We start from the raw sequence: 71216 nt of genomic DNA on the forward strand, positions 1-71216 counted from the left end.
GCGGCATCGCAAATGTCCCTGTTGGAACAGTGGAACCTGAACTACAAGGTTTTCAGGCTTAAGACGAGTCTGACTTACAAAGCGTCCTTTTGTTATATTGTCCATGGATTTCTGTTTGAAGAGAACATTTTAAGATAAATGTGGTGGCTCACAAGGGTTTTGCTGAGTGAGATGACACACACACACACACATACACACACTCACACACACACACACATATTCATCCACAGGCTTCCCAATGCAAGCTGGGGAGAGGAGATAACGGCTGGGTTGTCGGTCCGTGAATGTAGTGATATGTGTCCATGAGTATAATGTAGATATATGAGGTTATAAAGATAAAATATTGATGTGGGTTCTCACATGGCATCTCAAGTATCAGACACCTTTATTTGATCTGTGAAAAAGGTTAAAATGTATGTTTAGTATGAGTAAAACGGCCATTAACTACAGATCTAGATTGTACAGGATTGAGTAGTTTTTTGTAATCTATGTTTTATCGGTGGACTTTAAAAAAAGCTGGATGACACATCTCAAATTCGTCCCTCTATCCAGAAATTAATCAAACATGTCCTGAATACAAACGCTGCCTTCTTGCGCCAATCCATCCCAATCTTATAGCATCAAATAACTAGGTAAAACTCAATTTACCTGAAAAAAGACACAGATGGGCTGAACAGGAAACATTACTACTGGTCTCCAAGTCGAAAAAAGGTAGAGTGAATTATAAAGCCAAACAGGTTTGTTCACGTCAGGTGAGGCAATATTCAGTGTGGATAAATTGCTTTTTTTGGTCTTTTCGGGGGAAATTTAATGAAATAAAAGCAGTTTAGAATGAACTTAAACGTCTATGGGCTGTTTATAAAAGAGCAGCAGGAGATGTGGCTGCAGCTGAAAGACAACCGCTTTGTCGAGAATCACTTCAACCAATCATTGGGTATTTTAAAAATGGTCACATATAAAGTTACAGACGTCATTTGTTGCAGAAAATTGCTTTTCTTCTTCTTCTTTTCTTTTTTTTTTGTATTGTGCTCTTTTCCATTTTCTTCCTGCTGCAGGATTCATGATTATCATGGGCTCAGTGCCATTTCCTGTCATGATGAGGAGAAGGAACTTTTCCTCCGGGCCTGCTTGTTTGACAGGGAGTGCGAGCTTAAGTGTCCACACACACACAGACACACACGCACACACACAAACCAGTCCATCACCATTTTTGTACATCTATCTTAGTGAGGACACTCACTGGCATAATGCATTACCAAGCCCCTTACCCTGACATAAACAATCCAAACTGTATACCTGACCCTAAACCCTAACCCTACCCGAATCCTTACCTAAACCTAATTCTAACCCTAGAACCAATTCTAACCCTCAAACAGCCATTTGAAGGAATGAGGAGCACCCAAAATGTTCTATAATAGGCTCAAAATGGTCCTCGCAAAGATATCTGTACAAGTACCACCGCCCCCCCCACACACACACACAGACCCCCACACACACACATACGCACACACACACACACACACACACACACACACACACACACACACACTGGGGAATCCTGCCTCTATCTTTACAGACAAGTGACAAACCCACGGTCAGACAATGAAAGACCATCAATACACCTGAGAGCCCATCTGGGGAAATCCATAGAAGTGAACTGGGCTCACATTCCCCCCCCCCGCCTCGTCGCTCCCCACATACCCGAACAACATCATCACCAAGCTACAACCGATCGTGGGAGTTTTAATGGAGAGCACGTTGTTGTAGAGACGAGTAGTAAAAAGTGCGCTGTAAAATATTCATGCCTTTGGACGTCGGGGGAATCCTCTCGAGTGTGCGTCTGCTGGAGCGTGTGCGACTGGGGTTCTGCACCTTGCATAACAAGCTCTCACCCAAGGATATCATTATGTGGTGGGCTTTGATAAGGAAGCGCCCACAGAAGACCTGCCACGACCCCCCCCCTTGTGGTTACCCATTTCCCTTCGGAGCCTTCAACACGGAGCAGCCCAACAGCTCATTATCTGTTGCATTACACTCTCCTTTTGCTGGAACCTGTGATATAGGCCTCTCTTTATTTGCGTGGAAATGCAAACCTGTGATTAGATTCTTTGTATATAAACGAAAAACTGTTTATTCCGTCTCCAGCTCTTCACATTTCAGGGCCGAGTTAGAAGTGATTTAACTTTCCCTGCGTGCATCAGCAGCGCAGACATATTTATTGCTGCCTTTTAAACACTCTCTGCAAAACACTCATTGTGTTACACATCATTTCGAACAGTGTGGGTGTGAGATCACAGTGCCGCCATGTAGGTCACAGCAGATATGCGTTATTCTGTCGCTCCAAGGCAAACCCACATATACACACATATACACACGCATAGACTGAATATAGGAATAAGGAAATTCAGTGTTTGAAATTCAGCCGCATGAGTTGTGTGCTTTTGTCGTGTCTTGTGATCCACAGCAGGAAACATGTGGCATCTGTTTGGAAGTGATGCTGGAGGGGAACGGATGCGGGCTAACTGGATACTCATCCATGACTTTCTGTTTACCTGCTGCAGTTTATGTGTGAAATTACATCCACGTTCACTTGCTTGGCACTTTTTCTCCAAATAGCAACAAAGGGACGACACTAAAGCTTCAGCACAGACTTGATAAATGTGGTCATTGAGAAAAAGTGAAGGTGATCAGGGCAAGAAGTGCAACCAAATAAAAGTAAGTGCTACTTATTATGGTATGTGAGGTGTATATAAAGACAGACGACATGACCGCTCCCTTAATGTTAAGCCAAATTGTCTTGATTGACCCCTGGTGGCTGGCTTGAGTATCGGCCATAAACCCTGCCTCCTCCGTGTTGGTGCATGGGACACAGAATATTTCTCAAGTGCTGTTTTTGTCATGTTAGGAAGTTTTTAATCACAATGATGTTCGGCCATGTGCTCACTTTTCCAGTAGGTTTTGTTTCAAATAGTTATTCGATGCTATAAAATGTGTGAAATGTCTTTATTGACAGCTGATATACTGACTCATGGTTGGTCGGGCGTGTGTGTAGGGGGGACCTCAAGACTTATTGTTCAGTGACCAAAGATTTGTCAACATATATCTAATTGTAATAACTACAGCATTATTCATTTTTAAAGGTAGGGACTCCTACACAAGCCTGTGCTTTAAATACACTTCTGTGTGCTCTAAAGCCTCTGTTATCTATCTATTTTCTTTGTTTTACCGACAACTGGGGATTGCACTAAAAGAGAAGGGTCACTCAAAGGTCCTTGAGATTCGCTTTTCTTAAATAGGCACTCTCAAAACTGGAAAATTGTGCAGGGACTCTGCAAAACATTTGTATTGTGTTGAATATCATAAATATCATATTGTGTATGAGTGCCAACATTTAAAACACTATTATTAAATGTGGGGACGATCGCTCAGCCTATTAACAAAAATCAATTGTTAAATTCAACAAGACACAGTAAACATTGTCCAGCATCAATATCCCCGTCTCTGTAAAAGCCTTTAAAGATCATTCGTTTCAAGTGGATCTTTTTCTGTTTTCTATTCACCCTTGAAATAAATTGCAATCTGTTCTGCTGCGGTGCGTCCATGTGTCTCCCTGCTCACATTGTGTCGCAGTAATCGTTCTTAAGCCGTAAACCTCAAATGGTTGGTGTAAATAGTCCAAAGAGAGAATATTGAGTGTTTTTATTTTTTATTTAAACAGACCTGAGAATAGGTCTCTCTGGTTTGGTAGGGGACTGAAGGAAAACATAAAGACTGTATATAAAGATGGATGATGCTGATTGGTTGATGGAGACGTGGTGCAATGTTACGTCTATAGCCATCATGTCGTCCATCTTCATATACTAAAATACAATAGTTGTTTGGTGTATTTATCTCAAATGCCTCAGGTTTGAATGTGAACAACTTCAAATGTATTGATTTCAACTAATTTCAAATAACATGTATCGGCTACTTGCCGATTGTGATGCAGGCGTGACAGAGAAATAAAACTGATGACTGACTGCAGCAAAAACTGCAGAGTGGGTTGCTGTGCAACGGATTTGGAGATATACCCCCCCCCCCCCCCCCCCCGCCCGCTTCAACACTGCACTAAAATGTGTTTCTTAGTGTGCATGAACGCCAAAATGTATCTGATATGCACTTTTCCAAAGCTACAGTTTGACTCACTGACTGAAACCTGCTGGACCTTTTTTCAGAGTCATATGGTGAAGACACAAATGTTTTTCATTTCAACAAATAAGATACAAAGTGTTTTATTTAATTTACCAACCCCATCTTTAAGGAATGACAATTGGAGTAATCTTGGAGATGGTGAGATCTAAAATCCAATAACTGTTTGCTCATAAGAACGATTTTCTCACTTACAGTATTCTGCAGGGAAGCATCTTTCTCATGAAGCTACTATTTATTTATCTGCTGTGGTTTGAAAGAGCAAACATTTCTGAAAAGGCAGCAGTGAGGAAGAGCTCGACCCACGGTCTCTTCTTCACACCACTGTGAAACGTAAGTGCTGTGGGCTGTTCGTTCTTTTGTGTGTAGCTGCCAACCTGAGGAGCGGTTAACCAGATGGCTGCAGCAACAACAAACATTTCTTCTCGGGCATGATGAAGTCAGTAATTCTCAGAAGTGTTTCTTCTTTGCGCACAATGTTGCGTGATGAGGAGTTGGCGGAGACATTCTCATGTTGTTTACTGCGCTGCAATTGATGTAGCTGCCTCACTGAGTGCCGAGTCACTTTCCTGGAAGGCACGTGGCTCCCCCTGCAATTGCAAGTGTTTCACCTGTCGGCAGTCGTTAAAGTTATCCCCGATCCATTCTGCTCCTTTTCCAATTCAAGCCTAAACACAGCAATTTTTTAATTTGAGTTGGATCTGAAAGGCTGTTTCTATTTACGGTGCGTCATCTCTCAAAGAGGACACCGTGTTGAAGAGGTCAGGATCCTTCTGGATTCAGAGGAGAAGATGCTGCCAAGGTGAAGCTGGTCTGTTTCCTCCTGCTTGCACAATGCACAAGAATTACATCGATTTATATTGAACTTGTGTTATATTTCTATTGATGAGAATTATATTGCAATAATGACCCACATTGTTTTACTGCCCAGCCCTCTCCCACGTGAATGTGATGCACAATAAAAGACTGGTCTCAATAAGCCGGTGTCTTTCTGTCCAAACAGATGGACATGTAAGTTTGAAAATTTGATGGAAGCCAAAGGACATTTGGCAAACTGGACTCCACTGGGGTATTATATTATAAAAAATGATGTTGGCTTTCAGAACAAATTAAATGAAGGAAGAATGATTGTGTCTCAAGGTTACATTCGTCTTGACTCTCCGTCTGCGCCCGTCATTTCGTGTAAGATTAAGCCTCCATCATTTCTACGTGTGTAAGCCTGAATCTTATATATTGTCCGATGAGCCAGATCCATGGTGCTTTAAATCACCCCGCAGGTTCTTTTGATTTAGTTGTTAAAGTAAATGATTTAATTCAATTCAAACTGATAATAAACAGAATTGAATTATGGCCCATGAAAATTCTGGGGAAATTAAACTAGTGCAAGAAAAATCACATCTTACCTCCTTTCTCAGAATTCAAATTTTTCATGCACCGTGTAAGAAGATGAATTACACAGTTAGCGGTGTACTGGTGTGCAGGAGCTTATAATCAGATCATTTGTGACCCAGTGATGCACCACACTAAGAATTATTTTTGATTGGATGTGGTAAACTATGGAATATGCATCACTAAAAAAATCTGTGGGTAAGTGTGTGATTAAATACACACATAGTGTTGAACACATGCATGCACACATCATCTGAAGCAGCACTAAAACCTGCTTTTACTGTGTTACATAATTTTCACTAATGCAGTTTTCATTGCAGCAACTGAATTGTAGAAAAGAAAAAGCCTTTCACTTTCAGTGTCATTAAAAACAAACACACTTATATTAAAAAGCTGCTTTTCTCTTTCCTCTCTTGCCTGATGGTCGATCGTGCTGGCAAATATATGACAGTAGGTCTGAGTCTGCGGGAGGATGAGACTCAAACTGAACAGAGGCTTCACTTAAACCCTTAAATTTATAGATATTAAATTACCCCTCTCATCTGGCTGAAATAAAATCCTTGATCTAATTCAGGAATGCAGGTTTCATTATCTTTGTCTCATGAGACTTGGAGTCGTATTCAATTTGGAGACAGATTGGAATGAGCGTGAACTGCCTGACAACAGAAATTGCATAATATGAAACAATTATTCATTATTTATTTTGGGGTATACTTGTGTGCTCACATTATCCAGCAATGTTTCCGGCAACATTCTAACCCAGAGAAATCCCAATTTTTTTCCGGGTTATCCTGTTTTTCAATTTTGGTCGCATCATATTATAATATATTTATATATTATTTAGATATATCATATCTGCTTTACCCGTTTCTGTCCTACTGTGAAACGGGTTTTCATTCCCGTACAGATACAATCTTGATATCACCCAGGGGCAGCTGGTGAACAATAAAAATGTCAAGCGCCTCCCAGTTGACATCTTCACAAGCTGAAATTAATATTGTGTCCTATGAAGTGCTGTTCAGTGCAGTTCTAGAAATCTGTCTCTTAACAACACTTCATCAAATGGTGACCCCTCCTTCACACCTCTCGCTGTACACACTACGTCTTCATTATCTATTGCTCGGTTTCTCCATCTGTCTTCCTGTCATCTCTGAAATGATTTAGCTAGATTAAACCCCTTTCAGCTTTTTTATTTAATTCATGACATTTCGTTACTTATGAAAGCCTCTTATTCTTTATTTATGGGAGTTCAAAGACGGGTTACGATGGTGTCACACAACCCACTCTCCCAGAAGTGGTGTCACGCATAAACATTCGGAGTCATTACAATCAAAACGTGTTTACAAAATTCATATTCACCTTTATTTGCTTAAACTTAAAAAGTAACTGTGTTGACAAGCTCCTCGGGGAGGAATTATTTTCCCTTTATTTTGATTTTAGAGTCCAGAACTGCGTCGCCCATTCTCAGCCAATTTACCCTTATTCCCATTAGTGACCCAAAGGGAACCACAGAAAGCCCACTTGGGTTTGACAATGTGAGACGTCCTCTCTGGTTGACCCGAGTGTGCCCCTTACACATTCATCTACTCCCCTCATGTCTTATTTTTTACACCAAATCAATTGCGACTCGTTGGTAAGTAGTCTGTTAGTTGTTACTATGAATGGGGAAACCCAGTAAAGCCTGGTAAATGTCCTCATAGAGGCATCAGAATCCTTTAATTAAGAGCTGCCAGGCTGCGGACACACACAAACACACATTCCTCGAGTCCTCATCATTATGCAAATGCAAATGAATAGACAGCACCTCTGTGGTGATAACACAAAGTGTACAAGGAGAGTTGTACATCATCATGGCCCGAGTGGGAGGATGGAATTATGCGTTGACTGACAGTCTGAGGGATTATGGAAACTCATCAGTGTCCTGTCAGTCATTAAAGCAAAAGGCCAGAGCAGGAGCTGGTTTCCAGGCAGCTTCTGTTTCCAGATGCAAACATCCACCCTAGGCTTCTGTTATTACACCTTTGTTCAAAAAGGAATTAGACTCATCTGTCTCTCAAATGACCATGTATTGTTTTTGCCGTGGTTACTATGTCATGATCATACTAAATGAAATGTGGGGCTCAGGATTGCGTAAGTATTTGTTTCTCACCAAAACCATTTGTCATCCTGTATCATCAGCAATTTAAAGCCAGACGTGAATTAATGTTGTTAAAGTGGATGAAACCACATGTCGATCATGTGATGTTGCTTTCGCAGCCCTAAGCAAAGAGGGAAATAAACTGACAAAGGTCAAACACAGATGCCTCTGTGCATGATCATAGACTTTTCAGATTGTCACCTGGCGGCTGCCTGCAGTACAGGTCCTTGACTCCGCCTCCTCCATGCAAGTGGATGGGACACGGACCAAACTACAGAGACAATCATTTTGATTTATGTCCAAGTGCTACGTTTTCTTTAATTTGATGACGTGATAACTGGACTTGCTACCATGGCGTTTGTTTTCTGGATTCATTTCTGGATAGTGGGAGGATGTGGAGAGGCGTCATCCATCTTTATATACAGTCTATGAGCAGGGTGAGAAACAAGTTACGTCCCAGGTAAGAGAGTTTGAGAGATAATGAATTGTTTAACACATTTATTATCCACACTGTCACATGGCAGCACATTTGGTACTGTGAGTGATGTCAGTCTGTGAGGGAGCTACTGAGGAATCACAGCCTTGTTATTCCATGAGCTCCGCTGCACAGGTTGATCATGGAACCTGTGTGAAAAGGCTGTGGAAGTTAAAATGACCATTCAACTTTAACTTCAACATTTTATTGTTTGTATTGAGAAAATCTAGTTTGTGACAAAAAAATTCACACAATGTCATGCTTGTTAGTAAGTTGTTCAACTCGGTGCTGAGAGCGACAGAGTGAGAGAGTGAAAAACACAATTTTTCATTCACAATACAGACAACTACTTGACACTTGATTACATAAAAGTGTGAGTCAATGTCACAGCTCGGCCGGGATCAAGAACATAACAAGCAGTGGTCAAAACACACAAAGTCAGATGAACTGATTCAAGTATCCAAACACAAACAAAGAAACAAAACGGTCAGTGAGTTTAGGGACAATACACAAACACAGACAGGATTGAGAATCAGAGATGACACATTAGTATGGAAAGCATGGAGTCTCAAAACTGGCAACAAATGCAGCTTTTGTGATCTGAAAATAAATAGACGTAGAGATGTGTAATTTGGGTTCACAGCCATTGCACTGTTTCTGTCATTTGGAGCCAGTCTTTCCAGTAGCGATCGAGGGGTTGGAGCCATGGCTGTGAGGTCCAGTTGTTGCACCCCCTCAACCAATCACAAGTCAGTCTCAGCTGTCAATAATGAAGTTTCACCCCATTTTCACAGGATCAAATAACTAATGAAAACCAAACTCCCCAGAGAAATTTGCATATAAAGAGGCTACGATGCAAAAATAATCAGAACAAATGCAAATCAATACTACAAAAAAATAAAACATAGTTAAATAAAGCTCTAGTTCCAATATGCATTAATGTATATTATTATGACTGATGTTTACAACTAACATTTGGCCAACAAATAGTCCCCAGGCCAGCACTGAGGCTAATTGCCCCATGTGAATAAAATACTGAAGTCTGGAGAAAAGCTGGAAAATGGCTTATTAACCATCTTTAAACCTTCATGTAAAGCCCTGAAATAAAATACAACAGTTCAGATCAAGTCTTTCAGGTCCACTTCCTCCGACATCACTTTTTCCACCACCAGCAGTTACTGTGTGTGGTGTGTGTGTGTGTGTGTTGTTGTAGTGGAGGCAGCCTTATCCTCTCCCAGCAATCAGCGGGGAAAGAGTCCGCATGGATAATGCAATCGACAGAAAACCACCACAGTCCCTGTTCACATGATCAGCAGGGGGAGAGCAGGGGGAGAGCAGGAACACAGGGAGACATTGCATTCATAAAACATTCATTCAGCACCTCGTTGTGCTGGAGAGACGCCACAAGCTGTGAATAAGGATGTCAGATACTGTGCATGCTATAGTGGAGGCTTTGGAGGATGGAACCAAAGTGACGTGAGGTCAGGTGCGTCCAGCATTTGTACAACAACAGGTCAGAAGTGTGTTGTGAGTCACAACTGCTGAGGTCTTACACAACCCTAACACTTCATCCAATCAATACTGTGACGGTCTTCATCACCCGGAGGTGCACTGACAGTTTTTGAGCCATGCGAGCACACGGGGGTTTTATGTGTTTTTGTGTGTGTGTGTGTGTGTGTGTGTGTGTGTGTGTGTGTGTGTGTGCTGTTGGTTTTTTGTTGTCCGATCCTCGAGTGTCCCCGTGCTTCATCTGGCCAGAGGGTATGTGGACAAACACATTTTAGACGAAATGCTTAGAGTAGCCACAGTGAAGCAGTTTCTAAGAAGTAGAGATGAAGCTGTGCCTGAACCTGTTCTGACCCATTTTAGCTACATGTTGTTACAGACATGAATGAATTCTAACGACTGAGTGTTCCCCTGACTTTTCCTCTAGCACAATGAGACTGATGTGTTTGTTTTTAAGCAATTTCAAACCATTTAAGTTGTACTTATTCACATAGAACATTAATAACCACAGAAGTGGAGCCAATGCGCTCAGATATCATGGCAAGATGTCGGCCTAGTAGGTGGGGATAAAGACTTAATCAGATGCCAGAGAGGGAACGTTGTGAGCATGCTCAGTGAGTGTATTCTTATTTGACAGTGCTTACTTATTTGTCCCCTTGTCCATGTCCTTTGTGGCAACTGTGGGCATTTGTGAAGTAAGCTGTTTCCCAGATGTTCGGTGTTACACGTACACACAGATACAAGTGGATTTTCAGAAAATCAGTTTGTTGGTGGATCAGAGGCTCAAACGCAGCTCATAAGGAGGAAAACTATTCTGTGTGAGTGTAGACAGGGCATGAAAAGACTGCATTTATATTTGAAATTATCGATTGAAGCGCAGGACCTGATGCAGACTGAAGCTCGGGGGCAGCAACACAGAAATCTTTGGTTTTTAGACAGGAAGGGGCGACAGAGAGGATTTGTTTTGAGGATGTAACGTACACGGTCAGATTCAATGCAACCTGACTTAATTGCAACGTGTGGCTGACAGGTTTAAAGATTATCCTGAAATATTCAAGTTAACATAATCCTTCTTGTATTGTGAGTTTGTTCTGAGATGATCTGTGTCTCAAACTCTGATCCTCACTGGCAACTGCATTTGCCAGATATTTACTGTTCTAGAGTCAACTCTTTACAGTGTGACCTAAGTGACCTGGGGATAGTGATAAGTGATTTAACATGGGATACAAACATTATCAAAAATCCAAAAGTAAAATTGTAACAGTAAGATATCTGTTATTGTTAGTCGCTTTGGATATAAGCCTAAGCTAAATGAAATGTATTGTAATCGCAGGATTTATGTGCTTTCATGTTTTCAGCATGTCAGCTTCTTGTTAGAAGAACGTGCAGCTTCACAGCCGGTAGAACGGCAGTAGTCTCTTGTTTTCATGGCGCCTCGCTGAGCATCTGCTTTCCACCACTGTGTTAAATGCTTTGTCATCTCCTGTTGATTTCGATCCGCAGCTCGTACACAGGTCTCCAATACAGATCAACACCAGAGAGAGAGAGAGAGAGAGAGAGAGACAACTGCTGAGCAAAGCAAGAGATGTCTGAGGGGGTTGGTTTTTACTGAATAAACATGGACCTCTGGTTCGACTCCACGGAGAGACAACAAAAGACGAACCTGGATTGATCTGTCCAAAAATCCAAGAGTCTCCCTACCCTGTCTAGTGCCCCTGAGCAAGGCACCTTACTCCCCCAACATCTGCTCCCCGAGTGCCGTACATGGCTGCTCACTGCTCTGTGTGTCCTGCACCAGATGGGTTAAATGCAGAGATTAAATTTACCTACATGAGTGTGTTGTGCATGTCTGTGCATGTGTTTGGTATGAATAAACTAATCTTAATATTGTAATTACTGTTGTTTTCTTTTTTTTTATTCTTTCTGACGTTGATTTGTTTGTTTATTGATACTAAACTGTGTCACATACTTTGACTTTCAGAATTGGAGGAAATTATGTTTGGAGAAATTAAACCGTCGAAGTAGACACTGTTTATTAGTCATTAAATCTATTTTATGTGCAATTAATGGAGTCTGACAAGAGGCCGCTTTAATGATCTGCGTCGCTGCTGTTATTTGTTTCTCTTCTCAGAGATACTTCAAAGTAGTCACAAGAATGATTTTACTGCACACACAGACACACACACACACACACACAATTCATCAGCTCGGAGAGGAGCGCTACCTGAAATCCTGTTCCTCTGATGTTCCTTTTAAGACATGATATTTGACAGGACATGGTTTTGCAGATAGGCTAAAGACATAACAGCGGCACTTAGTGCTTTCTTAACATTGATTGAAATCCAAATACAAGTTGTGTTTGTATTTGTGTTAAGAGTTTAGAAAAACCATACGTGAAGGACAGAAAGAAGAATAGAATTAGTTTGACGCAGATCGAATTCTGAAGGATGAGTAACTACCTTGTGTTTTGGCTTGGGCTCCATCCAGATCATGTTCGAGATGCATAATGTCTTCTGATTGATTAATTGATTATTTGATTGATTGATGTGGATACTCAGGAGCTCTCACTGCATTGTATCCCACAGACCAATGACACGACTTGTGGTCAAAGGTTGATAAACAAGCTTATTGAAAATCAATAGGTTAAGCGTGCAGGTCACCGTGCTGCTGGAATTCATTTGTGCATCTGTAACTACTCATCACAGCAATCTGTGTGCTAAGATGTCTGTCCTACTCCATCTGATGTGTTTGGAATCCCACTCGGCAGAAACCCCTTGTCTCTCTGCTGCTAATGAGGACCCGCTCAGGTCCTTTCTCTCAGTAACTTGTCAGCCTCTCACCCACAGCCTCTCGACCCAGACTCTATTTTTCAGCCACGTCACTTCAGAGGGAGCAAGCATTTTATTTCTGGAACGAAACTGCCCCCGCGGACGAACAATTCATTTAATGTTTCTAAAAGAGAAATAAAGTTATTTAATATGCAGGGAGCCGTGTGGGTCCATGCACTGTGGCTTATCAGTAACTCCCCCTGGCGTGACTGTTTATATATTAGTTGGCAGAACTAATTTACGCGAAGGCTGTGTAAAGAACTCAGGTGTCCATGTTGCCAAAAACGCTATTTCCAGTGAACCGCACCCTAAGACTTAAAGCAGAATATTCAACTTGGTTAACTACTTTGTACATTTGTATGGAAGACATGATTTTGTCTGTGTTAAAGTTTGTTTGTTTGTTGGCAGGATTACTCAAAAACTACTCGTCAGGTTACCATGAAACTTGGTGTGAGGATGCAATATGGTTCAGAGAATAACCACTTAAATCCTGGTGCCGATCCAAGATTGTTTCCACTTTCTTTAACGTGCCGATATGTATCAACATTTTCCTCAAAATAATTCATGTATCTTTAGATGGTACAACCAGGCATAGGGGAGTGGGGCGGCACGGTGGTGTGGTGTTTAGCACTGTCCGCTCACAGCAGGAAGGTTTCCAGTTCGATCGGTCTGTGTGGAGTTTGTGTATTCTCCCCCTGTGTCTTCATAGGTTGTCTCTGGGTACTCCAGCTTTCTCCCACAGTATATAGGTGTGAATGGTTGTCTGTGGATGTTAGCCCTGTAATACTCTGGCGACCTGTCCAGATTATACCTGGGATTTTAAAATGTGGTTTCAGAAGGAGACCACTGGGCGGAGGTATGAACTCTACTGGGAGCTATTTTAGATTCTAGGGGGGATTGTGTGTGCTAGGTGAGTAAGTGAGTGAGTGAGTGAGTGAGGAAGCCACATGAATCCAAGTGACTGTTCCATAGGAAGATCAATCCATACACGTCCTCACATTTCATATAGAGTACATATGTTGTATGCAGTAGAGCCAACCAGCTCTCATGGACTGGATTATTGTGTGAATGTGGGATATGTGCAGCAATAATATTTGCCGTCCAGGCTCTGGTCTCATCAATCCCTGCAGGAAAAACACTGAGCTCAGCAGCAGGGAGTTTGAGTGCTGACAATAGATGAACCCCCCACCCCCCTGGGAACTCAGAGCATACTGGTGGAGGCTGGATTGGAGCTTTATCTTATTGGGTTCTGCACCAAATTGCACACAGTCATCAATACAAGCATCCTAAATACATGTGAATTATTCTATTTCCTGGATCCACCTGCTGATCTGGAAATTGCAATGGATTCTTCCTCCACCTCTATCATGTATCTCCTTGGTAAAGGTTAAAATCTAATGGAAGTGAAGGCCACAGCACAAGATCCACACATAGATTCATACCAATGAGACCATTACGTGACCTTTGCCCCATTTCCCATCTGAAAACCTCTGCATTCATTTATTCGGGTCAGTCATCTCTATGCGTTGGAGAGATAACACTTCACTGACCCAATCAATCCATTCTCTGTAGACACTGGAGCCAGGGTTTGTGTAACTCCATTCATTTGGAAAATACAGAGCAAGCTGTGTCTGCTCAAAGGATTTGAACTGGGATTTACGTACGAGATGTGCGATCACTCTCCCTTCTCTCCCTCTCTCCATACACACATTCATCCGTACATGTTTTTCCAGGAATCTAATCCACACCGGTTCCCCGTCAGCGGAGCAGCAGCTGCTTCTCACTCAGTAAAGAGTCGTTTCACTCAGTGTGATGGACGTGTTCCCTTTGAGTCCCACATGATCGATCTTCGGGCTCACAGCGGGCAGCGAGCCTTTCAACTAACAGTAACTTAGTGTGAGTCTGACGCAGAAGGTCGGATAAATCAGCTCTAACGCTTTGTTTTTCCCTCTCGTTCTTGTTCTTGCTCCGGTTTGCGTCATGTTCCCGACACTGACAGCCTCACCCGCAGCCTTGCCATTTCCATTCACTCCCTTAACCCATCCCCACCTGTCCTCCATCCTGTCAAACTGCAGTGTCGCTCGGCTCCAGCTTTCAGATTGATGTCGACACAGCAGAAAGCCACTTAGCTCGCTAACGAATGTTTACCTGCCTTTTTCGTATTATGAATAATTCATCGAGGTAAACCGCTTTAAATGCAAAGAAATTGTACAAACAGCTTTTCGTCATTTCACCACTGACATGAAGTCATTTCTAAAAGAAGTTGCGAATAGGGTCAAAGTATGAATTCAGCTTTGAAACAGCAGGTTTGAATTGCAGGTATGAGTCCATCATTAAAGGAACTAAAGGCCGGTGGGGCTTAATGTCACTTATCCACTTGTGTCCACAAAGTGATCAGCAGCTGAGTCTACACAGAATGTGAGCTAAACAGTGCAGAGTTTATAAATGTAAATTGAGAATATAAACTGCTGAATGAAGAAATCTTGTTCATCACATAAATCATTAATTTGTTTCACCAGGCTCTGCAGACTTTTCTCCATGAATTCTTCTCGACAGTTTTAGGCTTCAATGCTGCCTAAAAAGAAAACAGCAGCTTGTGAACTTGTAGTTCACTTGAGTAATTTGCAGCTTGTTTTGTTTCTCAGTGGGGAAGCTCTAAGACTGTGAGGTAATTAAGTTGTTACGTGGTGCCACCGTGTGGCCCTGGGAGCATGGTTTATCTCAGAGGCATCCAAAACAATGCATCATATCGTAACATGAACAGCAGACATTTTGAGATTCCTGAGTGCTTATATGTAACATCTATATTCACATTATCATATATATATATATATAATATGGTATAAAATGATAATATGAGGGCAAAATAAACCGTTTCTGTGCAATGAGCTGAATCCTGAGCCTTTTTACGCTTGAAGCCATATAAAAATAACAAGCACATAGTCACTCAGAGGGTTTTTCCTCTGCAGGGCTTCCTCAACTACAGAGCACTGAGGAAACAAGCCCGGAGCAGATCCATGTCGCACAGTCACAGTGCAGACAGCTGCTTTAGGAATCTTAGAATAGCTGCACTAGAAATGTGCCTAAAGTCATGTCACAGGGTCGTGATTAGCAACTCAATTTCCACATGACATTTGGACTGTTTGTGTTTCCGAGCCACGGCGGAGGGTGTGAAGATGGAGAGAGTCGCTTGGCCTCTGTAATAGGATCAGCACCCCCCGTACTCCCACTCGGATCGGCCTTCATTACCACCAGCTTCGATCGGGATTATTGTGCCTGCAGGTGATGCTTATTCACAGTATGTGGGCGATTTGCTGATGCATGTAATGTATGCGCTAAAAGCTCTGCAGCAACACATGGACCCCATACGTCCGTCTCTGTTACTGTCCTGCAGCAAAATACCACTAATTGTTTTTTCTATCATTTGTCTTAACATATCACTTTATTCCTCACCAGTCAATCTAAATCTATTGTGACCATGATTTATAAATGCAGCTGAGTTAAATGTTAAAAAAAAACAAAAAAAAACAGCACAATAATTTGAATAGATTATATCAAAGCAAATGTGGATATTTCTCGCATTTTCCAGCATGTCTCACTCTAACCATCATTTTTTAATTGCCTCCCTACTTTAACCGCCTCTCTCAATCCCACAGTGACTGTGAATCCTCTTACAGGTGGATTATAGGACTAAGATACCCATACAGAGAGAGAGAGAGGAAGAGAGGGGGAGAGAGAGAGACAGAGACAGAGAAGGAGGTTAGGCATTAAACACTCAGAGTAAGAAAGGAAAAGATTCGCGAGGAGATACAGGAGGTGGAGAGGAAGGAAATGGGCAGAACTCCCCAGCCGGAAATGGAAAGGCCATGGAGATGGTCTGTGAGGGGGGTGAGTGAAACCGTCACTTCTACAGGTGCATTTATTTTTGGACAGTTTCACATTTGTTGTGAGGACAACATCAGGTGGAAACGGGGGAGAGACAGAGGAAGACCTGCAGCAAAAGGCCGGATCAGAACAGAACCTGCTGCAAGCGAAGGATGGAATTGAGCCTCCCAGCAAACATGTTTGTTCCTCCACAGAGAAAAAGAAAACTATATTTGCACCAGAGAATCATTTCACATTATGGCGTCTTGACCTCATGCTTACTGAGAAACTTAGAAAACAGATCATCAGCTTAATTTGGCTCAGTTTAGGTCAGGGCCTCGGTTTGGCTTCATGAGTATCAGACATGTTTAATCTTGTGTATGTGTCTTTACTGAGTTACCTCAGGACCAACCACAGTGATAGAGACTGTAGAGATGCCACTTTAATCTCCCTTTCCTAAATTCATGTCTCGTTATGCAACAAATACAAAGAGTTTTCTGACGAGGTGTGAAAATGAGGCAAAATAACAGTTGTTTTCGATGTTTCGTAGGAAGAGCCAGCAGAGCCTGATTCACACCGGAGTGTCACCCCCGCAGGGACAGACTAACCCGGTGCCAACAATGTCTCTCCTGTCCTTAAACAACCAACCGGGCTGGAGCGTGTGCTCTGCTCTCTGTGTCCTCATCCTGTTGCTCCCAGACGCCAAAGCAGACAACCTGAACGCCACCTCCCGCAATGGAGGCGGCTCCCAGTGTGGGGAGTACTCCAACCAGGTCATTGTTTGGATTACTTGGCAGGTGCAATCGCAGCATATGGTTTAAGACTTCCTGCTGGATTTTTTCATATTATGCCGCCATTGTTTTGATTTAATATTTGTCCGATTAGTTTCCCATTGAAATTAAAAAAACAAATAATACAATCTAGTAAAACGTTAACTGATTTAGCGTACTTTTCGATACAGAGTTTATTTTAGGTTAAAACAGGGGGAGACCTGCTTGAAGAGGCAGTCGTCGTGTTGTATTGTATTGCACGTAAATACAGGATTTTTTAAAGATGGTGCTACTTTCCACCACTGCAGGACAGAAGCATTCAAATCAAGAAGAAATGTTCAAATGGAAGAATTTATGTTGTAAATTGCAACTAAGACAAAAATAGGGCTACTTTTGCATTTAAAAAATCTGTAAAGTCAAATTTCAGATAGTTCTAAACTATTTATTGGATCCAGTTTTTGTTAGTTTTCAATCCCAGTACTGCCTAGGGGGGGATAGGACTCAAAATATTATTGATTGTGACCACAAGCCCTTCTTCCTCTACCAGGTGATGGAGAACGGGATGTGCCGGCTGGTGGCCACGCTGCCTCAGCTGGACGAGCAGAGGTGCCCGGACATGTTCCGCTGCACGGACGAGGTCTCGTACTGGCTGCACGAGAACGAGGAGCGGAAGCAGCAGATCGTGGCGATGAGAGAGACCATCTCTGCGCTGCAGGAGGAGCTGAGGAACCACCGTCACCGCATCAGGGTGCTCGAGCTGCAGGTGACATCTCCATAATGACTTAGCAGACCCGGGTCAAATATCAGCAGCAATCCTCTCAACCGCTTTGTGGACTTGCTCCAGTTCACGTGGAGACTCCATGGACGTTTGAACTGAGTGATTGTTTACTTTACTTACAGCAGAACTCGTTTAGAAAGTTGAATGAAGAAAGTTGTCGGGCCAATTTAAAACGGACCAATTGTGTTTCTACAACTTGATATCTTTATTTGAACAAACTTCATTCATTTCTTTGTGTAACCACTTGAAATATTTATTTAAAGTGATTCAACAACTTTCTCTTTCTAGTGTGTTCTTGTGTGAGATATTCCACAGCTAGACTTTTGTTAAATAGTTACCTAGTTTTTGTATTTCCTCAGCTCAGAGCATTGTGAGACTGGACATATACTTGTTTAAATAAGCTTTGAACAGTTCCATAAGGCTGCTTTGTACAAAGTTCAATTCCAGCAATTTTGTAAAGCACCCACTGTGATTAAAAACCCTCTCCTGTGCTGTGTCCTAGAAGAGGAAACGCATTACTTTATTCCTTGTGTGCACTTCTGCCCTGTAACGCGGTGCCCTGCCATCAAGCTGGCTTCCCTGCAGCATGTCCTTGACCTTAGTCACTAACAGGATTAGCCTCCTACTCTTCCACGTGTTGCCTCATGCGTCCCAGGCAGTGAGCCCACACACAGCAGCAGAGACTCGCTCTCCAGCTGGAGCGTTCAGCGGCCACAGGTGGACGGAGGTGATGTACATTAGAAGAGGGCAGGGGAGAGGGCTCCAGGGTTGGTGGTAATGGGAGTTAGCGTTATCCTCCATGTCCAGGCCAGGAATAGACCGCACTCTGGAGTGAGTGGAGTTCTCAAACAGGGGAGGTGTTGTTTTGGTCCTGAGAGCATGCAGCAGACGTTGCTTGTTTAAATGTGTGCAAAGAGATAGACGATGTATATGAGGTTATAGCAAGATGATGTCCCCCGTGGAGAGGTCAGGATGTCACAAGATGTATTTCCTTTTGCCGTGTACTTGAGTGACATTTCAATACATGACAAAATAAGGCTACATTTGTTGTAACTTTGTTTTTCCATCATGCTTTCCAGGTCTAAACTAGAAGAAACTACCAGTAACCATTCAAATGTGAAATATACCAGAATGCCTCATCTTCAGGGAAGAGATTACTGATGCTACAATATCTGCAATGCAGCACTGCTGCAAAATTTAAAACAGGAAAAGCCAAATCAGTGCATGATCCCTGAGCATGATGTTTCTCTGTTCTAGAAAACTAAACTAGAACACAATTCCCCTTAATCATACCAAATTTATTGTATTTACCCTCGTGGAATAATTAATATTAATTTAAATATTTCAAAATCCATATTTTCTGCTACTCTGCACAGCAACCTAGCCACTGCTTATTGCTATTTATTTTGACAGCTCATGTAGTGTACTTTTACACTGACCTCAGTTATTGTGTATGTCTTCTGTTGTGTGTTTGTGTATTTATGTCGCTGACGTCAGAGCGAAGACAACCACCATTTGAACGTTTCCCTGGAACAGCGTTTTCATGAGTTGGAGGTGCACTATGCTGAAGCCACCACCCTGCTGAACCTCCAGGGCACTCTGATCCTGGAACTACAGGTAGACTGCAGCTCCTCATCCTAACTGGATCTTTCCGGATCAATGCACAATGACTTTTTTTGATAGTTGGACTGTGTGTGTCTCTGCCTAGGACCAAGTCCACAATCTGACACTTCTGGTGGATGATGTAAAAAGAGGCCCTGGTTGTCTGATCAACGTGGTCCACCCCAACCCTCTCATGAGCCGCCAAGAAGCCCTGCACCCAGGTACACAGTTCCACAGACCCACGTGCTATGATCAGCCAGCAGAGGGCGCCAAACTCTCCCTGTTTATTTATTCCTCTGTCATTCTCTTCCATCAGAGACTCAACATGTGAGGAACTGCCCCATAGACTGTGCCTCTATCTACTACAATGGCGTGAGGAGATCCGGCCTCTACACTGTAGTGCCATCGATGGCGGGAAGGTCGGTGGAGGTCTACTGTGACATGGACACAGATGGTGAGTCTCACATATGAACATGAGGAACATACATATTGGCTTGGCTCCGAACTACTTCAGAGTATTTCAATTAAAAAGCCAGAGTTGCAGTCTGTGTGTTGGCATGCACACACGACCTGATGAATCCAGTCGGCCTGCCACAGTTGGTAAAATCGTTATGGATGTTTAACCACCAACGCGAGTGGTAATTGATGAGGGACACAGGGAAAAGAGCCCGCCTGTTGTTTTCATCGCCATTCGGTTTGAATTTAGTTCACAGCATTAACTACAGGATGCTCACCTCCACACAAGCAGCACTCCCTTTCATATGGGATAAAGAAAAGGCTGAGGAGTGATGGCAGAATTGACAAGACAGCCCCCCCATCCCCCTACAAATCACCTACTGGCACTGAGGGGAAATCACGGGTAATCCACAAAACCTCCTCCTCTTGTCTTCTTTTGCCTCAGGTGGTGGCTGGACCGTGATCCAGCGGCGGGTCGATGGCTCAGTGAGCTTTGACCGCAGCTGGAGGGACTACAGGGACGGATTCGGTGACCTGCACTCAGAGTTCTGGCTGGGCAATGACCACATACACGACCTGAGCACCCAGGGCGACTACAGCCTCCGCGTGAACCTGGAGGACTGGAGCAACAAGTACAAACACGCCGTCTACCAGAGCTTCAGGTCAGTGTCATGTCCCAGTGTGCAGCCAGGTGGGAGACACGCGCACAGCCATCTGTACCTCTTGTTTCACTCATGTGTGTGCAGTGTGGAGGATGAGGAGCATCAGTACCGTCTCCACGTGTCGGGCTTCAGCGGCACGGTGCAGGACTCTTTCAGCTGGTACCACGACAAGCAGGGCTTCAGTACACCGGACAGTGGGAACATCTGTGCCGAGATCTCTCACGGCGGCTGGTGGTACAACCAGTGCTTCTACGCCAACCTTAATGGCTTCTACTACAGGGTACGTGCACACAGATAATCCCTCTTTAAAGTGTTTTGTTGCATCAAGTCATGAGAGTGCTCACCACCTCTTGACCCCGCAGGGAGGCCATTACACCCCTCAGGGCCGGGGGCCGCTGGGTCCTGATGGGATCGTCTGGCACTCCTGGAAAGACTCTGACTATTACTCTTTACGAAAGGTCAGCATGATGATCCGACCACGCAGCTTCCGGACCCGTTTGTCACCCTGAACTACCGCCACCCTGACGACGGTTTAGCTGCAGCAACAATTCTTCAGCAATGGAGACGGCGCAATAAATCCCTGGACGCCACGTTGACGGGGACGTCCAACGATGTTTTTATTGACAGAGAGGCAGGTTAATGTTGATTAACTGCTTGGTAGTGAGTGGACCTACAGACTAACCAGTGCATAGGACATCTCCTCTGTTTTTGAAGTGAATGCATATGCCATATCTCTGGCTGGTATACTTGATATTCTCATGCGGACCTGATTTTCTGCAGCAGAGTTCTTCCTGGGACATTTTTCACCGAGTTGTGGGAAGTGAGTTCTTTTTTTTTGTACTTTTATTTTATACTTCTAGCTTGACACATTACTAGTGACTCGGCCAAAATAAATCAGCAGATTTTGTTGGATTTGTTGACAGTGTGATGGAACTGATGGTGTCTGAGAGGAGACGTGTACAACTGGCAGGCAGAGCATGTGAGATTATTGAATGCTTTGCATTCGCTGTGTGAATGTAATCTATACTGTGCTATATTACATTTATTTTGAATGTCAGCCAACTATTAATTTAATCAAATGTTTAAATATAAAAAAACTAAATGTATTAGATAAAAAAGACCCAAGTGCTACTGTCTCTGTATAGGCTCAGAGAAGAGATTATGTGCTCTTGGAGGAGTGTGTATACACAAATATGTGCAGTACAATAAACACTACATATCCCATGAGTCACAGAGGGTACTATATACACACTGTGATGAAAGTTCTACCAATTATTTGATGAGAGATCAGATACATTTTCAGACCAGGATCTTGAAACATCTCTCATCATAATGTAAACTACAGTTTGTGTGTGGTATCCAGTGAGTGTTGAGTCATGTGTTCAATTAAAATGACATCACACGGGGGTTTCCTGAGACCTTTAGCAAACTGGCAGCTTTGTGTCAGTTAGCAGGCATGTGTCGTGCAGAGGTAACACCAGGGGGCCAGAAGAGACAGAAAGAGAGGCTGCAGCTCGTGATCACTTCGATTTGAACTCTCAGAAGCTGCCTTGTGTTTGTATGCCTCCACCGACCAGAGCAGTGCCAGAAAATCTAATCGGCTCATCTTTCAGTCCAACTGAACGATTGTGCCAAATCTGAGAAAAGCGTGTTCAAAAGAATGACCAAAAACATATATTCTAGGCCACTGGATGTCACTAGCGCAGTGGCATAAAAACCTGAAAACCCGCCCAATGTTTTAAGGATTAGATAAAAGCCCCTAACACACTAAATCACATGCACTGAAAATAACCAAAAACAAAAGAGAATGCCTCTACTATCTGTTGTATGTAGGGATCCCCTCCGTGGTGACTTTATGCGGCCTCCACATCCAGCTGCACCTGAAGCCAGCGAGGGCTGAATGTGGTGTAAAAGGGCTCTTTCACTTCCTCCACTGCAACACTGCACAAACAGAGTCTTTGACCCTTTGCACAGGCGGCACACTCATTCTCATTCCTCTCCATCTCTACGCAAGAGTCTGCTGCTGCGAATAAGAGCTGTACTGTGAGGACAAATCAGAGAATGCGTGGTGTTTTACACTTTGAGCCGAGAACAAGATGAGGTTTCTTTCCAACACACAAAAAAAAAATCAACAAATCAAGTCCCAATGAATACAAATCATTGTTTAATAAATCAAACAGAATTTCCGCTCATCTCTGAGTTGCACTGTATTGAAAATACTTCTATACATAAAATAGTATCTCAATAACAAGAAGCACCTTATAGGTCCAACAGAATATATATATATATATTTATTTATATATATGCATATATTTATCATGTGTAAAGTGGTAGGAAAACAAAGAGTGAACAAGATTAGAGACTGATTGAAAATTGGGCGGTGAAAAACAAAAAAGGAAAATTGCCTACATGACACAATCCATTTATAAAACAAATATTCTTCATATCAGAACTGAGAAAAAAGAATCATGTCTGAAACCACCCACACACAAGTTATCTATTCACTGATGTCTGGCTTGAATGTAAAATGCTTAAAATAATCATCCCCAACCTGAGAGTCGTTATTGCATGTTTTGTCTTCTATCCTGAAATGTAAACTGCAGTATCATAGTTCAGAGGCTGGGGGGGGGGGGGGGCAAAGTGTAAGGGGTTTATCAATTCAAGCTTATTCTATCTTCCTCAAAGGGGGTAAGGCACGTGAGCAAGACAGGAAGGAGGTGGAGCTTCCTGTTGGCTTTTTTGAGGAAGTGCAGGGTGAAATAGAACTTGGACATACAGAAGAGACTCTGCCTTCGCCAACTCATCCAGGACTTTTAAGGAAAGCTCCACTGCTTCTAACAATGTCAAACAACATTTGCATAAACGAAGGAAAAGGGCACTGAAGCTGTGATATGCCGTCAAGCCTACCTTTAAAAAAAATCAGCTCCCCCCTTGTGACAAGAGGGAGAAAGGCTTTGGTTTTTATTTTTACTACATCACCACAAAATCCTGCAGGTAACGGTTTTGCTACATGTGCATCTTTACCTTTTGTTTTTCATGGAATCAAGATTGACAAACGGAGTTTACTTAAAACTTGAATCGAATGAGGAAACCCTCATGTGTGACTCATGCAATGAAGACAATTCACAGACAATAACTGTAACTCAGATGTGTGCTTCCTGTATCCCAAGCTCTGGACCTTGGGCAGAGGAAAGGATGGGGGTAAATAGTGTTTCTCATTCTGCTCTCATTTCTGATCCACAAAAAATGAAAGCGCACACAAGTGCCAGCGTTTGCAGCGTTATGTTCAGAAACTGTTCAGAAACTTCTTAGCTGACAAATGTTACACCGTGAGCTGGGTCCGTACAGAAGGAGACGATTAAGGTGAGAGCATAACAAATAGAGAGAAGTGACATTTAAATTAAAAAGGAAAGAGGCAAATGAATGCAGAATAAGTAAATATATTTCGGTTTGTCGAGCTGGGGTTTTACTCTTGTCTTGTAGTGCGACGGTGAAGGCTCTCACATCGTAGTGAACTGACCGTGTGCCTCTCTCAGCTTTGCAGCAATCTGGGGATTCAGAAGAAGAGGAGAAACGAGCATGAATACAAACTCAGAGAATGGTGGAGATGGTTTAGTGTCGAGGCTTTACGCAGCTTCTCTGCAGGTCTACAGGCCACAGGCAGGACCGACTGGCTTAGAATTTAATTTACTCTGAGCGATGGTCGATGAAAAGGACTTTACCGTCTCGTAAAACTTGACTTGCTCCTCCAGGTACAACTGCATGACCCTGTTGTAGTCATAGATCCGGTTGCTATGGAAGTGGTTCATCTCAGCTGCGGCAGAAAAGAGGCGAAACCAATGAGATCAGGAAGCACTTGGCGACTAACTGCCCTGCGTCACTGCCTCTGGCTCAGAGACAATCTGGTACCTTGTAAAGCGTAAGACATGGTGCTGACTCGCTTCGCCATGGTCACTTTCTCCTGAGGAGTAATTTTACTGGTGGCCACCAGCTTGTCGCCCTCCTTCACTTTGTCTATGGCTGCCTTTAATAATGGAAAATAGAAAATGAGGTTTGAGTAACATCTCATTAAGGACAGAGAATAATTGTTACATATATAATGAACTTCAACCGCTGGATATATATATCTACACACAGTTTAGTTAGCAGAACTAAAGTTAACACCTGGCAGTTTCAATTTGGCTTGAGGGACATCACTTAATATAAGTGTAGAGCCATGTTTGAACATAACAACCAACTCGTGCTGCAAAATAATATCTCTTGAAGTTAAGTTCAGTGTGTAGAAACTTCCCCCATAAAAAAACAAAACTATTTCCCGATGTACCTTATGGACTCCAATGGTGTCTGGGAAACATCCAAGAAGACCCTTATATTCATTGTTGGTCTCCATGAGGAAGTGGAGGTCTTTCCTCGGCTGGAAAATGAACAAAAAAACTTTCAGTGTGAAAGAGGGAATAAAACATGGATATAAAACTTATGAGGAATAACACAATGAAGTATATCGTCATTGGAATTGAATTTTAAACACATTTACCAAGCTGAAACAACACATGTATCATAAGGTCATAGATTCACTAGGGACATCCAGCCGGTGAAGATAGTGAACAGTGAGATGGTGAAGGAATGGAAACATCCAGATAATACAAAAATGTTGTTCATTTTCTATCTTTTGGACAGAGAAGGAGGACGACACGCAATAAAGTGGCGGTTTGGAACTGAACCTGTGGCAATGAGACCATTCGTCCAAACTGTGTGTAAAATTCAACTCTAACACTAGTTCTTGAATATATAAAGGGAATCTCTGTGCAGGAATATAAAACAACAGTTAAGGAAAGGCAGATAAGGCTGTGGATAGCAGAAAAGCCTTTTGGCTCCTGACATGAATCCATGTCCGGATAATGGTTTCCTCATAATCCTGCAAACTATCACAGGCAATGCTAAACTACAGCCAACAACTCTACTGACTAACACGAGCTTACCAGGTGAATCCTCCTCCTGCTGCTGGGACAACAAAAAACCCACACTTGATTTAACAACATTCCACCCATTGCTGTTGAGACAGAGCGTTCAGCAAAGCCACATCCAAAGAGGTCAAAGCAAGAACGAGGAAACACTAGAGATAAGACTGCCAGGACTTCTCCCTCCACTGATAGTGCAGGACGCAGGGTTAAAGGGTTCAATGCAACACCGCAGATCGGACGTAAACACCGACTGCGAGCAGGAAATACTGCAGATATTGTGAGATGTTGTGAACTGGGACAACAATGTGGTTGATAAAAAAAACACCTAAAATAAACCTCAAGACCTTTGAGACAGCAGAAGTCTGATAGGTCTGACAGCTCTTGTTTCCGAAAGGAAACAAACATTGTGTATCCAAACACACATGACAGGCTGTGTGCTGAATTTGAAGACAAGGCCATTGCAATAATGACTGTGACGTGAACATGAAGGCAACATCGTTAAAGTGACATCGTGACAGCCCTGATATCAGTCTTCTCTGACAAGTCAAAAACGTGTGTGGTTTTCTCTTGTTGGCCCTGTGATAGACTGGTGACCTGAACAGGGTGTACCCCACCTCTCGCCCTGGGTCAGCTGGTTCTGACTACAGCAAACACCCCCACTACCTCAAACAATAAGCGGTGTAGATAACGGATGAATGGAAAGACACTCTAAACATACCTGCTCTGCAACCATCTGAGCGATCTCCTCGTACGTCTTCCCTGCTGCGGTCATGGCGTCAGTCAGGGTTGACTCACCTGAGGGATTAAAACATGTCACCATCCTGTTTCTTAAGACGACTTGTTTGTCTTTTCCATTCAAAGCAGATTTCCACACAACAAAGTTTTGAAGGAGTTCCCAAAGACAGCAGAGTGACACAACCAGCAAATGGCTGCATGTGGGAAATGTCAATGCAGAAAGCTCTTCAATAATATTTGTGGTCATTACCTTGGTATCCACTGCTGGTGAAGACTGAGGAGAGGTTTTGAAAGGCTTTGCCGATTCGCTGGTACTCTTTTGGCAGAGCTGTGTAGGGGGGGGGAAATCAAAGGTGAAAAAAGACGAAAACACTGTGTGAATATATACTACATACTAAATACTAAACATAATAATGACGTCTTTTAAATCATACAAACAGTAATTACAGCACAAAGCCTGTGTGTGTGGTGCAGTGCAAACATACGGCCTGTGCACCTCTTCCAGTGCTCGTTTCCCACTGTGAGGATTTCCTTCACGCCGTCGTCCATGGCTTTAGTAAACCTGCTGAACTGCTCACACTTCTGCTCCCTGAGAACGAGGAGCACATGTACGCCACCATTACAATAAATGCAGCATGAATTAAAACCACAAGGTGATGGGCCACTGTTTGCAAAGCTTCAGCTCACACTTCTACAGGATCCAGGTCTGCAGCTTCAGGCTCTATCGTGGTGAAGATCATCACTCCCACCGTCTCGTCCTTCTCTGCTTTTCTTTTCCCCGTCTTCCAGTCCTGCATGAAAACAATCCATCATTTTAAATCACAAATTAAACTAACACAGCAATGAAGTCCCGAACTAAACTTTCAGTGGTCACAAATCATTTTAGTTCTTCGCTCTAAGATGAAGAGAGATCCAGGCTAAATGCAGCCATCGAAAGTTACATATAGTTAAGTCCGACAAACTGTATCTGTGTTTGTTTGCTGATATGAAAGCACAAATTTGACACAATAAACAGTAAAGAATTAAAAAAAAATTATAAAAGCAGGCAGTTTAACTTCTCCAATAATATATATTATATAGAGAAAACTAAAATAAGACCTAGAGGAGGAAGAAGGAAGTGGGATATCAAACCTTCTCATCCTTGTAGGTGAGGAAAAGCTGGAAAACATCACTACTGGAAAGAATGGGGTGTCTGCACATCCTGGTCATCCAGCCCTGCAACCGCTCCATACGCATCTTAATAAACTCCTCCTCAAAACGACCTGCAAAAGAGTGAAGCAAACAATGAATGAATGATTAAACCTACATGCTGACTTCAGGAATGTTTGGTTATGTGTCTTACGCAGAGTCAAGCACTCACCTGTTACCTGCTTGTCCGGTAAAGAGGGGATGGGGATGGCGGACCCAAATTTGTCGAGAAGCCGCTCGTACAGCCAATCAAAGTGCTTGTATCTGTGATTGACTGTTCGGTTTGTGGTCTGCAAACAAATACCATGGAGTTATATTGGCGGCAAGTAGTGTAAACTGGGGAAATTATTACTTTAACAGTAAAACTCCCTTTGTAGATAAACATTTTCAAATGGCCGCCTTGAAATGATTAGTGGTGGAAAGTGTATACATTCTAATTAAGCTAAATTCCGGTTAAAACTTAACACTTACACTGGCTGTGACTTGGTACTCGATGTAGCTCTTGAGGCCGTACAGCTTTGAGCCTTTCTTGGGATCAGCCACAACACAGTCGAGCTGAGCCTCTGGGTATGACCACACAGGACCAACTTCTCCCATCTGAGCAGGAAACAGTAGGTTTAGAGAACTGCTGCTCTTTGTCTTTTGACATTAAATCGTTGTTCATACTCAGAAAAACACTCACAACCATACTGTACTACTTTTCTAGGAAGTATAATTAGCATAAATAAGTTCCCTTTTTTATAAAATGACAAGAAAACTAAATATACTGTGGTTGGTCATGCAAGTTAAGTTACAGTACCACTACCAGTTATATAACAAGAAAGACATCTGATGTTTGAAATTGCATACAACTGGCACAAATACTGAGAGATATAACCTACATAGATTGTTAGCTTTTCTTTGCCCTTAGCGGGCTGTTTGCACAGAAGGTAGAGCTCCGGCCCCGACTTGGAGAACCCTGGGAACCTGCTCAACGAGAACAGACAAAGTTTAAACAGTGATGGTATCGACTGGTCTCTCTAACTCTGTTTGAGGAAGCTTTCTGTGGCGTGTTTAAGTCAAAAGTATCAAATTACTGCCACTATACATAAATAACATGTATAATCCCTAATGTTTGTGGCTCTTAAAACCAAGTGAATGTTCAAGCTGATTCAAGCAGAGATAAAAGATGAAGAAGGCCCTGGTCCAAACAATATGAGCATTATAGTTGTAAAGTGCAAGAGAAACTGAGATTTCAGAAAAACAAGAAACTCCCTCAGGCCAAAATTCAAATCCAAGCTTAATCTTATTACTAATATCACAATATTTTGCCATTTTTCTTAGTTTCGTCCCTTCAGGCCAAACCCTGCCTCATTTTTTTTTACACCAAACGAATCCTCTTGTTTTATAAACTCTTACTTGTTGAGGGAGATTTTCATTGAAGTGGCGTGAGCTCCACCTCTCTGCATGGCTCCACCATCTCCAGGGTCTGACTCGGAGTATCCTCCGCTGGACTTCACGTCATCCCACTCGTCATCCCACTCATCATCCTCCGCTCCTGAGGTCACACACATGCACACTAAATAAAAATACATTCTGTACAGCAGCTGCACAAAGATGCTGCACAGGTTGACAGCAAGTTAAACATTTTTTCTCTTTTTATTTAATATCTCCAACTATTACCATGAATATTTGTAATTGTGCTTATACAAACAACTTTTTTTAAGTAGAAATGCTTTGTTAAACTTTACTCTGGTCCTCAGCATTAGCAAGACAGTATCCTGAGATTATTGTATGCAGCTTTTAAGCCATCAAATACACTTCTTTCATTTAATGGCATAAAATACAACACCCATAAATGTGTGTAGAATCTTTGCCCTTGTTTTGATGTTAACAAGTTGTCATATTACATTTCTGCCATAGTTCCAATTTCCCATGAAAATACAGAGCATGCATCATTGTGTTAAATCCATGCTCACAGGCAGCATATAAAGTATATCTCAGAAAACCAAAGGTTTCAAATGGTTTGAACGTGGAACCAATCCTCAGCTTCCATTCCTATACGCTACTAAACAAAGATATGATTTGTATGACCTTCTCTGAAGCTGAGAACTTTCAAAACATAAAAAACAAGTGATAGTATTGAGTATACTGAGTATACTGTGGCATTCCATCTACAGTACAACAGACAAAATCAAATAAATGGAGCGATGCTTGCGAGTTAGTTCTCACAGTCAACTCAAGCTTTAATCATGTGACCTCATTCTTCACAATCCTCTACCATTGACTATTTGGTGGTCTACTTAAGCTGCAAAGATTTCCCATCTCTGCGTCAGTATTTCTTTCGATTCGGCCCCTCCACAACCCCAGCATCCACCTGCAGGGTCCAAAAGGGGAGTTACAGATATTCGATCTGAAGTTAGAGCATAGAAGCCAAAACTCTATGTTCTGCTGCTTTAATGAACATTTTAAATGTGAGTTGTCCTATTGAGCTACAAACATAATTTCATAGAAAATATTTTGTTTAAAGTTTTTTGTCTAAACTTAAACAAAGTACCTAGTTATGTGTTCTGTCAAACACTGAACAGCGTTCATTCTAACGTGATGTGACACAAACTCTTAATTAAACACCAACACTTCAACGCCTGAACAATTTCACTGTTTCCTGAGAATTTGACTGTACAAACTAATGGCATTAGTCAGATGAACGATAATCAACTCACACTCTTCTTTAGTTTCAGAGGTGAGACAAACTGTCACTTTCACATCATAAAATGATCATAGTGTTAATGTCAACTAATTAAATGCATCACTCACATGCTTTTTACCGATGCAAATCATTTCCTGAAACCATTCGCTACAGGCAGTCAGTCTTAATGAGCACTTAGTACCAGTCCACACACAAACGTTAGGAAAAAAGATTCCACCATTGCAACACACAGAATACCTGTGCAATCGATAAGGTAAGGATATGGGTAGATGTCTTTGGTAAGAGAAGGGAAGAAAGTAAAAGTCTGTTAATTCCCCTCCTCTCCATTTATCCCCTCTGTTCTCTTTTTACAAAAACAACTGGAGAATTGAAAAAACAGGTCAAGTCATTTATTCTTCTGAGTCATGCATGAGGCTAACGTTTCCGATCGGCTGGTCCTGTCCACGTGCTGGAGCATCTCTCTAGAGGAGACAGTGACACAGTATTTCTGCTGGACGCTTGGAGCTCCAGATTAGAGGGTTTCCTGTGTATCCTCAAGGTATTTCAGTTGGTATCCGGTTCAGACTAAGGTCTTTACAATCAAGAGAATATTCTCCTTTTGGTCGATGATGCAATCCTCATCGGAGCCGGACACTTAAAATATATCACTCTGTGGAACATAGGTTGTATAATATTGTTGTTGAAGATAATATGTCTGTTTAAAAGTATATATGAGGGAAGGACATTATGGAAGTTTAAAAAAAAAAATTAAATGTCCACTGTCATTGGACAGCCGGTCTTATGACCAAGACACTTTTATAGCTGCTTTTGATTTTCATCAAGAGACCTTTAACCAAGCCTATGAAAACTAGACTCCACAGGATATGTACTTAATTTCTCTGATGTCTGACTGAGCAAATATACATGTATAACATATGAGAAAAGACACATCAGAATAAAATTAATTCAGGAATATTTGAAGCTCAGTAGTAAATCTTGTTTTTCTTAAAATAACCTCATCGACTGGAACCACATACTTTGTCCTGTCTTCACATTTAAAATTTCTATAAGTAAACTACCCACGAACTGAAAGACATTAACTCCAAGAGCTAAAAATAGTGTGTGACCTTAGATACAAGGGCTCCATTAACTTTCTGTGTTGCAAAACACTTTTAGTAGATTTGAATAAACTTCAATCATCCTGTTAAATATTAGACAGGAAACAATTTAAGAGGAAGCCCAAACAATTCATAATATTCGCCACCAAGGCTTTCTTTCCCATTTTCAAGAATGGTGTGGTTTTTAAGTCGTTTTATAAGTTCTAAGTAGTGGAAGTACAATCAAGAGTATGAACCTTTAGAATCTATAAATGACCCAAGATCATAGCCAGTGGTTTTATTCTGCTGGCACATAATTAACGGGTTGACCATGGCTGCTAACTGTAGGACTGTCCTTACCGGGGCCCTGGTAAGCCTGAGGGTGACCCTGTGGTACGGAGCCCCAGGGGTCGGCAGCATTCTTCCCAGTCTGGGTGCCCTCTGGATTTGCCGCCCAGTTGTTGTTGGAGCCCCCTGAGGGGTCCGCGTTCCACACCGACCACGGATCATTACCGTTACTCGCCTGGAAGAGACAGAGGGAGCAAACGTGAGAGATGAAATGACAGATTGCGTAAGGAGAAGCAGATGAGAGAGAGTAGAGTCCAGCCTGGTCTGTTTAATGTGGAGCTGACAGTCTTCTCAAAATAACTTGCTGTTCACAACACAGAATGCAGAGCTGGCCTCTAACAGGGCGTCTGTTGAGATAATCTATCGTCCCGATGGTGGCAGTGGGGTTTGTCGTCGAAAACAAAAGCTTCATTTCACATGCAGCAACAAGAAATCATCAAAACAATAAGAAAATTGCATTTGAAAAAAAACTAATTAGCAAAAGCTACCATTCTCAAGTCCAAACACACTAATATATAAAGTACTTGCAGGCTGAGAACGCAACTCTGTGCCATGCTTGCAATGCAGGCATATTCACCCCTATACAAGCCTATCTGGATGGACATGCAGCAAAATATGTGTGTGGGCTTTTTGTGGGTTGCAGTGAGTTTGATGCTAGCTAAACAATGAGCTTTGTGTCACCTATTGCACATTCACAGAGAAACATACAGAAATCAACAGTTTCAGAGCAAACTGCTGAAGTGACATATAATCACGTGACAAAAAATACTGACACAGCATGTCATTGATTTAACAGCTTCTTAAAATATAGAATATTTTTTATTTAAAAATCAGTCAGGATGATATTTATCTATTTGATTCCCATCATAATCTGGTTTAATTCATGTGTTGTGGTTGAATAATTATCCAGTGTGATAAATAAATTACATACGTGAGGTATAGGAATCACTGACTCTGTCTGTGGTGCTGATTCATAAAATTTAGATGAAGGTGGGAGCTGAGGTGGATGAAGTCATGCTTTCCTCGGTGGGTAGGAGTAGTCAGGGTGATTTTACCAAAGAAGAACAATTGGAGAGGGGGGAGGGGTTTGCTTGGTGAGTGTGGGGGGAAATTGGGTTCATGCCCCTGGCCACGCCCACCAACATGGCGGTTACCTCATCAGGGGACGAGAGATAAGGGGAAACTGGGGTGTCAGGGGTGTCCGGCTGGGGACTCAAGCCCCCAGCATCCACCTTGAGGGGAGAAGAAGGTGTAAACATCACAAAGCACCAGAAGTGATGGTTAATGGGATGGGTTAAAGTGATGCTGTGTGTGTGTTTGAGAGGGAGAGAGAGAGAGAGAGAGAAAGAGGGATGATGGTTGACACATTTCCTGCCTTGACTCAACCACTTACTTTACACATTTCCCTCATTTTTGTGCAACTTCCAGCTACCAAGAAAAATAATCTCCCCAAACTTATTTACTGTTTTGAGTTAAAAACCTGTAGGGAGCTATAAATGACCACGAGGATAATCTTCCACAGCAGCAGCTCTCACTTCTGCATCTCAGGGTTCAGAAGAATAACGGCGGCTGCATCGACGTCATTAAAACTGGCCTCGCTGACTTCTGCTTTTTCTTCAGAATCCCACCATCACACACACTTTTGAGTGAGAGAATGGAAACATGGAGTGCTACGTAGGGAATGACTGTATAAATTCACACTTACTTCTCCAGCACCGGTCTACTCATAGCAAGGTTTATCATTTGAAACTCTGACAATCGGTCGATAAATGCAATGCCTCACCCTATCAGTGGAGTAATAATCTACTTTTTTCAGACTCCTATTCAGCCACACTTGATATATCAGGGTCAAGAGGCCGAAAAGGCAACCTTGACCTGGGACCACCAAATTCTACGCAGTTCATTCATGAGTCAAAGTGAACATTTAAAAGGATTCACTGGACGTGTTCCTGAGATATAGCTTTCACAAGGCAACAAAACTGTGCTTTGTGAGGTCAAAGGCACAGCGACCTTTGACGACGAAAATATCGTAAATTTCATCCTTGAGTCAAACCTATAGTTTGATCCAAATTTGAAAAATAAAAAAAATCCCTCAAGGCATTTCTGTCGGCACTTCAGAAGCTTGAAAAGCAACAGTACGAGTTTGCCAAACATGTACGTTCATGAGGTGAGCGTTACCTGGTTCTGTGCAGGTGTTGATGCGGGAGCATAGGTATCAAAGAAGGTCAGGTCTGGGGGTGCAACATTTCCTACACTTTGAGTAGGTGCAGCGGTTCCTGCTCCTGGGTTCGGTTTACCAATCTACAAACGAAAGAACAAAAAGACAAACATAGTCCCATTAGAAATCTAACATTCCCATTGGAAAAAAGAGAAACTAATCCAGATATTCCAGAGGGATCTAATGACTTTTTAAGCTACATTCCTCCGTGGTTATGTGATCATGTCTCCTTAGTGTTCCCTGGCTTTGAAAACTGTCTGTTTCACTTCCTCTATTTATCCAGAATTCAATTTAATATGAACGTTGCAATGAAATAAAGAATAAGCTGCTTGTCCCGATGTTTTTCATCAGAAATTACATAAGCTACAAGTGTATTTGTCATTAGGGGGTTTCTATGATGTGGACTCTTATAAAAAACATCTGAGGGCAGCTGGAGAGGTAACTTCAGGTCAGACAAACATATCCACGTGAACTTGTTTGCAGAGTTAAGCAGGAGAATGGTATCGGTCTCTCTCTAGTACACACAGACACTAGACTGTTAAATGTTGCTGAAGGAGTTGTTTAGAGTGAAGCTGGGCTGTTAAACAGACTTTGCTCATTCTCTCTCTCTTTGTGAATGTCTACTGAGTGATTCATATCCTCCATAACGACGTCAGGGGTTTTTTGGATGAAACAGGATGCAAACACCAGAATCAGCAAAACTCTTTAGGAGGAACATCCTGTCGTCGTTTTACTTTCAGGCAAGAGACAAAAACACAATGTGGAAATATTTATCTGAGCTCTGATAGGGACGGTACATATTGTACACTTTGACTTTAAAGCTTGACAGCAGAGTTTTCTTTACTTGTGATGTCTGTGGGGAAATCATCACCAAACACAAAGGGACACTCATCTCACTGACCTCGATGTAGTCCTCTGGCACCAGTCCCACCTCCCCTTTGGAGTTCTGTGCTTCAATCCAACCGCCTCCGATATGCTGTGACAGAGACGCAACACAACTTGTTAGCATTTTTGCCAAATTCAGTTTTACACTTTTGTTTAATAGTTCATTTGTTATTAAAGCCCGATTAATGTGGATCTTTGGAGACTGCAATAATAACTGCGGATATTATGGTTTAAAACATTTCCTATAGAAATATTTTGGCTGAATAAATGCAATAATATCCAAAATCTCATCAAACAATAACTGAAATACAACCATATATAAAGAGCACCAATTAGGAAAATAAACATCATAAAAAGTTAAACACTTAACTTAAAAGGAAAAAACTAAAAGGCTCATCTTTTCTGCTCAATTTGTTCTGCATAGAAAAGGTCACACTGTTTCTGGTAATGCTTTGATCCCATTACTAAGCTGCACAGTACTGAATGAAGCTTTTCATAATAACATTTGTGCAGAAACTGAAAAAAAAATTTCTTCGGGAAAATGTAGGCGAGTTAATATAAATGTGTTTCTGTTAATTCATTAACGTAATAAAGGAAGGCAGGTTGTTGTATTTACAAGTTGTTTAAAGATTCAAGTTGGAAATAAATCTGAGAATTTCCAAGTTACCCAAATATCCATGAACACAAATCCCTTAACAGTAGGTTGATTTAGTGGAGAAAAGGGTTTCGGTCCTGATTGAATTAATACCAACTTTGATTTGGAAACTATGTAGTCAGCACAGAAAAAGTGGCCTTTGAACTGTTAGACACCGTCGGTAATGACATCATGGTCACTCCCACAGTTACTTGTTTCCTCTGTGTGTGTTTGTGACACTCAATGTTTATAGACAACCTAACATCATGTGACTTGGAGGTTTGCAGGAGTGGACATTTTAAATAGCAATACCATGAAGGAGAGCAAGATACTACAAAAATCCAATATATAGTAGTTAATGAGGTGCAACAAAAATAATACTAATTAAAACTCAATTTAAGAAGAAAAAAAAACTTTTAAGTGATATCTAGAAATAGATTGGTCCAAATAAATGTTTTTAATCATCAACCAATTGAGACAGTCTCCATTGAAACAAGTGATTGGCCACCGAGTGTACTGTGATCTTAAAGAGAGGGATGGTAGAAGAATATCAGTATGGATTTACCTGATTGGTGATCGTGACCGTCTCTCCTTCTTTCACTGACAGTTCGTTGTTTCCTGGCTCAGCGGTGAAGTCATATACAACATGTCCCTGTACACAATTAGGAAACAGAAACACACAAGGCTTACTGCGTGTTTGATGGGCACTTCATTTGGATGCCATAAACATATACTTATACATGTACATGCATGTGAACATTGACAAAAAACACCTACTAGCTCCCTGAGGAGTGTAACTCTTGTAATGTGGGATAAAGGCTCAGTGAAACAGGACAAACTAGTTATTCTGCGCCTGAAACGCTGACTATTAACTAGACACCAGTATCAACCATAAACAAGGCCAGAACCAACATGTTACCTATTTAGGTTTAATACAGAAGCCTGCAGCTGTTCTCACAGATAACCTACATCTACATATCTGCCCTCCCCCAGGGCCCCAGAGTCCACACGCATGCAAATATATACATTCAACCAAGCAAAGGTAGGACAACCTTTCTAAATACAGTTTATTTTCTCTTTTGACAGATCCCATTATGAGTCTTAGGCCTAGCCACTTACTTATCATAAATTTAACTGTACAAATGAATTTGAATTGCAAGGTAATATCTGGATGATTGAGTCATTATGCCATGTCTTGAGTGTGAGTTATGAGTGTGACAATCTAAATTTGTTCATGAATCATTCAAAGGAAATGCAACTTGTATTCTTTGAAAATAGAGGTGGTTCAGTTTCCTCCTGCCACCTCCCAGGAGTCAAGGAGCAGGAGAAGGCTTTTTAAAACAGGAACAACATGTTTCTGCCTCAGCTCTGCAGCCTCACTTATTAACATACATGTATGTAACTAGCCTCCAGTGCACATCCACTGAGAGTGGATGTTTAAGTAAGGAGGGAAACGTCATTATGCCTCTATCAAGTATAATAATTAATATGTCTCAACAAATGTCTGGAAGGAACCTTTGATGAGAAGGTTTCAGGAATAAAATCACATTAAACCGGTATCAAATAGGGCTCTGACTCAGCCATTCATTTCCTGTTATTATAATAGTAATACTCACAGGCTTCTGATATTGTTATTAATACAATTAAGTTAAATATGAATTGTACTAAAATAATAACTGAATTAGAGATGTTCTTATACCAAATCGGTACCAATCAGATTCCTTAGTGTAGTCTTTAAAATATATTATTTAGTCTCATTTACCCACTAACCACTTCCTCTTCATTGTTCCAAAACAGCTGTAGCCAACTGTCACTGGAAAGGGTTGTTTTGATAGCAGCGCAGAAGAAGTGATTTCTTGTAGTGTAGTTTTCACCAGATGTGAGCATTTTATATATCATATTGCCGACTGAAAAAAGAATAACTTAAAAGAACTTATTAAACCTACAGTTGTTTATTTGTGTTGTTTTACAATTATGTCAGGCTACATAATTAAGTTAGATGGAATTCATTTATTCTCTCCAAGTCTTTGTTTTTCAAATGTTTTAACAATGAGCCCGGCCCAACGACAGCAGTACTCACTTCCATACTAGAACTTTTACAAATATAAACATAATCATGCTGGTAAAATATAAATATACAAAAATTATAATAGTAAAAACTACATAAACGTATTCATAATACTTTACACAAGTCTAACATTTGTGACAATAAACAATACTGACTTTGTTTCACATACACTAGGCTTCTGTACACAGAGCCACACACAGGCCAGCGACTACATTTCCCAGCATGCCTTGCAGGAAGAAATGACCCACAGTGTAGAGGTAGTAAAATGTCACAAGACACTTTCTTAATGAGACACATTTTCCATGTAGAATACAGCACACACATGTATTATTTCACATGTACAGTAAACACGTGTTGTGAGCGTCCATTACACCGAGCTGAGGCGGAGGTTCTCACTCCTCATGCGAAACTTATCGAGTTTCACTGTTCACAGTTGAACTGATGCGACCAACCGCTGCCCTGTTCGCATTTTCCGTCAAAAACACCAGAGGAACACACTCCGGAGGAAGCAGAGGATCCGGGTTCAGGTTAAACCCGCAGAGGGAAGCAGTGGGACTCACCTTTAGCGCCATTATCCGAGCTTTGATCAATCATTACAGACACAGGCCCTGCGCTTTCTCCGGCTCTCAGCTGGACATTTCCCCCCGCGGCTCCTCAGCTGCGAGCGGGGAAAACACGGCGTCTCCTCCCGCTGCTCACGCTCCTGTGACTACACGCTGCTATAAAAAAAACACACACACAACTAGCTTGTCTACCGTGTTTAACTTTAAAAAAACAAGTAAAGTCCGGGGAGCGGAGAGAGGAGAAAACGGGACGGAGGCAGGAGGAGGAGTGAGTGGAAGTTTGAACCGCGCAGGGCTGCTGACAGAGCGGAGGGAGGGAGTGACCTGCACCGCCTGCTCCGCGGAGGGAAACCGGAAAGGTAGAGTCGGTGGGATCATACGATCCTCCGACACGCGACTGGTTCACATTACATCATATGTGGCTTTTTAAACTCTTATATACATTTTATTTATGTATAAATAACTCTTACTTAATTGAGTTTTATGTAATTCTCAAAATCAAATTGGGGCTAGGTTATTAAACAATATAAATAATTATGGCAATATGATTTTCATCAATAGCAATAACACTAAGTCCAATAGTATAATATAACATATAACAGAGACACATAATCAGTCTGCCTCAGATTATTGTTCTGCTTATTAGCAAATGACTTCAAGTATAATAATAACCAGCTCTGAATCTCACTTTCATGTGGGTATTAGGAAGGAGCATTTCACTCTCAAGGCTCAAGGCTCAAGTATTATCCACATTTGCTTTAACTGAGAATAGGTTTTATAATAATTATCATCAGTGCCTTTTAAAAACGTCATCACATCCATCAATTTTAAAATTCAAAAAGACAATATTTAGAACAACAACCTCCATCACCAGAGCTTTAGCAAGTGATCACAATCTGGCCGTCAACAGTCTGCGTTGTGGCCTAGTCGGTAGAGTGGTCGTTCTTCATCTAGAAGGTTGGGGGTTGGATCCCCACTCTTCCCCATCAGCATGCCTTGGTGTCCTTGGCAAGATACTGAACCTCTAAATTTGGCAGAACCTCAACCTGCAATTCATTGCAAAATATCTTAAATATTTTAAATTAAAAAAACTTAATTAATTAAATTTATTAAAATTTAAATAAGCAAAAAAAGTAAATTTTCACTACTTTCTAATTTTCTGTAAATTTTTGTAAGAATTTTTGCATTCTAAAGCCCTCAAAAAGCCAATTAAAAAATAATAATAACGATGGGACATTTGGTTTGCAAACAGTAGTCACTCACAACCCATACACACCATAACAATACATAAAAAGAGCATTCAACATCCATTAGTCCTTTGTTAAAATACTAACATATATTAAAATGTGTGTGTGCCATACACCAGGCTACAGCTGGTTTAAAAGTCCAACTGCTGAGGGGACAATGATCTTAAAGATGACAGAAATTTAAGCATGACCACACATTACAATAATAAAACTAGAAAAATGGATCCACGATCTCTGATTCGCAATCCACTGTCATATGGTCCATGATCACATTATACAATCATTAGTGTAATAATTGGTGCATCTGTCTCCCCACATGTGAACTACTTTGTTGTCAGTGATGAGTAAATTATTTCTCCTTCAAAATCTTGTTTTATTGGATCAACCTTCCACAACCCAGAGATATTCAGTGAATCATAGTGTAACATTTTTTAAACTGTTACCTTTACGTTTGTTGGCACTTTGTCCAGAGTTGATCGATCAGTTGTTCAAGCAGAAATGTTCTGTCAACCAAATTATCTGAGCCTCAGTAATGTTGACGGAGTTCCGGTGTAGTAACCCACTCTGGCCTCCAGGCGGCCCCTGTGTTTACTGTCTGACAGCGCTCAGCTGGCTCAACGGCTCAAAGGGAGTCACCCTCCCCTCTTCTCTCATGCTGAAGGCGACCTCTGCTGGCAGCAAGCTGCTACTACAGCTTCTTCCCACTTTATATGGTCCCACTGAGGCTCAACATCTCCTCTATATATATTAGTACAAGCAGTGACGCAGACACAAGAATAGACTAAAGCAGAGCACCGCACACACACATCCAGGGAGGAATTCTGACAAATAAAAAGCACAAACGGATTTTACACTATTTTGTAAAACATACCAAGGTCCCAGGTTAAAAAGTATAGCACCTCATTCCAAGAATGTGATGCTATCAATGTCATTGGCACTGTCACCTCACAGTTAAAAGGTTCTTGGTTTATTTTTTAACTTGGGTTTTCTCTGAACCCCTCCCACAGTCTAAATACATGCAGACTGGCGTTAGGTGTCAATGTGAATGGTTACTTGTCTTTGTATGTCAGCCCTGCCACAGACTGGACACCTGTCCAACCTGTTCTTTCAACCAGTGTCTGCTGGGATTGTCTCCATGACCCCCAGGACACATGGTATGGACAATAATAATAATAATAATAATATGTATTCTTGAGGTTTGATTTGTTTAGGACTTTTCTTAACAATGTTACAAAGTATAAAAATAAAGCCACAATTAAATTCAAGTTAAAACTTAAATTCACAATTTGTTTTGAAAGTCTTACACTACAGCGTGTTATTCGTTCCTCTCTATTTATATCAGTAAGAATTCCTATGAGAAACACAACATTGGTTTCATTTATGTGACATCGGAACAGAACTGGGGCAGCAGGTTGATGATATCAGTGAGGGGGGGAGTTGAAAGCGGATACAGTTTACCCCAAGTAGCCTCACGCAGGTCCACAGCCATTGTCCTCACACCAAAGATTGAAAGACAGTGACAGCAAACGTTGAAGAAACCCTTTCATTTTAAACTACGTTCAAATTCAGCACAAAAATCTAAAGTGTGTGTGTGTGTTGAATTCATCGATGCAAAAGTCCTGCTGAGAAATGACTGTGCACTTTTGAAGCCTGTATCACCTGGCTTCATCTCACAGCACAGGTGTGTGTGGGAGGAGGGTGGGAGGGAGGGTGTTTGGTGGGTCCACGGACACTGAGCCCAGTGTGAACATTTCCAGCTTCACAGAGACATCATGCGCTCTCTGCTTCTTTTCCTCTGCCTCTCCCTGGCCGGGACGAGGGGAGCTGGGGCGTCCGACCACTCCATGCCCTTCATGGTGTACCTGGACCTCAACCGTCAGGTGTGCCTCGAGTGGGGCTTTGATAAACTGGAAGGAGACATTACTTTCAAACTGACTGTCAACACCACGGGCTGGGTGGGCTTAGGCTTCAGTCCCAGCGGAATAATGAACGGGGCAGATATGGTCATAGGGGGAGTTGGACCCGGTGGAGTCTACTTCACAGTAAGTCATTATCTACATTTTGAGAATTTGGTAGTTGGTGTTATGTTTCCTCAACCCTTGCTTATTTGTTTTGCATGTTCCACAGCAAATGTGACACATCTACTGGCCATTTGTTTCCTTTTTTGTCAAGTAGGATCATCACGCCACGGGGAAAACCATGCCTTTGGAGGACACTCAGCAGAGCTACACTCTCCTGTCTCTGACTGAAAGTGAAGGACAAACCATCATGGAGTTTGAGAGGGACCTTCAGACGTGTGACGCCCAGGACTTCCACATCACCGTAAGAAGTGTTTTCTTAGTCACTGTTTGTAGACTCTACACTGGTTCAAATTAAAACTTTTGGCCTCTGATTAAGTTTTAATTATGTTGTGTTTTTCTTTTACAGTGTGAAAGCAAAATGATAAAAAAATCAAATGGATGAACAATTTACTCTTAGTAGGAACTGTACTTCCTCTCAGATAAAGGCCTCAATTAAACTTGGTTTGAAGTTACACATCATGGGGTTTACTTCTTTGTTGTGCTCATTCTCCACCTTTTGGGCTCTTTTAATCACATAACCTTTTGTGCTGTTGATCTAATTGTGCATGTTTGGCTCAGGTTTCTGATCTGAAACCATGTAAAACACCTTATAGGACCTCTTTTGTTTGGTTCACCTCAATGTTCCCTTCACGCTGGCTTCCATTGGACAGTTTCAGATATGAATACAACGGCTACAATAAGCCGCACCAGAGGCGTACAATATTCAGTTTACCAACACCTGACATACAATATGGTATTGGTAATAAAACCTAGTTGTGCATTGAGAGCTGTGATGTCAGGGGATGTTTTGAAATAGCTGGGGGGGGGGGGGGGGGGGGCACATACTATATTCTCCTCTGAATTAAGTACCATTATCACTTTAGCTGTGTCCCTGTTTTTCTTCAAAGTTGCTGTCTCTCTCCAACAGGATAAGCCCATTAAGCTGATCTATGCCTATGGAATGACAGATGAGGTCAAATACCACAGTAGCCGCAGAGGCACCATGGAGGTCAACCTTCTGAACTACATGGCCAGGACCTCCCAACCTATCTCCAGCTATATCAGCGCCACAGTGCGAAATGTGAGACACAAAAATATGAAGTGAAGATTTTTGTACTTTATAATATCTATAAGGAGAACTGCTATTTCATTACAGATAAATCCCATAAGGTGAGGAAAGAATGTGTTTGTTTATTGCAGATCACTGTCCCTGCCGTCCGAACCTACTACCACTGCAAAGTCATGAAACTTCTAAACATGCCTACAAAACATCACATATATCTTGTAAGTATCCTCTTTCTTCATACTTGACCGCTCTAACCAAAGTACTTTTAGTTTAAATCCCGCACCAAAGTATTCTAAGCCGTGGGATAGTTATAAAAGGAGCACTGCATTAAAAGCTGTACTATTTTGGGTTAATTTCCTATTATTCTTTAAACCCATCGCGCAACATCTCTCCTGCTCTCCCTCAGATTTCCCCAGTGATCGAGCACCCCGACCTTGTCCATCACATGCTACTGTACAGCTGTCCCTCCGCTGTGACCGAGCCGTACGACAACCGATGCTACAGCGGAGACAAAGGGGACATTTGCTTCGGGGTGGTGGCTGCTTGGGCAGTGGGAGGAGGGGTGAGGGAGAGTCACGTTTCCGTTATCTCTACTTTTATAGAATTTAGAAATTCAAAGATTCATTATATTGTATTTTGACGCCAGTGATGTGTTTGTGGCCTAATTTATCTCTGAAACCTCAGGTGTATGAGCTTCCAGCAGATGTGGGTATTCCTATTGGAGGTGAAGACATAGATAGATTCTACAGGCTGGAAATCCATTACAATAATATAAACCTTGAAGCAGGTAAACACTTATTTTCATACAATCAACACTAGTTAAATACAAAATATGGATAACTTGAACTTAAATGACATAGTATTATTTTATTTAATATTATTTTGTTTTTTTGACGGCTTAAAGGACTAGATTTATTCAATTTCATTATTTTCATTATTATGTGATTGGACACTAGATGAACAACCAGCTCTAACATTAATGTTTTAAAAATCCAATCTTGGTCCATTCAATCCATAAAAGTAGTGGCCGCACCCGCTTCTGACTCAGCACTTTGCTGTGTGTCTTCCCTATTCTCTCTTCCCATTTTGCGCTTGTACAGCCATTAAAGGCAAAATATCCAAAGATATCTAAACAAATATAAAAACTTATGAATAAATAACATAAATACTGTTACAGGAGATCGGTCACAGGTGATATTGCATCCCTAAAAAATACAACTTACAATCCTATGAAATAAAAAAAACAATCTATAAAATAGAATACAATTGATTAATCAATATGGAAAATATTGCAGCTGTAATTCTAGATCTTTAGAGATAATAAGTTCATAGCTTATTTCAAGTCCTGATCAAATTGGTCCTACACCTCCCAAGATGCAACCAGCAGCACGTTCCAATGTTCGGGCCTCCACATACCTGATGCTTGTGAGCAGCAATCCTGCAGTCTGTAATACACACAATTAACTCTTTTATGTTTATACTTTTTTAGGCCCAAACTAAATAACCACTTCACCCCATTTTCTAAATATGGACATAGCTCCCTTATGAACCTAAAGATCATTACATTGACTTCTTTGTGTCTGTACTGTATTTCTTCTTTTCTTTGTTCTGAAGTCTCAGCATCCCATAACCAAGATGCAACATTTTTAAACTCCTTTCTCTGTACAGGCAGGACAGACAACTCAGGACTCAGACTCTACTACACAGCCCAACTCCGGGAGCATGACATGGGCATCCTGTCCACGGGTGTGCTGCCTTTTGACCATATACAATACAGAATCCCTCCAAAGGTCGCTCAGTTCCACACCTATGGCGTGTGTAACACCTCTCTCTTCCCTCAGGTATGGATGGTACTTATTTCAATCGTCAGGCGTTGTCATTGAAGATAAATGAGGAAGATTTTCCTGATCGTCTTTATTTCCTGACACTAGTCGATGGATTCTGTGCCTGACCTTCAAGTGTTCGGTGTCCTGTTGCACACTCACTTGGCTGGGAGGAAAATCAGAGCTGTCCACTACAGGTAAGACAGAGGGAATTTACATCGGACAATATCAATTGTTCATGACTACAAAATAAGAAATTTGTTGTTATGGTAGTAAATCCAGTTTTGGACACTCTCTGTCCCTGTAGAAATGGAAAGCAGATCGACTCTTTGGCTGTCGATGAAAACTACAGCTTTGAGGTTCAGCAGATTGTCAATATTGGAAAAATCAAGACCATTAAGCCGGTATAGTCTCTTTTGCCTCTTTACCTATATATTAAGCCAATGTTTATTTAAAAAAATATAGTTTTTCATAATATATTAGTTGTTAGGGCTGTTAACACTTTTTAATATTCACAGTGCTGGATAATTAATAATTACTATAATTACTTGTCTCTGATTACAGAATGATGAGATTGCAGTGGAGTGCACCTACAGCACTCTGGATCGCACTAAAGTCACTGAGGTGGGTAAACACTGTCTAACTTATTAACTTCAAACAACAGAAAAATAATCACCAGTAACATGAACCCTTTAAATTAAACAAATGAGCCATTTTAACCTTTTCAGAACTAGGAATTTAAATGATAAAACTAATAAATGTAGGCACATCAACATGAATATCATCGATTGTGCTCTGCTCCCTGTCCTAACTATTGCAATATAATTTAAAGCTGGACTATTTCTGTTCGATAGATCAATAGAATACATGTGAAAATACTGTAAGAGACCTGTCCACATCCCCCTGACAGGGTATGTGATGGATGGATAGATAGATTCATTATTCATGATATAAGACATTTGTCTCCCTCAGATGGGGTTGTCCACCACCGATGAGATGTGCTTGGCCTTTCTATTCTACTACCCTGCAATCGAGATCACCTCGTGCACGAGCCACCCAATGACACAGGCTCTGACAAACACATCCTACGAGTGAGACCTGATGCCTTACATCACATGACAATTGTGCCAAGACTATATATTATATTTTAAAGCAGTTGTATGTTGATATGCTCTTTGCCAAGTAGCTTTGTTCTGTTTGCCGACAGGGTGACTGACAACACCATGCTAAGCCATGATGGGATAGTCGAGTACGAGAATGTGCTGAAGAGCCTCCCACAGATCCAGATACTCAGCGATGTTGACGTAAGTATATATAAGCTGTTTGACAGTGACTTCTCTTCCCCACATTCAATGTAATCAAAAGGAACAATATGCGGTCATTGTCACCTTTGTGTTGACTTGTAGAACATTTTCTTGACTGCTAATATATATTATTTATAACACACATATTTTTTATTTTATTTACACTTACACTTAACAAACATTTACTTTTGTCCTTCACACGTCCACCAAATTTAGTTTTGTTCAGCTTTGAGAGTTTTATGTATTTATCAAGTGATCACGGTGAAAGTCTTGATTCATCTTCCTCTAGGTGTATGTGGCATTTCGGTTAAAGCCGGCAAAACAAAATAGACTTGTTGGTGTTTCAGTCTTGTTTTCTGATGTACAGTAAAAGGCGATTTGTATATGATATATTCTTTTCCACAGCACAATTTCACGTACAACATAAATGGCTTCATCAGGGAAATGGAGAAGAATCCGACTTTCACTTGTTCAAATGCGTCAACTCGACTCTACACTTCCTGGATAATGAACCCAGGAGGAATCATGCTTCTGCTGCTCTGGACTGCAATCATGTAAAGTTTTTTTATGAGCAAGTGATCAAATCCATTGTAATCTTCATAAGGGAAAGCACTAATGATAAATTCTGTTTGACTAATAAAATGGAATTGGGTATATATATATCTACATAGATATATAGATATATATGTGTTTACTATTTTATACTTGTTTTGTATGACATTTGATCTGTTTTCTGTCTTTTTCATATTTTTTCTCTTTGAGGTTCACTTTAAATCAATGATCAGGTGTCATGTTATTCAGCAACCATTGATTATCGTACTGGGATTAACATTGCTATTTCACTCCAAACTCTGTTTTATAAAAGCATATATTAGTGGACCATATTTACCATAGAATGTCAAATAAAATGCCAATATATATATAAATATAAACATTTATTTTATGCATATATTATAACTATATCAATATGGACATGATATGGACAAAAAAAAGTGAGAACTGTGGCCCAACTTAATCTTTTATATATCTCATTTAGTCCATGTACATGCCACTGTTAGAATATGTGGCACTATCTCATATTATCACTGTTTGTGAAGTTAACTATGTCTATTATTTGTACTTCAATCACCTAATAAAGGATACCTATGAGATTTAAGAAGCTGGAGTCATCTCGATCGCAAAATAAAAGAGAACGAAAGTGAAATTTACAGCATGCAGTTCCTCCGACTCTCCTTTGGGGGGAGCTCAAGCTCGTTCGCCCGCCTGTCACTGTGCGGCTTGCTGTCAGAGAATGAATGTGAGCGGCTAGCAGGCTACTAGCTTTGGCGATGTGGTCACTCTCAGGATGATATCGCAGCGGGACAGAGGAGAACTCGCTCGGTTTTATACAGTCACGGACCCGAAGAAGCACCAGAAAGGTTACACGGTGTATCAAGTCACCGCTCGGGTAAGAACAGGGAGGATGGACAGTCCGACAGCTAGGCTAATGCCAGCTGCTGTTAGCTAGCTGGTGAGAGGCAAACACAGTGTTGTTAGCCTGGCAGTGGTAACTAGCTCTTGTGGGCACCGCTGTTAAAGCTCATTTATACTTTACATTTGGGCCCTTTCACGCCCATTGGGTTGTCAAGCTTCTAATTTAAATCATTAGCAACCCTGATGAGCTGTTTTTACCCAGAACTGGACAGTTAAAGAGCCTGAAGTCAAGATGCTGCTACATGTAGCCTCGCAGTAAACAACGGCCATTGTGGTCCCAGTGTTTACGAGAATAGGCTGGTTTGTGTTGTCATCATATTCCCGAGGCATGATTCCCATTGACATTCAAGCAGGAATGAGTGTTAAGTGGGATCGGGAGCCAGGCAGGAAGCTGAGATGGAGAAATGTCAAAGCCCGAGTTATCTTCATCACTAACATGTCAATGGCATTAACTATAACACAATATATTCTTCCGGAGTGAAGAGCCTCTGTGCTTTGACAATATTTCAAACAGAAAATACATTTGAAGCCTTCCAATTTCAAGTATAGTTTCCTATCCTCAGTGATAATAAGCAGAAACTCACAGATCCACTGTTGACATTGAGAAGTATGTCCTCTGATGATGAAAAGAATCATTCATACTTATCCTCCATTTAGCTTCATCTGCACATGCTCTGTTCAGTAAGTCAGGATAAGGACAGGCCGGGGCTTCTACATCTCCTGCTGCCTGGGCTCCTGTTTGTTATGAATGTCAGTGATGTCTCTCGTTCTAACTCTCAAGACTTCCGTCACTGGCTCCATAATGCACTCATTGTCACGCTCAGACTGGGTCCCGGCTCATACTTGTGATAGCACCACACTTGGTTGTGGCCCTTGCAGAAACATCAGCTTTCCCTCTGAGCTCTCCTCTTCCTCCTCCACACAGATTATTTCCAGGAGGAACCCAGAAGATGTTCAAGAGGTAAGACACCAAGCCTTTCTTTTTATATGGCGACTATGTGTGTGTGCAAAGCTTTTTTTATCTGCTTTTCTCATTTGCCGCCTTACACATGAGATTGTACAAAACAAGCTGTAATTTGTATGGCAGATTCATTCAATCCTCTTTTGTTCTCATTCAGTCATTGTGCTATCTTTGTTTTGTACCCAGATTAAACATTACACGAGGCCTGTCAAATTTATAAACTACAGTCTCATCAGCCAGACAATTTATAGGATTTGTCTTCAGACATCAGTTCTGAAATGGTTTAAAGAAACTCCTAGAATATTAGTTTTTCTCAAAAAATGCCGTATAAGATACTGCTCTCTTGCTTCTGAAACACCTAGGAATGCAGTCTGTCCTGGAACCAGTGCTAATGCAACCAGCATGATGTCAATTACTGCATGTGTGTCAGATGCTTAAAAACCACAGCTTACCTCCATTACTTAGGCTCCAGTTTGGGAGTGGTTTTCAAACCAGTTTGTCTCTCACCAGCAGCTCAGACAAGAATTAAGCTAACCAGATTTGTGTCTCAACATTCGGCCATTATGTTTTGCTTCATCTTACAGAGTAAATAATTACCTGATCCAGGTCTGTTACTGTTGTGACTCGTAGGTTTAGTTAGTTACCCTGGTTTATGTGTTCACATAACTGACATTAAAACCCATCCTAGTTTTAGGTTGTGCTGTTGTTTAAGTTCTAAAGTCAATTGATAATGAGATTACTTTTATAGACAAGCACAATATCGAGCTGCTCTGTCAAGCAGCGTTTGCTAAAGCACATTGAAATAATCCATTTGATTCCCATAACTTCCCTTGAGTCAGCATCTTCTCCTTTATCTTCATCCATCTCCCCACTCTCCCTCTTTCTGTAGATAACAGTGTGGAAGAGATACAGTGATTTCCGGAAGCTTCATCACAATCTCTGGCAGCTGCACAAGGATGTATGTAGCCAGTCAGAGCTGTTTCCTCCTTTTGCCAAGGCCAAGGTCTTTGGTAAGAAACTAACCTCCTTAATTTCCTTGTGTCAAACATCTGCCCTGATGTTTGTGTTGGACCTAGATGTGCAGAGACCTCCCCTGCTTGATTTGTATTGTCCTGCGAAACATTAACATTTGATAGTTATCTTAAAGCGGCAAATGAAAACTGTAATAGCGAAAGACTTTGCATTAATTCAGTTCAGTTTTTAAAATATAAATAAAAAAAGAAAACTGCAGTTCCAGCAATGAGCAAGAAAGAAAATCTCTTTTAACAGTGTCCTTGTATGATCATGTGCAGGTCGTTTTGATGACTCAGTGATTGAGGAACGAAGACAGTGCTCTGAGGATCTGCTACAATTCTCTGCTAATATCCCTGCTCTGTACAGCAGTCAGCACATCCAAGATTTCTTTAAGGTACAGTACACACACACACACACAGAAACACACACACACAAAGACAAACACATAATTTACTGAAAGACTGTGGACTACGATTTAAATATCTTTACAGGGAGGTGAGGTCCACGACGGCTCAGAGCTCATTGGACCAGCTGAGCCCTTTTCAGATTTCCGGGCAGATAGTTTATCAGACTGCAGCTCTGACGGTATGATCACAGACACTAACTCCTCCTCGTAATCAGTCTCTACTCTTAATTTACTGTTGCTGTAAATTCAAACTTACTCAGGGATGTATGGACATGTGTTTCAGTTCAAAGAGACTTCAGTGGTGCAGATGATTTGACTGTCACATCTGAGTATGGAGGTAGAGTGTGTTCTTTGAATCAGAATGACATAAAATATACTATTGTTTTTGGTTTGGCATATAAAGACTTTTTGTGTAGTGTTTATAGATGTCAGTACTGACCCTGGCATCCGTCCCTGCTCAGGCCCATCCATTGACAGTGACTTGACCTCCCTGGTTGTGGATACAGACTCTTTGGCTGAGCTGGATGATGGCATGGCCTCAGGCCGCACCTCCCCAAACCAGCCACAGGGGGGAGCTTCCCATATTAGCAGCAGCTGCAGTCCTCGCTTGCCCTCCCTGCATGACCACCGCTCCCCATCTCCTAGCCCAGTCCCTGCCTCCTCAGCCCCTAACCCCGAGGTCAGCTGGCCAGGCCGGACGCCTCTCTTTTCTGGCACTTTGAAGAAAGTCAGCGGTGGCAAACACAAGGACGTTAAGTCCGACTACCTAGAAAAAGCCAGCGAGCTCATCTGCGTGGCTATACAGAAGGAGAAAGAGCAGGACTACCAGGCAGCTTTTTCTTATTATCGCAGTGGAGTGGACCTGCTGCTGCAAGGAGTGCAAGGTCAGTTGGGTCAGGAACTAGAAACTGTTTCTGCAGTGGAGTCCACTAAAGAACCATTTAAGTCCAATAATTATAAATTATATATAGACTGGGACAAAACTTTTGAATATGACAGTTCATGTCACTGTAGACTTAAGTTTGATGATGAATTGAGTTACACTGACTTCCTGACTTAAGATATCCCCCACAGTCCACACCAGTGCCCTAGAGCATCCCGTCGAAACTAATCCAATGAAACACAAATTGCTGCAGCCTTCCAAGACCCTTATTATATCAAGTGATAATCAATAATGTTTTTCAGCTGGATTGGTAGGCCCTGTGTTTACATAGGCTGTGATTCTGTCAGCGTCTCCCTAATTATGAGGCAGACAGTTTACTAATATAAGTAATTCAGTTAATTCAATAATTCAATAATTCAAGTTTTTTATTTCATCCCTATTGTAGGTGAGCCCAGTCCCACACGACGAGAGGCAGTGAAGAAGAAGACTGCGGAGTACCTGATGCGTGCAGAACAGATATCAAGTCAATATCTGAGAAGCAACATGGGTCAAGGGTCAACACAAACAGTAGTGAGTGGGATGAAAATGTGAAATTATGGCTGTTAAAATATGTTAATCATTAATAATGTTTTTTATATTTATGTCAGCATCTTACCTGATCCCATCATCAAGGTGATAATCTGTTGCCCCTGCTGTGCCGCCTCACACCCTTTAACCACAGACATGTTTCTCTGTTTTTCAAGGCTTTGGGGGCACAGTGCTGCCCTTCCAGCAGCAGAGCAGGCCAGCAGAGTCCATCTGATGAGCTGAGAGCATACAGGGTGTTGGGGGTCATAGATAAGGTCAGTTTATATAATCAATCAATCATATTTGATTTGTAGAGCCCATATTCACATATCACAATTTGTCTCATAGATCTGAACAAGGTGTGAGATACTCTGTTCTTAACCCTCAAGGAGAGTGAGGAAAGTCTACCAAAAAAAACTGTAACGGACAGAAGTACAATAGATTCCACTTGTAGCTAAACACATCAACAAATATCAATATTTACTTTACTGTCTACGTTTTCTTCAAAACTGTTGACATCTGGCATGATATCTTTTTGCACATATATTAATAATTCGCTTGGGCTCAAATAGTTGTCACACTTTATTAGGTGCAAGTCTAAAAACAGGATTTTTATTTTGAAGTTACAATCATAATCTGTTAATCCTTTTTTCTAGCATGTGGATAAATCAACGTTAGTACTGCTTTTACTTTGCCTGATGTAATGTCAGAGTTTTCTCCTTGAATATCAAAGGTTTTAAGGTGAAATGGAAAAAAATAGCACAACAATATTTCGATTTAGCTTCAGCAGACACTCATTTATGTAACAATTTGTGCAAGCCCAGATTAATGTGGATGGTATCCATCCCCAAATTTCTCCTCCCCGTGTCCTTTCCTTCTTCGACCATCTCTTTAATCTGAGGCAATAAAACCTAATAGATTTACTGGATGGAGTAGTAAGGGCTGAGTGTGTGTATGTTTAGCATCAGTTATGACTACCACAAGGTCAGCTTGGGTTGCCGGTCCCCTCAACCAGCTGCCGGTGAAGCAACTTCACCACTCAGCCATGAAATGACTTGGCAAGCAGCTCAGAGAGAAGCACACAGTATTGAGTCAATGATGCTCATCCTGCATACATACACACACAAAAACCCTAAGGAAAATGTTGAAACAACATGTGTTACTCTACAGAGACGCACTTGAAATCCACAATATTTCCGAAACAAGTCAAGCACAAAAATAAACACCGTAAGTGAAACGAAGCAATACAGAAATGGCAGCTCGCTTTCCTTTGCTCTTTCTCCTCCTCCTCCTTCCTCCTTTCACTTTTAATGGGGACAGGGGGGACAGATGGAGAGAGCTCCTCACCCCGGTGCCCCCCCCTGCCCCTCCACTCCACCTCCCCCTTCCCTGATGTTTGTGTCTTAATTATATTAGCGCCCTGGCTAGCAGCGCCACTCTGTTTACTCACAGCTCCATTCATATCCATTTAGCCCGCACCTGTTTGGTCCCAGCCAGGGTCACATGGAGGGAACGCACCCACCAAAACATACGCATGCACGACGCCGTGCACAAACACACAGCAGGTCACGCACATATGCTCAAGCTCTCCCTCGAGACGACGAGGGAGCAGGAGAGCAATGGAGATGTCAGAGGGAAGAGGAGGGCGGGAGGCAGGAGGAAATAAAGACATTAGGAAGAAAGGAGAGACAGAGGGAGAGAAACGAAAGGAAAGTGAGATGAAATGGTGGGAGCCTCTTTTTCCATTTTAATGTGGGTGCAGATGGGAGAGACGTTCCGAGAATGTAGCAACGGCACTGCCAGATATTACAATGTCTGCAATGATGCATTGCACGGACCTGTGGTGAAATATTGTTCAAAGAACACATGTGGTCCAGCATTTTAAAACATTAGGAGCAGGGTAAATATGTTTGCAACTCATATGAACTATGAACAGTAGTTTGGCTGGTGACTTGCTCATATGTTTTTTTGGTGTCATTTAAAACATGCATCTAAAGATTATTTTCCATAATATTTTTGTATTACGCTCACCTTGAGGCTATGATTTGTCTGCATTTATTTGTTAGTTAGTAAGATTATGCCAAAACAACTTAAACCTAAAAAATGTATTTAGGGGACTGATATTTATGGGAGTGTGGAATATCGTGCAGATTAGATTTTCTGTCAACTTATCAATTAATGATTGATTTGGCTGTATGTTATTGATGAAAATGTGTCTATTCTATGACCTTTACACTGATTCATGACATAGTTCCCTCTTTATTGTTATCACACACAGATTTTCTGGTATAATTCAGGGACCTACATTTATCTTTCAGTGACCCTCATGTGTGCCCTGACCCAGTCGTTGAAAATCACTGCTGGAGGACTCAACCAATACACAATCTTAGACTGTGCGCGTCTGTTCAAACATGTCATTTAATGGCACTCTTCCATCACAGGTTCTTCTGGTCATGGACAAGAGAACAGAAGAGACTTTCATCCTGAAAGTAAGTGTAGTGTGTATGTGTATGTGTGTGTTTGTGTGTCCCTCATCCTGGTCTTCCCAACTGTAAGTGTAACTGAAGTGTGCCAGAAGCCCCCGTGTGTGACCGCTGTAATTGATTCTAATGGGCCTGTCCCTGTCAGCTCCTCTGCTCTCAGGTGTGAGACGTGTGCCAGATGCCAACGCACAGCGCAGGCACAGATGACTACACACACATGCGCGCACACACACATACCTACACACACTTGCAGCCAATGTGAACTTTACGTGTAGCGCTGATGGATTTATGTGGCTCTTTTAAAGTCACGCGCTGTATGTGGCTTGATGAATCCAGTGACTTTGGGGCATAGCTGGCACTTTGTTAATGGGAGCTTTCTCCTTTGCCACACTCTCAAAAAAACGCTCTAAACACTCACCACCCTCTCCCCCCTCCTGTCTTGTCTTCTCCTTTTTTGTGCCTACTTTGATTTGAATTGCTCACCTCCTTCCCTCCTCCACTATTTCTTGTTGCAGGGTCTGAGGAAGAGCAGCGATTGCGGGCGGACTAAGAGGACCATCATGCCTCACTCTGTTCCCCACATGGTACAGCTGAAGAAGTTTGTCGTCTCTGAAAACACAGTTTTCCTTCTGCTGCAGTATGCCGAGGGTACGACTTCCACACATCTCACGCTCATCCGTTTCATCTTCCCCTCTCATCTTCTGTCTTGTGTCCCCTCCTTCACCTGATCCCTCTCTCACTCTCTCGTCTCCCACCCCTCTCTCTGCCCTTGTTCCAGACAGATGTTTGATAGAGATGGGTGTGTGTCACAGGTCATTATTCTGAATACCAGGTGGCCCCATGCTTCATTAGCTATGCCAACACCTGGGCCTCCTTACATCCCACTCACTCTAGGATGTGTGTAGGTTGCGTGTGTGCGGGTGAGTGCATACGGTGTGATGCGGCCATATTTTTTAATGCCCTGTAACCTTTTCAATCTGGTGAACTCCATAACCACCCTGCACTAATATTAGTGCACTATATTGAATATAATATGGGGCTGTAAAACATGATCTAATAAAGCCGATCAAATCCCACAAAAGGCAGTTTCCCCATTGTTGAGTCCCGGCTCTGTTATTCACAGAATCCAGGGTCGCTCCTTATGCTTCTATAGTATGTTGTTAGCCGCTGACAGGTTGAATGAGGATAGACAGGCAGAGGGAGGGAGGCAGTGACCTGAGTGACATTGGACAAAACAACATATGGATGGTTTTACTTTCTAAGCCATCGAGCTGCCCCGCTATCATTATCATCACTGTGAACTCACTATCCATTCTCATCACACACAACAGATGCTGGCTTCCAATTGCTCACACTACAGCTGTGTGTGTGTGTGTGTGTGTGTGTGTGTGTGTGTGTGTGTGTGTGTGTGTGTGTGTGTGTGTGTGTGTGTGTGTGTGTGTGTGTGTGTGTGTGTGTGTGTGTGTGTGTGTGTGTGTGTGTGTGTGTGTGTGTGTGTGTGTGTGTGTGTGTGTGTGTGTGTGTGACAGACACAAGTTCAACAATACCCTGACAATGTAAAACATACACTAGCCCAAATCCTATTAAACCAAAGTGGTTTCAGTCAGAATTGTTTTCATTTACCTTTGTAGAAAACAAAAAATGAAATTTTTCAACAAATTGTCCCTTTAGTGCAGCTGCGTTGGACCTTTCATATTATCTTAAGAACAATACAAATTACATAGGAGAAAGTCCGTTTTAAAAATCGTAAGGCTCTAAAGTGGCCCCTGTATCTTTTTCCAAATTCCTGTGTCATAATTTTTTATTTTTTTCTGCATTATATTTGTTGATGTTTCTAACATGTGACGGACACAAAACTGAAACAGGAAAAATACAAATATCTCAGAATAAAAAAGTGGTGCCTTACATGTAGATGTCAGCTTTTGGAGAACAAGCTGACGTTGCTGAGTTTCTGAAATCAATCAGAAAGTTCATTCCGTGAAAAGGACAAAATGATCTAGAAATGCTTTTGGTCTATTTTCTCATTCCTCCTCAAAACATCAGCTTTATCTGCAGCCTGCTTTTCTGTCTCTAACGTCCCTGTTTCTTTCATCTTCAGGTGGAAAACTGTGGTCGCACATTGAAAAGTACCTAAGCACTTCAAGCCCGGAGGAGAGCTTTGACATTGCTTTCATTCAGAAGAGCCACACAACAGCGGTGCATACCCCACAACCTGCTGTACCACAGCCGGATACAGACTCAGCCAGTTCAGGTTCAGGGCCCGTCGCTGGTTCTGTTTCTGTCTCAGAGCTGAAGAAAGAGGGAGGAAACATCCTCGCGCCTCTTAAAAGACTTCTTCCCACCAGGCTTATCAAACAAACGGGGGCCCAGTCAGACTCTGGAGCCAACTCCGAGGAAGAGTGCACCAACAGTTATTTGACTCTTTGCAATGAGTATGAACAAGACAAAGTAGAACCAGATGCACTTGAGGAGGAAGAGGCGAGGAGTGAACAGGAAATGCTGTCACTGGAAGTTCCCGTTGGGACGACCACCACTTCCTCACATAGCCGATCGCTGATGAGCAACGACAGCCTCTCGTCACCTCTCAGCTCTCAGGAACTTGGCTTCTTCACCGAGTCATCCGACAAAAGTGGCCACACCCACGACAATGAGCAAGACCACAGCGAGGGACAGGACCACGGGGAAGTGTTTAGTCCATTACCCTCTCCTGCGGTGCCCCTGTCCCTGGATCAGTCCAAGCACACGCCAATGGAGTTTTTCCGTATTGACAGCAAAGACAGTGCAAGCGAGGTGACATGTCTCGACTTTGGAGAGCAGCGCCCCCCTAATAAGCAGGTCCCGCTTTTGTCTACATCCGACCTGGGCTCGGACATCCCCGAAGATCTACCAGAGCTGGCTCAGGAGGTCAAGGGCCACAGCTCGGAGCTTTGGTCGTTAGATTGCAGTGATAAAGGCTCCAATGAGTCAGTGCCAGTCATCTCATTTAAAGAGGCGTTAGTGGCAGACGAGGGTCACCCACCAGATCTGCTGGTCAACCTCCCTGCAATGAGTGGGACCGTAGACACGTCACAGGAGGAGCTGGAGACCTCAGGAGTGTGTCTGGGCCTCGAGGCCACAGCTTCTCCTCAGAAGTGCATCCAGCCAGATGTTTTACAGCTTCACAGCCAGCCGGAGGAGGAGGAGGAGCAGACACTGGAGCAGGAGCTGTCATCTCTGTGTACAGCCTCTGCAGCCTGCGACACCAGTGTTGCCTCCTCCTCTCCCCTCAACTCATTGTGGGACGACTACAGCCTGGCATTTGGCATCGAGGCCTCTGACAAAATGGTTTTTGATGAAAGTCAAAATAATGACCTTCCTCTCGACACAGACATTTCAGGAGCTGACTCAAGTAGTGAAAAACCAGAAGCCAGTACGAGAATAAACACAGACCACAGTGCAGCCTCTATCCCAGACGCGTATGGGACAGAGGCCTGTGCTGTGGTCGACGGTTTATTACATCTTGATGGTGAATTATCAGGAATGGTTAGCAATAAAAGTGTCATCGAGTTTGATAAAGAAGTATCGCGGCTGTTCGCAAAGCTGGACGAGCTGTCGCTGGCTGCATCCCAAGCTCGTATACCGGAGGAGTTTGTCCAACGCTGGGCTGTAGAGATGGTGACAGCTCTGGATTCACTGCACCAAGAAGGTATCATCTGTCGAGACCTGAACCCCAACAACATCCTGCTCGACCACCAAGGTTCGCCATTAACATGCTCTGTGTAATGTGTGTAAATCCCACTAGCTTCAAATCCCTCTGAAGCTGCTGTATGATATTGAAGGCAGATTTTTATTTTCTCAAGCAATAGCCAAATGCCTCTTGGAGATTTGAAGCCAGGGTGTGTGCGCGTTCCTTCCTTAAAGCCTGTAGTACCTGACTGAGGGACTGTGGCTCTCGCAGAAAGGGAAGTGTTGTTTTACCAGCAGGTCACAGATTCCCACTCAACTTCCTCCTTTGTCGTCCTACAATCATGTCTCTCCACCTCGTTATCAACAAGCGTCTAATTAGCTGAGTGGCTGTTTTCGTCTCCCTGGTGGTAATTATTGTTCTAAAGGGCCCATCAACGGCATAGTGTGGTGCATCAGTCTGGCTAGCCCAGGCTAATGGCCACGGCTACCTAATGACACCATTAGTTCTAATGATAGCGTTAACGGGTTGCCGCTAAACAGAAGTAATCGCCGTGGCTGTGTGCTTGAAAAGCTCGCAGAGAGATTTAGAGAGGCAGAAAGGAGCAGAGGAAGGAACGCTGCAAAGGTGAATAAACAGTCAGAAAGAGTAGAAGGTCGGAGTGACACTTGACTGCGTGAGGTTGACAAGAAGCAGAACGTTGGATGAATGTTTCACACAGCTGAAACCTTTCTTTCTCCTCTGTGCAGGTCACGTTCAGATCACCTACTTCTGTAGCTGGAGTGATGTGGAGGAGTCCTGTGACAAAGACGCCATTGCCAATATGTACTGTGCCCCAGGTGAGCTGCACATCAACATCATAATACACGTTTGTTTGTTTTACCCAGGATTGCCAAGGTTTATGTGAGGTTCATTCTATGCAGGCATGCTGGTCCATAAGCAGGCCACTCTCCCATGGTCACAAAACTCACATTCATAGCCAGATAGGAATCAACTTTGCAAGTGTACATACATAACTCAAAGAGAAAGAGACAAGTTATTGCTGTGATTTATTTTGGGGGGCTAATAGAAGGAGAAATCTATATGCACAGGTGCTCTTGCATTCTGTTCTATTTTTTAATGAAGTTAAGGACACCTTATATTAACAGTACATAAGGTTTGAGGTATTGTTTTAGATTTGTATTAACCGTCAATCATTGTGTAATCAATGGAAAATGTAGTTTTCTTTTACTCATTTTCTTTTACTGGTTTTGAGGAAGATGATTTGTCTTGTAGTACATGTGTTTTCCTGTAGAGTGTGCTGTTGTGCAGCACACTGTGGCATGTTGGCATGTTGTTTAAAAGCTGCTTAAAACAAACTGCTGCTAGACTACAGCGCCATGTCGCTGCTCAGCACTTCTGTGTGTGTGTGTGTGTGTGTGTGTGTGTGTGTGTGGCGGGTGTTTGTGTGTGTGTGTGGCGGGTGTTTGTGTGTGTACGGGTGCATGTGTGCATGTGCGTTTGACATCTACGGGTGGATAACTTTCCGATATGCCGCTGCTTTAAGCATATGGCTTCTCACTTGGGCTGTTGGGTAGATTATATGCAGTCTGCTTAATTACACCTTTCTTAAATATGCAGGATGGATAACTGTTCGCTGAAAACACTGGACGCACTCAGAGACGTACACAATGACCCTGACACTCATTCACTCTCCCACGCACTTATATTAAGCTATTCATCCTCTCTCTCTCAAGCCAGGAAGGTCACTTCAGATTTAAATCCTCCTTGTGTCCAGAATGTACAGTGTGACACTGTTGTAATAAATCTGAAAGCAACGATCTAATATCCAAAGTGTGTATTTCTAGTCCCTTAGCAACGGCTTGTTTAAAAGCCTACTAATGGAAATAGAAGCACACGCAGGCATATGTTCCACTGGTCAGCTGTGGATGACCTAACAGGAATGAGAGATGTAGGTATAATGTAGCTTCCACAATTAAGAGTGGAGCCACTGAAGTTAGTTTTGTATTAATTTAATCCTGATAATTGTATCCAGTCAGAGTTTTTGACCCAAGTTGTGGGGTTTTTATGTTTGTTGGTAACCTGGAATTTTCATGTTTTCAAAAAAATGTGTGGTGAATTAAAATACACAAACCCACTTGACTTTTTAGTGTAAAGCATTGTTGCAATGTAGTAGCATTCATCACATCATCTCTAGATAACTTTTATCCCCGCCAAGGAGATTAGGTTTTCCACCTTGTCATGTTTAGGAGGATAATGCAAAAACTACTCGCCTGATCTCCGCCAAATTTGGTGGAAGGATGGGGACTGGAAAAAAACTAATAGACATTTAGCGCTTGTACAGATTTAGAGGTGATCCAGTTTTTTTAAAAACTGTTTAATGATGAATGAGACATTCAGGTTTCACTCCACTTCATTTGTAATATTGTTCGTCTTTTGCAGGTTCTAACTCTACTAGGTGTCATTCTAGTTCACAAGTCTTATCAAAAGTTTATCAAATACATCTGATGTAAGATATGAAATTAAATTAAATTTTCCTAACTATTCTAAAGAAAATTATTTCACATTGGTTAATCGACCAGTTAACTCGCACAGTTAGTTTCAGTCCCGTTTGATGGACATCGTGTCTAAGGAATGAAAAGATTGATTGGAGAAAGTAAATGGAAAAGAAACTGAGTGTGTTATAAACGATCGTCTGCACTGTATTTGAGTGATGCTGCTTTCAGGTCACACAAGCCTTGATATAAATAGATTGATGGAAGAATATTTTTTATAGCAAAAAAATAAATATGTTGGAGATTAAAGAGACTAGTTAGTTCACTAGATCTGAGCTGTTAGTTAGACGGCTGTTGCTGTCATGAGGATCGATGGATGTATTTCATACCAGCAGCCAGCAGGGGGTGTTTTATCCTGTTATTAAATGAGCGGACCACTTCAACATCTACGGACTCATCCAACTCAAACACTGGACATGTTCTCTGTTATTCTTGTGCCTCTTACGGTCACTTATTTTACTTGCTTATATTAATCCCACCCCAGAAAGCTCTACATCAGGTACACACATTAATGTGTAGATGTTTGTGCTTGTGAACTTCTACACACTAACATGGAGGTTAGCGAGTGTGTCTCTCTTCTGCCCTTGTTATATATTGCTGTTTATCCAGACAGGGTCAGCTCTAGTGATGGCTTCATTCCTGATGACAGATTTATGACTGTTTGCCAGAAAGCTAGCAGGGGGCCTGCTGTGACCGTGTGTGTGCGTGTGCGTGCGTGTGCGTGTGTGTGTGTGTGTGTGTGTGTGTGTGTGTGTGTGTGTGTGTGTGTGTGTGTGTGTGTGTGTGTGTGTGTGTGTGTGTGTGTGTGTGTGTGTGTGTGTGTGTGTGTGTGTGTGTGTGTGTGTCTGTGTGTGTGTCTGTGTGTCTGTGTGTGTCTGTGTGTGTCTGTGTAAGGAGGAGGGAAACATGTTTTTAAAACGCACACATTCACACCCAAAAAAACACAGGAGTGGACTCGGAAAACACAGCAGCAGGGCGTTAATCTGTTTATTCTGCACCATTCTGCTTATTTACAGTGTCGCCATTTCGTCATCACTGATAAACATCAGATGGCTACTTTTCTGTTCTCTAATAAGAAAAATAAACAAGCTGTTGAGTGACGGTGTGAAGCGGCTCACGTTTCAGCAGAAATGGTAATTGTTAATTGTTCTGTAAACAGGGAAGCAAGGACAAAACCGATTGTCTTCAGTGTCTAAGAAAAGGGAAATTCAGTATTCTTCCCCATCTGAGGTAACAAGTCTGTTAGTAGGGCCACAAATATTCTTACTGTTTGTTTTAAAAGAAATGTCCTCCTACCTGTTCAACAACAACATGATCTACTGGAAGATAAAGTTCAGTTCCCCTTTTTAACACCGAGCCGTCATCTCATTGTTTTGAAAAGATTTTCAGGGAAGAACGTGTACCGTGAAAGTACTTCTCCTTTATTATTTGAATTGTCTGTTCTAACAGTGGAGATGACCCATTTTTTTACTGTATTAGATTTGAATATGTAACTCGAATGGCTATATCGGTTTTTCAACAGCTCAGAAGACATACACTCACAGTCTTGGAACATCGCACACCGATCCCTCCTTACTTCCTACCTGCGCACACTCCACTTCCTCTTTCAACAATGACTGTCGGTTAGGCTTTTAGGGAAGTCGGCCTGAGAGGAGAAGAGAGAAAGTTCCTTATGGCCCCCAGGAGGGAGGAGATGGAGTGTGATTAAGATACATAGCAGGAGGGAACTTCACTGTTAAGGGGAAAGGGAAGAAGAGGCCACAAGGTGAACTCACAGTATTGTTTCACCGATGCGTCTGAACTTCTTCCGAATCCTTCTGCTTTCTTCTGAAACATGTGATTCACTTCAGAGTTTTTTTAATGTGCGGGCCAGGAAAGAAAGTGTCAAGTTACTGGCAGTATGGTCAAATTTGGAAAGGTACACTTCACACAGAGCATTGTTACAGTTACTTTGAATGACCCATGGCCTGTGGATGCAGTTAATTCTCCCTTCCCATCCTCTTTCTCTCTGTCTCCCTTTCTCCCTGCCTCGCTCTGACAGAGCGGTAAGTGTAGCCAGCTCCACTGTACTCTCCCTGCAGCTCCTTCGACATTAATCCATTGTGATGACATCGACCTTGCTCTGAGACGCGTGTGTGTGTGTGTGTGTCCAGTATTTCCCCTCCAGCTCATAACCACGCAGGTATCACTAGTCCGTTCAATGACGATCTTCTCTCCTTGGCTGTCAAAACAGTGGTCCTGGGGAGCCCTGAAGACTGGTTGCTCAGTTGGTTGTGTGCATGTGTGTGTGTTTATGTGTGTGGACAAAACGTGCAAGTCGTATCATAACCCTCTCTAACCTTGGCTGCAAGAGAGCCACACAGGCCTCCGGAGTTTCCCGGCAGCCTCCAGGAGATGAGGGGCTCTTTGTCTCCGCAGCTGAGGAGCCTGGTCTCTGGGCACACACACTGCTGTGACCCCTGGGTCCTGGCCCTCTGGGTGACCAGGCGCCCTCCCCCTGGAGAGAGCAGAGCAGAGGGGAGCTGAGTGGCACAAGAGGCCATCTGGTACCCAGTGGAGCTCACACATACTCCGATTCACTTGCTGACACATACACTTGTCACGTCAGCAAACTGGTATCATCACGCTGGGTGTCTTAAATACACATTGTGAATCCCAACAGCCCAGTCACTCCCATCGAGCTGGCGTTCCACCCAAATCTCACAGAATGTTCTCATGAATGTCGGTTTTTGTGAACTGACAGGAAATTAATTCACAGCTCATTAAGATAATTGACTCATTCAAGTAAATTTTCACACAAAGATACCAAGCATTTAAAAGCCCCATGAAATGGAAATTGCAGTTTTAATCCTGTGTCCCTGGGATAATTGTTTGTGTATCTATTTTCATTTGCCAAATATATGTCAAAAAACAATATCATGGCTAAGTCGGTCTGTTCTGCTCCTGGAAAACGGTTTCAACAGTCTCATGACTCATTCTGCACTGAGGGCCGTTTGCTAATTATGCCTCTAATTATAATTCTTTCTCAAATTTTTAAATGTGTCAGACTTGTTGGTTGAGAAAAGTCTTCTATTGGCTGCTGTCAAATCACAATCTACTCTTAAACATGACGATTTGTTGCTTCACTTATGTTGTTACTTTGAACTGAGCCTCTCTGGACTTTTGCAGTTTACATCAAAGGATGTCACTCTTATTGTTTTCATTATAACAACTAGTCTGTCAGAGCACAAATACAATGGCTGCACGACTGTTCCTGGTCTCTCTCCCCCTCCTCCCCCGATATCTCTCTCCCTTCTCTCCCCTCTTTTCCACCCACCTTTCCTCTCTTGCCCATTTCCTCCGCTCGACCCAACTGGCCGAGGCTGATGAGGGACTTTTTCTCTCCACAGACGCCAAAGTTACGTTTCTCTATAATTTTTAAGGTCTCGACCTTTTATGTAAAGAGATTTCAGATTATGTTTATTATGATTTGGCGATGTACAATTAAAATGGAATTGAATGAACAAAACAAATTAAACGACCTTGGGTTGTAGAAAATTGTGATTTACTAACGTCCCACTATTCCTTGACAATATACAGACAAAACATGAATTATTAAATGGAGAAAATAATCAGCAGATGAATCAATGAAGGAAATAACTGATAGTTGCAGCCCTCGTCTGGTTAGACTATCATCGGTCTGGTATAGATTCATTTTCAGCTGAAGAAAATAAAAATAAAAAGAACTGTAACAAATTGATCTAGTATTAGTTTTCGTGTTCCTGCATTACATTTATTTGTGTGTGTGTGTGGTAGTGCGTGTGTGTGTGCGTGTTATATGCATGTGTGTTAGAGGTCAGGTCATGCAGATGGTGTGAAGTTGCAGCACAGACGGTTTCCTCAATTTAACTGCTTTTTTATTATGCAAATAACCCTTTTATGAGACACACACTCGTGTGAGTGTGTGTGTGTGAGAGTGACTGTGTCTGTGTCTTTGTGCTCATTTCCAATCGATTGTGTATGTTCAATGAAATATTTTCTAATCCAAGATGTCATTCTGAAAGTGTTTAGTGTTGATGGTTTAAAAGAAAATCAAGTGGACTTAATTGTACATGTTTGATTCTTTTCTCATTTTACATCACAAGTGAATTCTTTTTTCCCCATCTTCCTCCTCATCACATGAGCTGTTTCCCTGTTTTTTATTTATTGATTAATTCTCTCTCTTCCTCTTTCTTCTGTTCTCGGTTCAGAGGTGGGAGGTATCAGTGAGGAAACGGCAGCGTGTGATTGGTGGAGTTTGGGCGCCATCCTGTTTGAGCTCCTGACGGGCATGGTGAGTCAGAAAGTATTACAAAAAACGTTATCTTTGTTACTAAGGTGTTGGGGGATGTCTGTAGGTGTCTTGGCTTTCAACTCTCTCACACTCTTTATGGTCTTGCCAAGTTGTGTGCGATTCTGTGCGCGTGTCTGTTTGTGTTTGAGTAGGTGGAGTTTGTTGTTTTGGTGCATTTGTGTTTGTGTGTGCGAGGTGCGTCTTGGCTGCCTTCTCTTACTCTGGTTCTCGGGGAGTGCCAGGGGTGTCCGTGTGACTTTCTCCCCCAGCCTGAGCTCCATCTGCTGGGCCAGGGGGTCAGCTCTCCCCGGGCCTCTGTGCTGGCTCCTGTAGCAGCGCTGGGCTCGGAGCGTGCCGACCTCGCGGTGGTCGTGAAAGGTGAAGACAGGGGCAGCTCTCAAGGTGCCGCCGCACGGCTGTCTGAGGGACCGTCTTCCAAGACGGGCTCTGGAGGACACGGAGAATCTTGTTTTGCGAGACAACAGATACAGACTTAGCTGTTAGACATGTACACAAACACATGCACATGCTAATTATAACTTGCTGTTACCTTGAAGGACACACACACACCGACACACACCCACACCCACACACACAGTTGCAGACCCAGTGCAGGTGCAGTGTATCCCTTCCATTTTTTATCGTCTATTAAATTTGAATAAATTCTAACTGATTGCCAGTGGGCATATTTTCATTTCAGCCATCAGTGGTTCCCATCAATTGCCCAAACAAGAGTCGGGGTGTTAGGTTTGTGTTAAATACACACCCAGACCTACCTGGAAAAAAAGCCAAACCTCCGTCACACAGATGTCTCCTTTGATGATTATGTCTGTGTACGGCCCTGGCAAGGAAACACACACGCAGGCACACATAGTGTCTCTTGATCCTTGCAGGATAAGATCTTGCCTGGGGCAGTCTTGACTGCAGCTAGGAACCCAGCCAAAACTCCTGCAGCACATATCGGGAGAGGGGGAGAGAGAAAGAGGAAGAGAGGGAGAGCAGGCCGACCTAACTGATGGAGAGTACACACAGGGTCCACCAACACAAACACACAAACAGTTGACGCACACGTTCTGATCTAGTGTTTTCAATGTGCAGGTGTATATGCTTTTTAAAAGTTGTGCTGCTGCATTAAACAGGGATTATTGTCAATTATTATACAATAGAAGTGTGTTCTGTGTTTAGAAAAGAACTTACAGGTCCCCGGATCCCTCTTACTCACTTCTGACAGTTTGACTTTATTATTTTCCTGTGAGTGCAACAGTTTCTTAACTGAATTAACAGTTTGATGTGGTTATTAGAGAAAACGCTTTTACACTAAGTTTTCTGTGTACTAACGAAGAACAAACGAGCCACATTTTCCCATGTAGTTCTTCCTATGACGCTGTCTGGTACACAGCAGTTCTAAGAAAGAGCAACAGCAGTGAAATCATGCCCCTTTGTTGTAGTTAGTGTGATCAGTGTTGTTTCAGTTGCTCTGGCTCTTTGGTCTCCTCCTATTTGTCCAGTCAGAGTGTTCTCACGTTGACCTATAGGCTCCGCAGGTGTCATTGTGTCCGTCCCCTCAGCTCCCAGTGTGTCAGGTTTTCTTTGTTTTAAATTGATGGTTATCTACCTCTCTTCTCTCCACCCCCTCTGCACACAGTCTCTGCTGCGGTGCCATCCAGCAGGAATCAGTCGCCACACGGCTCTCAGCATCCCTGAGTCTGTTTCAAAGGAGGCCAGATCTCTGCTCGAGCAGGTGAGGGTCTGCGGTGCTGTGGGAATTCTCCTGTATGAAAATAAATAAAAATGGTTCACTTAGGTAAAATAATACTCCCCATGGACATCTAAAATATACAGGATTTATCGTTGATTGATTGTGTGCTTTTTATCAGGTTTCTAAAAATAAATCCTTAAACAGCAATAACATTTCCTTGTAGTACTGGACGTTTTGACAATACACTATTCAAAGTGTCACAAAGTTTTTCGTACTGAAATTCATATATTTGTGTCTGTGTGTCTGTTTCGGTGTCTTTCCTCCTGTGCAGCTGCTCCAGTACAACCCAATGGAGAGACTGGGGGCAGGAGCGGGAGGCGTGGACGATATTAAATCCCACCCTTTCTTTGCCAGAGTACACTGGTCCAAGTAGACGCTAGTTATTGTGTGACTGCGGTAAAAGCTGAGCTGCATGCTGGGAAACGCGGTCCCAATTGAACGCTTTTTGAGACTGGAAACACAAGTAGATATACAGTAAATTATGCATCTCTGCACACGTCCCATTTTGTTCTTTCCCCATTTACCTGTCTGATTCTTTTTTTATCTTTTTTAATAGAATTGGCGAAGCATCAGTATTATCTTCCCTTGCACACTGCTTATTTCTTAGGGTTTAACACTCAAACAACGTGTGTGGTGCAATAATTTTCACAGAAAGTGTGTGAGAGTTGATCGACTGCAGCGTTGTTGTTCCTTGTGCCGAAGCCAAAATAACAACTAAAAGTGAGAGGTGCCATTTTGTCCTTCTCACTGCATTTATTTAACACGGTTTGTTAATTATGTTTCAAACTGACGCAGTTCACTTTTCTTAAAGACTCATGTGCAATAAACTCCATTTGTCGCCACCTATAAACTCCATTTGTCGCCACCTATAACACTTAAGTCATTACTCATGAAGCCCACTAAAATGTAATTGTGCTGGGCTGAGCTTCTGCTTCGATGACGGGGTTGTGCTGTTGCTCTGATCTACAAACGGATATCTAATTTCTTACATGTTTAGTTTTTTATGACCAACCCCCTTTTTACTGACAACCAGCCCAAGAACAATAAGACACTATGCAAAGGCGAATGAACAAAATCTACTGAGGCAAGAGACAGATTTAGATTCTGATTGAATATTAGTGAGAATAGATTTGAGTTATTTGATAGATTTTTGCTAGAAAAGGTTTAAAGTTATTGTAGATCAGACTGTATGTAAAGATGGACGACCCGGCTCCACTATCCAGGAATTAAACTGAAATATCTTTGATAGCTGCGCTGCCATCTTGGACATTTGGAGCTTGGGCAGTAATGATTGGGAGATAGAGCCACAATAGTGGAGGAGGCGGGTTTAACCGACTAGGTGGTGATCGAGATGCTTTGGCTTCACTTTTTTGGAGCAATCATGTCGTCCGTCTTTATTTATAGTCCACAGCGAGTTGTTCATTCTGGAAATGAAGAATAATAATGAGAGAGCAGACTTAAACCATATTTGACAGTGGTTTAACACATTCTTTTATGAAGTGAAAACGTTTTTGTGCACGTAAGAATATGATTTAAGTAATGTATTTAATACTAGGAAGAAAAACAAATCCATCGGTCAACAAGTAATGTGTGTTCTGTAAATATACCTTTTAAATGATGTGCTGAGTGAAAGATTAACACGTTTGGTCAAAGCCTAGATTATCTTGTCAATCACACACGGTCTGATCAATCACATCCTTGTGTATTTGACTGTGTGTTTTGTGTTTTAAAGCAGCACTTCCTCTAACCTGCCACGAATTGATTTTATAAACCTGTAATAACTGAAGATGAGACGAATGCATTTCTCTTAACCACACTCAGATAATCACTCCTGTTTCCGCCACAGTGTAAAAATGTTTCCTAACAGTTACCAGAAATAACAAGATCCATTTCCCACTAATTAACCTTTTTATCAGACACAAACTTCGCAGTGAGATGAGATTGATGTTTTTTCCTATTGAATGCTCCCTCTTGTCTGTGTGTGTGTCTGTACTGGTCTGTCAGTGCATTCTGGAAAACAATAAACATACCTGGAGGAGCACATGAAGAGCGGTGATGCTTTCCTTGTAGATGTGGTGTCCTGTGTGTGTTTCCTCTGAGGCTACAGCCCCCCCTCACCCCCCATTCTGTTATCAGCCGGACTGATGATACTCCTAGAAAGCTGCTGTCACTCCTGCTGAGTGTCACCGTGACCATAATACAAGCCCACACACACACACACACACACACACACAGCATGGCTCTATACTCAGCACTCATTGATACAGAACTCTTTGGCCATGTTTTGGGTTAGGGTTAGGGTTAGGGTTGCAGTTCTGGTTTTTCTGCCCTGCTTATGCTTATTCAGTAGTAATATATTAGCTTAGCATAAAGACTGGAAACAGATATATATATATATATATATATATATATTCTTTTTTGTGTCATATAATTAAGTGAACATGTTCATTAGTTGGTCCAGTGGAAGTAAGCGCCACAACTAATCAGGCCTGAACACGTTACTCTATTCATCACACAAGGTGGGCAAAGACCTGCTCCTCCCCTTCCACTGATTAAATAACCATAAATAGCTTTTTACCCTAACTCTACCCAACTATCATCACTAACCAAACCAATCCAACCAGCGAGTGCAACGACTAAACTAATCAGAGGTAGGGTTAAAAAAGAAAAAAAACTGTTTACTTTACATTGTTTCTTCCTTATAATCTCTTTACGAATCTAATCCAATAATAATTCTTTCCCATTTTGAAGAGGATCTACATTGTAGATTGTGTGAACTGAATGTGAACTCAGTCCCGCTCCATCTCTATCACCTGAGATGACACACGCTCATCCAGACACACACATACACGCACAGGTCACTGCAGTTGTTAGCGTTCTTCTCTAGCGTCGGCCTCGCCGCCCCAGGGTCAAGAGTCTGGGCTGATTAGTGCTCGTTGCAAGACCCGTCTCTCATTACACACACACGCAGGGCGACAGGTTCAGAGAAGAAGCCTGTCAATCTTACTCGGCGCAGATGTGAGCTGTGCCTTCACTGGGTTCACAATGACCGAATCCCTCGAGCAAGTATTATTAAGCTACATGAAGGATTTCTTAAAATATTGTTTTGAAATTCGCTCATGTGGAATAATACAGCCTGCAATACACACCTATATTATAGTTCTTGTAAATGATGATTTGAAACAACACGATGTCCTCTCCTTGAAATATCTTGAGCTCTTAAAGCTGTCAGAATGTTTAATCAAGTACTAGACGCAAGTGCAGTTTTGAAATATTAATACTCAACTCAGGTTTTTCCATTTTGTACTGCTTTGTATTTTACTCTGCTACATTTTGCCATGTTTGATTTGAGGCAACAGTACACTGTTGGAAAAATGTACTACCCCGAGTGAGTATACTTTGTGCACAGTGTACTACATGTGAGTGTACTGCCTTAAGTATTCATAGTATTAACTTTCCATCAGCTACATGAGTTAAAATCTAAAAATGTTCTTCCGTTTTAATAATATAACAACATCTCACAGACTAGTTTTACCGTTGATATGTGGTGGATAGTACTTTTTTACTTCTAGGATTTTGAATTAAAATAGTTGTACTCTTATTTTTACTTTATAATTTTTTGGAATCTCTAATCCACCAGTGTCTGCTGCGCTCTTCACACACAAAGAACCAAGGTGCATGTGTTTTGCATGTGTGTGTGTGTACAAAGCCACAGGGAAGGATCCGTCTGGTCAGAGGCAAGATTAAGAGGACATGCCAAGGACTCCCATGATGCAACACAGGCCTCCTGTAAAGAGCCCTGAAAGCGTCACCCAGGCCTCGAGGCCGAATTGACCCCTGAACCCTTTCTGCAACTTCCTGGACCTCCCTCTCTTTCTCTCTCTCTCTCTGTAGCATTTTCCCACCTCTCCCTCTCTCTGTCTCTCTCCCTCTCCTCAAACGTGCCTCCCCTCAGCCCTCGCACCCATCGCTTTCACACTGAGGCTCCAGCGAGCGGGCAGCAGCCAAATGGCCTGCCCTCTGCCTAATATTGCTGGTGGTCAGGTTTTGTTTTTGTCTTTGACGGTTTGACTTTCGCTCACAAAGCCCAGGAGAACTCCTGTAGCCCAGGGACGGACACACACACACACACAAACGCACACTTGCGCCAAGCTGAAGAGTTTCTGCTCGGAGACCTCGGGCGTCTTCTGCAGCTTCTGTCAGAGCCATGATGTCATTATGAGGAGACACAATGCCTCTTCATTACCCTCACCCCACGCACACAAACACACACACACACATCTTAACTACTGCCCAACAAGCCTTAAAGCAGCACGTGTACAGGTGTGGTGCACTGAAAAATGGGTCAAGGTGTAAAACAAATACATTTATGATTTATTTCTGTTCTCATCACAATTTCTTTATATTTAGAATTTCTGTCATTTGAGTGTCTTCTATTTTAGATTAGGATTAAAAGGAAATCGGTAATTAATCAATTTGTTTTCACTGATAGACATACTGTATGTAGACATCCTTTAAGCTGTTTTTCAGACAGGAATGCGAGAAAATATCTGGAAAATGGGGTCCGGACTGTGACATTTTACTTGGAGGCCAGTGGGAGAAGTTCTGGGACATGTCCACAGCAACTGACTATGTTTTTCTGGCCCTTTCTGGCTTCACTGCAATTTTATACTGTAACAAGCAGCAGCAGCTGGTGTCCAGTGTTGTCCTCAAGAGATCGTGACCAAACAACATCAATAAACAGAGCACAAACCATTCCCACTCGTGTTTGTTTGTACATAATCAGGATTCAGTTTCCAACAGCACATGAGGATCTACTGATATGTGCGGCAGAGAACGGCTCAAAATGTTCAGTAAAGATTAAAGTGTTCTTATCCTTCCTGTTTCTACACTTAAAGTAACTCTACAGTAAAAAAAAAAAAAATGAAAATGCAGCATATGACAGTAATCGTGAAAATGTACTAATTAAATCTATTGATCTAACTTTAATTAACGGATGTAGTACGACTTGTTAACGCAGGGTCACTGCACTGACGCCTTGGGCTGAACAGATACTTCAGCTGATCCACTGGACTGAGAGAAATGAAACAGATGATTTAACGATAAGAGACATAGTTCATGTAGAGGCAGAGTCACTTTGTCACTGTAAACACAACAACAACATGATCCACGAGTGGGTGAAAGATGATGCTTAATCCGACTTGTGTGACCTTTGACCCTTAAATAAATGGAATGTCTCCTACATTCCTTCAATGAAAGTGAATTTTTCAAATTAATATCAATATCAAGCTTCTGCAAGTATATTTATGAAGCAGAAGGTTTCTATGAGCAGGACGATAAAGGTCTTGTTTATCCAGAACACTGCTCTGTATAGGACAGAAGTTTGGGATCCCTCCAGTATTCATTAATAATATCATTAATAATACAAACTGCTCAAAGGACCATGGTGAGCTTCCATACACAGTGGTCTGGTGTTTTTATTTTCAGAGATAGTAACTTCAGTTTAAAAAGGAGAATACATCTTCGAGCAAGTGTGTTTTTTGTTATCAGGGTGTAGACCAACATGCTCCCTCGGATTTGTGCGCCTGTCAGTGGAATTCAATCCAGATGGAGAAACGC

The 71216-nt window shown here is 42.1% G+C and overlaps 4 protein-coding genes across 7 annotated transcripts; 3 read left to right on the plus strand and 1 right to left on the minus strand.

Moving 5' to 3' along the window:
* Positions 1–16273: 16273 nt before the first annotated feature.
* Positions 16274–21873, plus strand: si:ch211-203k16.3 (angiopoietin-related protein 7). Its single transcript, XM_062410710.1, has 9 exons — positions 16274–16411; positions 16938–17160; positions 17705–17920; positions 19433–19552; positions 19644–19758; positions 19854–19991; positions 20439–20655; positions 20740–20935; positions 21018–21873. The coding sequence occupies exons 2-9, from the start codon at positions 17008–17010 to the stop codon at positions 21162–21164; spliced, it is 1302 nt and encodes a 433-aa protein (XP_062266694.1). The 5' UTR covers positions 16274–16411; positions 16938–17007; the 3' UTR covers positions 21165–21873.
* A 923-nt stretch (positions 21874–22796) lies between these two features.
* snx9b (sorting nexin 9b) lies at positions 22797–38346 on the minus strand. Of its 4 annotated transcripts, XM_062411020.1 has the most exons (20): positions 38018–38346; positions 35955–36041; positions 34772–34846; positions 33831–33953; positions 32807–32884; positions 31665–31827; positions 30466–30501; positions 28938–29076; positions 28421–28505; positions 28011–28136; positions 27712–27829; positions 27483–27613; positions 27039–27142; positions 26837–26940; positions 26602–26679; positions 26335–26411; positions 24980–25069; positions 24565–24679; positions 24378–24469; positions 22797–24203 (listed from the first exon to the last, which is right to left on the minus strand). In XM_062411020.1, exons 1-20 carry the CDS (start codon positions 38027–38029, stop codon positions 24156–24158), a joined length of 1881 nt encoding a protein of 626 aa, XP_062267004.1. In that variant the 5' UTR covers positions 38030–38346; the 3' UTR covers positions 22797–24155. The 4 variants fall into 4 exon arrangements, with proteins under 4 accessions (XP_062267004.1, XP_062267006.1, XP_062267005.1 ...); XM_062411022.1 differs by lacking the exon at positions 32807–32884 and having other exon boundaries at positions 38018–38345; XM_062411021.1 differs by lacking the exon at positions 30466–30501 and having other exon boundaries at positions 38018–38345.
* A 2692-nt stretch (positions 38347–41038) lies between these two features.
* moxd1l (monooxygenase, DBH-like 1, like) lies at positions 41039–46637 on the plus strand. The gene is made up of 13 exons (XM_062411622.1): positions 41039–41309; positions 41443–41589; positions 42256–42408; positions 42528–42611; positions 42800–42955; positions 43078–43180; positions 44062–44234; positions 44325–44413; positions 44524–44620; positions 44781–44840; positions 45189–45307; positions 45424–45520; positions 45926–46637. Exons 1-13 carry the CDS (start codon positions 41040–41042, stop codon positions 46076–46078), a joined length of 1701 nt encoding a protein of 566 aa, XP_062267606.1. The 5' UTR covers position 41039; the 3' UTR covers positions 46079–46637.
* Positions 46638–46802: 165 nt separating this feature from the next.
* rps6kc1 (ribosomal protein S6 kinase polypeptide 1) lies at positions 46803–66440 on the plus strand. Its single transcript, XM_062411696.1, has 16 exons — positions 46803–46967; positions 47919–47954; positions 48844–48964; positions 49247–49362; positions 49460–49553; positions 49658–49711; positions 49836–50258; positions 50703–50827; positions 51001–51099; positions 53266–53313; positions 53823–53955; positions 55406–57043; positions 57721–57810; positions 63756–63838; positions 65484–65579; positions 65869–66440. The coding sequence occupies exons 1-16, from the start codon at positions 46866–46868 to the stop codon at positions 65968–65970; spliced, it is 3360 nt and encodes a 1119-aa protein (XP_062267680.1). The 5' UTR covers positions 46803–46865; the 3' UTR covers positions 65971–66440.
* The last annotated feature ends 4776 nt before the right edge of the window (positions 66441–71216 follow it).

This window comes from Platichthys flesus, chromosome 18 (assembly GCF_949316205.1).
Source record: "Platichthys flesus chromosome 18, fPlaFle2.1, whole genome shotgun sequence".
NCBI lineage: Eukaryota > Metazoa > Chordata > Actinopteri > Pleuronectiformes > Pleuronectidae > Platichthys > Platichthys flesus.

Bases quoted from the DNA above. Each gene is read 5' to 3' on its own strand.
- moxd1l (XM_062411622.1), top strand. From the start codon at position 41,040: ATGCGCTCTCTGCTTCTTTTCCTCTGCCTCTCCCTGGCCGGGACGAGG. The intron at 42,612-42,799 runs GTAAGTATCCTC...GCTCTCCCTCAG, and splicing joins CAAAACATCACATATATCTT to ATTTCCCCAGTGATCGAGCA. The intron at 45,308-45,423 runs GTGAGACCTGAT...GTTTGCCGACAG, and splicing joins CTGACAAACACATCCTACGA to GGTGACTGACAACACCATGC.
- snx9b (XM_062411020.1), bottom strand. The intron at 34,847-35,954 runs GTAAATCCATAC...TCTCTGTCACAG, and splicing joins CGGTCACGATCACCAATCAG to CATATCGGAGGCGGTTGGAT. The intron at 30,502-31,664 runs GTAAGGACAGTC...CTCTTACCAAAG, and splicing joins TCAGGCTTACCAGGGCCCCG to ACATCTACCCATATCCTTAC.
- rps6kc1 (XM_062411696.1), top strand. From the start codon at position 46,866: ATGATATCGCAGCGGGACAGAGGAGAACTCGCTCGGTTTTATACAGTC. The intron at 51,100-53,265 runs GTCAGTTTATAT...CTTCCATCACAG, and splicing joins TGTTGGGGGTCATAGATAAG to GTTCTTCTGGTCATGGACAA. The intron at 53,956-55,405 runs GTACGACTTCCA...TTTCATCTTCAG, and splicing joins TCTGCTGCAGTATGCCGAGG to GTGGAAAACTGTGGTCGCAC.
- si:ch211-203k16.3 (XM_062410710.1), top strand. From the start codon at position 17,008: ATGTCTCTCCTGTCCTTAAACAACCAACCGGGCTGGAGCGTGTGCTCT. The intron at 19,553-19,643 runs GTAGACTGCAGC...GTCTCTGCCTAG, and splicing joins CTCTGATCCTGGAACTACAG to GACCAAGTCCACAATCTGAC. The intron at 20,656-20,739 runs GTCAGTGTCATG...ATGTGTGTGCAG, and splicing joins GCCGTCTACCAGAGCTTCAG to TGTGGAGGATGAGGAGCATC.